This window comes from Adiantum capillus-veneris, chromosome 18, assembly GCF_014529385.1.
Source record: "Adiantum capillus-veneris isolate H3 chromosome 18, ASM1452938v2, whole genome shotgun sequence".
NCBI classification, from domain to species: Eukaryota; Viridiplantae; Streptophyta; class Polypodiopsida; order Polypodiales; family Pteridaceae; genus Adiantum; species Adiantum capillus-veneris.
This window is the reverse complement of record NC_140948.1, coordinates 117,383,689-117,455,777: the sequence shown is the minus strand read 5'-3', so window position 1 is coordinate 117,455,777 and position 72,089 is coordinate 117,383,689. Positions and strand designations below refer to the sequence as shown.

At 41.1% G+C, this 72,089-nt stretch overlaps 2 protein-coding genes across 2 annotated transcripts; both read right to left on the bottom strand.

The window, feature by feature from the left end:
• Nucleotides 1–42,028: 42,028 nt before the first annotated feature.
• Nucleotides 42,029–43,206, bottom strand: LOC147436273 (BURP domain-containing protein 3-like). The gene has a single exon (XM_086487843.1). It carries the CDS (start codon nt 43,103–43,105, stop codon nt 42,029–42,031), a length of 1,077 nt encoding a protein of 358 aa, XP_086343969.1. The 5' UTR covers nt 43,106–43,206.
• A 15,129-nt stretch (nt 43,207–58,335) lies between these two features.
• On the bottom strand, nt 58,336–59,757 carry LOC147436272 (BURP domain-containing protein 3-like). Its single transcript, XM_086488126.1, has one exon. The coding sequence runs from the start codon at nt 59,654–59,656 to the stop codon at nt 58,580–58,582; it is 1,077 nt and encodes a 358-aa protein (XP_086344252.1). The 5' UTR covers nt 59,657–59,757; the 3' UTR covers nt 58,336–58,579.
• Between the last annotated feature and the right edge of the window lie 12,332 nt (nt 59,758–72,089).

Here is a 72,089-nt window from a genome sequence, read left to right as displayed (position 1 = left end):
AGCTTTACTTGGTTTTCGGGAGACGTGGTCTCCACAAACATGATCCTAAGCATGCATACTTATTAACATTTGTGCACAATAAAGAAAAAGAGAGTCTTATAAGACAAAAAATTTGCTCATTTATAAATATTTACATTTTCTTACTCTAGGGAATCATTGTTAGCATTGAAAAGGTTTTGATTGTATGCCTTGCATCCATCTAGCATCTTCAAAAGGATAATTTTTAAACCTGATAAGATATCGTCGTATAGTCTTACCGCCTCTCAATACCTTGTCTTCATGTCGGAGAATGAGCTCGTGTTGCAGCACCTCTTTGTGCTGCAGCTCGAGTCCATTCTCCAACACGAAGACAAGGTATTAAGAGGCGGTAAGACTGTCCGACGATATCTTATCAAGTTTAAACATTATCCTTTGGAAGATGCTAGATGGATGCAAGGCATACAATCAAAGGATAATCTAAACCTTGTCAATGCTTACAATGATTCCCTAGAGTAAGCAAATGTAAATATGTATAAATGAACAAAGTTTTTGTCTTATAGGACTCTCTTTTTCTTTATTGTGCACAAATGTTAATAAGTATGCATGCTTACGATCATGTTTGTGCAGACGACATCTCCCAAACACCAAGTAGAGCTTGTCACTCTACTATGGAAGGTTGATACAGACTTATGTGCAGACATGCTTGTGGAAGATAAGGCTCTCAAGCACCAAATGGACTAGTCATCCATTTTGGAACGGTGTCATAGGGTAAAATATGAAGGGGATCGGGGAGCACCACAGACGGAGAGTGTGAGAGAGAGAGAAGGAGACACACACACGATGTGGGTGGGGAGACTCAAAGAGTGAGCAGCCCCCTATACACTTATGCTATGTATAAGGTATACAAGTCAGTGGGTGCCCAGACTCTGGGCGGTCGGGCAAGGCACAGACGCCTATACCCCAACAACCTCCCACTTAAAGGCGACTGTGACTTTAAGCAAGGGAACCTAGTCTAAAGACTACAAAAGGTGAGAGAAAACCGCTCTCAACCGATGCCCACTGGCTGGCTGTGATCGTGTGCATCCGGCTGTCCTGCTCTCGTGTAAGTCCATACACCACCAGACGTACCGCACACGTACTGCAAGTATGTACGCAATATCTGCATATCTCCCTCGTGCACTATGCCATCATCAGTCAACAAATGACTGACAAACCCAACTGCAAATGCTCCCACTGCAGCTACGATATCCGGTCTCAAGATCAACATCTCATACATGAGACCACCGAATGCCGATGCAATGCTAGCGGGCCCTGCTAGCTCTACAGAGCATGCATCAACATATATATCCCTGGCAATAGGCATCTCTGACTGACAAGGCGTGTCAGCCACATGCATCTCCTGACTGTCCACAAAAGACGCATCAACCTGTCGTGCAACCTCAGAGCAAACCAGCTGCTCTAGGTGTCTGCTGGAAGACATATCCTGCACAACTATATCCCCATGCTCACTGTCGAGCATAGAAAGGAATGATTGCATAATCGCTGACGTCTCAGTCTCCTCTGCAATCATCCACTGCAAACATGAACACTCAATCTGTTGTGACTCACTAGAGCTCTCATGCTCTAACTCCATATGCATAGACTCTTGCACAACGTCCTCCTGTCGTGACTCACTAGAGCAAGACCGCTCTACTTGTCTATCCTGCATAGAAGTATCTCGCACAACCGACTCTCTGCTTTGCTCAGTCACTAGCAAAGCATGCATGTCTGACTCTGTCACCTCTCTGTGTGACTGCTCAAGTCGTGCCCCAACTGTGTGCACAACGAGCTCACTACTCTGCACTCCATGCAAAGCATCCTGCAACCCACAAGCAAAAGAGACTCGCCTGCTCTCTCGCTCTCTACCTGGCTGCATGATCACAGAGACAACACCGTCTCTCACGTGATCCACATGCAATGGGTAACCTGTACCACTCCTGGCACCTCTCGCAATCACTAGCGAACCCAAATGCATCACAAAATCTCGCTCTCGTAGCAAAATCTGACATCCACAATCTCTAAGCTGACCAATCGAGATCAAACTCACTGTCAAATCTGGTACATAGCGCACATGTCGTAACAAGTAAGATGCACCACTCGGTAATGACAGTCTCACATCTCCTGCACCTGCTATCGCATGCACCGATCCATCGGTCAAATGTACACTGCCAAGCATCCCGCTAGAATAGCTACAAAACCATGCACGATGCGGCGTGACATGAAACATAGCATCTGCGTCTAGCAACCATTGCGAAGGGAGTGCACTATCCACATGTATAGCATCTCGTGCATAGCTCGAGGTAAAAGTGACATCCCCGTCACTAGTATACTCCGACACTACATGTGCCTCAACTGTCAAAGCAACTGAGTCCATGGCATCACTACATATATCTCTGAGACTACCATGTCTCCTACGATGTCGCATACGACGAAAACAGAGCCGTCTAACGTGTCCAGAATGACCACAATACCAACATGTCACCTGTCAGCGTGCTCGTGAATGTACATGTCTCACACGAGTCCGTGATGACTCAGATCTATCATACATATCATGTAATCTGCGCCAAAGTGCTCTCGAAGTAGTCTCATACATAACAAGAGCATATACAGATTCCGCAAGGTGCAAAGAGAGCGTAGATAGCGCCATCTCCTCTAGCTCCTGCCACTGATCGTCAGACATGTTTGAAGGTCTACCTACATCACCACTCAATGGTCGATGCAACCCTTGCTGTGTCAATGCATCAAGCATACACTCTCTCCATGCCGCAAAGTCTGACCCATCAAACACGTGCATCTGTGAGAGGTCACAATCTGATCGATCACCTATCTCTGCCATGAGCACAATGTAGCAAACTAAAAAGCAAAACCACCTCACCAACAACACCTGGAAACTGTCTACAAATATGGCCAGAAACACAATGTAAAACCTGTGAGACACACTCCAAAATAGAGCTCCCGCAATGTCAATACAAGCCTCGCCTGCTCTAGTATCACACTGCAATCTGTGAGCTAATCACCAAGCCCACACTGTGCGGTATCGATGAATACACACGCACAAATCTCCCACCTGCAGAGAACACCGCACACAAATGCTGAGTGTAACCTGCAATCTCTACCTAGATCGCATAAATGATACGCATAAAACTCATGGAAAAATTTCGCCAGAGTTTCGTCAGTAAAACGACCACAAAACCAGTAACCAAACTGACTGCACGCTCAAAACCATGAGCAACCAAAGCGCATCAAACCGCACTCCAAATGCATGCACCAATCTCCACATTTTGCATACATCATTGCAAACACCTGCAAATCTAGTACACAAATATCTGCTCTACCTGTGACTGCCAAAAAACATGCTCGAGGCATACATTGCCGAGCTCAAAATGCAATCACATTAGTCTCCCTGAGCATCAAACCACATAAGGCATACATCGTATCCTCCCACCTCTGAGGAAACTTGCAGCAAATATCACTCTCACATCTGAGAGCAAACCATGTGTGGAATCTTCGACACACAATAAACAACTGCTGCTACAGAAAATTCAGCATTCAGAATTTTAAAATTCTGATATGACGAGCGCGTCCGGAGCGTGCCAAAACCCCAAGGTAGACTCCTGGATCATATGTATCCGAGTCCGGGTGTGAAAGCTATGCCAAAAACAGTGTTTTTGGGACCCGAAAGTGCACAAATAAACTTGCTGCTGTACCTGGTGTAATTCAAAGCATAATTTCAGCAAATAGACATCACCATCGCGTCCGGAGCGTGCCAAAACCCTGACCTAGACTCCTGGATCATGTAGATCTGACTCTGTATGACGGAGCTACGCAAAAAACTGCGTTTTAGAGCCCGAAAATGGCAAAAACGAGCTGCACACAGTCTTGAACCTGCTCCTGCTCCACTCTGTGTGATGCAATGTCCTCTCAATGCAAGCTCCAACACAAGAGCTCTGCCACAACAGCATCCAAGCACTCGAATGTCAAGCTCTCCTCCGCCGAGCACTTCTCTAACGAGCTCCACTGAGCTCAAAAGCTCCTCTCACCAAGGAAGCCGCAACCGCCTCCTCGACCAAGCTTGACCACACCAAGCTCCTAAGCTCCAAAGACAATGCTCCTCAATCTAAAATCGCTCTCCGTGAAACTCCGCGATCGAACTCCACCGTCGAGAGCGAGCGAGCTATCGCCTCGAAGCTCTCAAAGCCGTCGTGCTCTCCGCGGTCACCATAGCTCTGATACCAATTGAAGGGGATCGGGGAGCACCACAGACGGAGAGTGTGAGAGAGAGAGAAGGAGACACACACACGATGTGGGTGGGGAGACTCAAAGAGTGAGCAGCCCCCTATACACTTATGCTATGTATAAGGTATACAAGTCAGTGGGTGCCTAGACTCTGGGCGGCCGGGCAAGGCACAGACGCCTATACCCCAACAAAATAGGGATCCTCTACCCACTAGCAAACGGACTAATGACTAGGCTTTATCTTCTTTATCTCATAGTCTAGGACGACTATGATTTCAAGAGAGAGGTAATGTCATAAAAAATAATATCTAAGTCTCCTAAATGAGTTTCTCATGTTAAACTAATTATTTAATATGGGAAAGTACCAGCGGAGTAAAAGCTACAATATTGGTAAGGCTGCCAGATCGATCTCGACAGGGATCCAAAGGAGGGAAAATAGGGATCCAAAGGGGGGAAGTCTGCAAAAGAGAAATATGCATCAAGGATCTTAAAAGACCTAAGGTTCAGCTCCATTAAGACTTTCATAGGCTAAGGTTCAAAAAATTTAGTAAAAAATCCAATGGCCAAAAGTAGGAAAATTGGATGGTTATGGGAAGACTAAAAAATCTTCCCACATCCCTAGGAAGGAGGGGTGAGCCCCAAAGGTAGGGAAAGAGAGAGAAACACACACACACACAAGATCCCCCTTTACACAAAGGGGACAATTTCAAAATGCTTGATAAAAGAACCAATAGAATTTAAGCTCCCTAGAAGACTATTGGGCAGTCTACCAAGAGGTCTAATGAGCATCCAACAGCCCAATGACTTGCTTGATTCCTATCGGCCAAAAGACTAAAAGGTCCAATGAGAGTTTAAATAAATTATTTTTAATTACCTAAAGATCTCACAAAATGGAAAAGGGGGACACATGTCACAAGGCTATCACAATTATGCTTCTTTATTATTATTGGCTCAGCTTTGCAGGAGTTAATGCGAAGCCAGCAAGAGTAATTGGGAGGAGGGGTTGACGAAGAGAGAGAGAGAGAGAGAGAGAGAGGTTGGCATTTTAGTTTATCTAGATAATGTTTGCCACGCACACACACACACACACACAAATCATGTGTTGAGCAAGAACTCTATCTCCTTCTCCAAGCATTGAGAAGTAGAGGCCTACACCAACAACTCTTGGCTATGGAATGCAAATTCAACCAAGAGCCAAGCTTGAATGGCATGCTCATCTCCTCTACCATTCTAATTACTAAGATAAGCTATGCTATTAGAGTTATTATGTGAGGAGAATACTTCTTTCTCATAAGATACATCTTCTTGCTCCCAATCTTTCCTCATTCCCTGCTAGCTCTCACCAATTTTTAAGGTGCGTGAGCTCTTAGACTGAGGCTAGGCCCACTAGGTGTGTTTTTCTAGAGTAATTTGGTGCATGAAGCTTCCATCTTCATTGCACCAACAAGTTTTTTCAAGGAACACAAAGATTGTATTGTAAAAAAGTCTCCTTTGATGGGATAAGCTATAATAAAAAGCCTTTTTGGAGGGGGGACCGGCTCCATGTAAATTTGGTCCTCAATTGTTGTTAATATTGGGGATTCAAGCCCTTTTTCTGGTGTCTAGCATGTGGGAACACCTCTTCATACATGTAGAGGTTTAGTGGAGATTGCATGAGTCAAGGGGTGGTCGATATCACTCCACAAGGTTATATATATATATATATATGTAAAGATATTTTAATAGTAGCATATAGCGTTATCTTCCGTGCAATATCCACTCTCTCACTCTCTTTCTTGTTTTCTTTGCAAGCCTACTTGCCATGGATTCTACATACCACCATCCTCCCTAACACAGCCATCAACTGGTATTTCTTTATAAAGGATTTGATTAAAACACCCCTACTAAAGCAAGGGTTCCCACATAGTGTGTTGATTCACTACGGCCAGTCACACTCGCATCCACACCCTCGGTGATCGGCAACAAAAAGCAATTTCGAGATTGACAGCATTCTCGCAAGCTTTTGCTCAAAGTTTAAAATCTACCATCTGAACATCCGAACATCTTGAGACTTTCTTGTCAAGGCAAACAACAACTTTTCAGACACATGTGCAGAAGACAATACTAAGGATTTCTAAAGCAAATTTTGCATCATCTCAAAGCAGCCATTATTATTAAGACGAGTTTAATGGATCCGTCTTCCACACCTGGCAAATCAAAGTGAAGGGATATCTGATGCGCAAGAATTTGTGGAGCGTCATCAAGCCGCTATTAACTGATGAAGCACGCACATCCGTTGCAATTAGCGTTATCTTCCGAGCAACAACACAAGGACGAGAAAGCATTAGGTATTATTCTAGCGTCTCTCGAAGATGATTTTATTCATTATCTGGATGACATGCAATCCGCAAACACTGCTCGGATGGAACTAGAGAAAGTGTTTGGTCCTAAAGCGAAATACTCCAAAATGCAGGATGAAGAGAAACGAGTACCACGTATTAGTTCTTTCGTACCAACTGCATATATGCTCGTGGTTGCACTTCGACTGCAAATTCAACCAGGACTACAACTTCAACCAGGCCTACTACCAGCACTCAACCTTGTGCGATATGTGGACGCAACAATTATCAAACCAAGGATTGTTTGAGTAAAATTCCTTGCATCCACTGTGGAAAGACCAATCATCCTTTGGATAAATGCTTTAAGAAGAATAAGCGATAGATTAACATGGTTGAAGGTGATGAAGATGGTGAAGCACCAATGCTTCTCGTAGAAAGTGATGTCCTATAGTTTTTAGTTTTTTTCTTTATGTTGCCTTTTTTATGTCATTCATTTGTCAATAATTGTACGATTTTTGTCATTGCCACACATTAATGTAAAGACCACCCTTTTATATTTGGTTTTGAGTTCGGGTTTGTCTCACAATGATATTTGTTTGAGGAAAGTTGTGATTTGCAAGTGTGATCTTGGTGCTTGAAGCTTCCTTCTTTATTGCACCAGCAAGTTATTGAAGGAACACAAAGTATTGTATTGTATTCTACTCATAGTTTCAGGTGATTGAACTCTGTCATGGTCTGTCTCGAGTCCATTGTCAGTGGTTTGGGCTTGAGGGGGGTTTGTTGGGGATTCAAGCCCTTTGTCTTGTGTCTAGCCTGCTGGAACACCTCTTCATACGTGCAGAGGTTTAGTGGAGATTTCATGAGTCAAAGATTGTCGATAACACTCCACAAGGTTATATATATATGTAGAGATATTTTGATACAATAGCATACAACATTATTTTCCGTTCAATATCGACTTTCTCTGTCTCTTGCTCTCTTTCTTGTTTTCTCTGCAAGCCTAATCGCCATGGATTTTGCATGCCACCATCCTCCCTAGCACAACCATCAATTAATTGTTCTATTTCTCTCTCTTTTCAAGTATTGTCTATGCCAAACTAGCTAGGTGTAAATTTCTATGTTACTTTCTCCAATAAAGTGCTCTCTCTCTATGCTCATTTGGAACTTATTCTTATTCAAATGCTCACTATGTTATCATTTTATGCTACACATAAGTTACTAGTGCATTGATTGTTACACCCTTAGTCGAGGTGCCGTTTTTTCTTGCTAGTTTGAATTTGACATCTACGACTAGGTCCAACGTTTGCTTCCACTTAAAATAACCTATTCAAGAAAGCATGGAACAATGAATACATAACTAAAGTGACAAAAAAAAAATACTCACGTATTATTAAACAATGGATCTATGTTTGCCCAATACTCTAGTATAAGACAATAGACCCTTGCTTAGTGTGGAACATATCAAATATCAAGAACCAATACTAGCCCCTAAGCAAGACTCTTGGCTCCATCAAATCATTTATAAAGAAGCATGAGGAAGCAAGAAACATGTAAATTACATGTGTTGCTCAAATAATAACAATCTTAAGTGACTGCAACTTTGTTTCTAAATCTCCGCACGTATTAGCTATGCACCACACTCAACCCACTGTTGAGCTTATATGTGAAGCTACTCAATATATGGATTCTCTATATATGGCACCCAGGTCCCCTCTATATATACATCATCTCATGTGTGTATTCTACACACTTTGGGGTTCTACTTCTGTGTTCTCTCCTTCTCTCTCAACATGGTATCAGAGCAGTACGTTTTTGTTTTCAATTTTTCTCCTGATCAAAATCGATTTTGCAGAAACTACCCACTGGCGGGCGCTGGCGGGATCGGAATCGATGTGGTCTACAACTTTGCAAAAGGAAGTTTCTTCAAATTCTGCACCGATTTTGAGTTATCGTTCACGGACTGCGTACATAACTGAAAAACAGCTTCCGCGTTTTGTTTTTGATTTTTCTGCTAATTGAATACGATTTTGCAGAAACTACCTGCCAAGGAGACCGAAATCGATGTGGTCTACAACTTTGCAGAAGGAAGTTTTTTCAAATTCTGCACCGATTTTGAGTTATCGTTCACGGACTGCGTACATACTTGAAAAACAGCTTCCGCGTTTTGTTTTTGATTTTTCTGCTAATTGGAAACGATTTTGCAGAAACTACCCGCTTAAGAGACCGGAATCGATCTGGTCTACAACTTTGCAGAAGGAAGTTTTTTCAAACTCTGCACTGATTTTGAGTTATCGTTCGCGGACTGCGTACATACTTGAAAAACAACTTCCGCTTTTTGTTTTTGATTTTTCTGCTAATTAGAAACGATTTTGCAGAAACTACCCGCGAAAGAGACCGGAATCGATGTGGTCTACAACTTTGCAGAAGGAAGTGTTTTCAAATTCCGCACTGATTTTGAGTTATCGTTCGCGGACTGCATACATACCTGAAAAGTAATTTTCGTTTTTTGTTTCTGATTTTTGTGCTTATTGAAAATGATTTTGCAGAAACTACTCGTGTAAAAGACCGGAATCGATGTGGTCTACAACTTTGCAGAAGAAAGTGTTTTCAAATTCTGCACCGATTTTGAGTTATCGTTCGCGGACTGCGTACATACCTAAAAAGCAATTTCCGTTTTTTGTTTTTTATTTTTCTGCTCATTGAAAACGATTTTGCAGAAACTACCCGTGTGAGAGACCGAAATCGATGTGTTCTACAACTTTGCAGAAGAAACTACCCGCGATGGGGATTGGAATCGATGTGGTCTATAACTTTGCAGAAGAAAGTTTCTCTAAATTCTGCACCAATTTTGGGTTATCGTCTCGGACTGCGAATATGTTTGAAAATCAAAATTTTACTTTTTGCTTTTGATTTTTCTCATAATTGAAAACTTCTCAATTATATTTTTCTTCATCAATCATATCTTTGTTACTGACGTAACTTTGCTACAGAAACCAGTTACACATCGTTCCGATTCAGTCGAGCCGTTGATGATCGTCCAAATTCTATCGAGCTACTGTTGGTACATGATCTTTTGTTATATGATATACTCGTTCATTGATTCTCGTATAATTATTCTTTTAGAGATATAGTTTACATCGTTTTATTGATAATTTCTCATTGATACCATAGTGATTTTGATGATACCATGATGATGTTTTGTTGATACCATGGTTATTCTCGGTGATACCATGATGTTGTTTCGTTGATACCATGGTTATTTTCGGTGATGCCATGATGATATTTCGTTGATACCATGGTTATTCTCGGTGATGCCATGATGTTGTTTCGTTGATACAATGATTATTCTCGGTGATATCATGATGCTTTTCGTTGATACCATGATCATTTATTCATTTTTATTGACATAATGATGATATTTTGTTAATACTTTGATGGTATTCATTGATCACTACATTGATAAATTTTGTTTTATGTAGTATATACACATATCATTTGTATCACGTAATCACACATTTTATACTTTTACGTTTATACTTTATGTACCATATGTTGAGAGAAGGAGAGAACACAGAAGTAGAACCCCAAAGTGTGTAGAATACACACATGAGATGATGTATATATAGAGGGGACCTGGGTGCCATATATAGAGAATCCATATATTGAGTAGCTTCACATATAAGCTCAACACCCCCACTCAAATAAGGGTCCCTAACTGTGGATGAAAAAACCCTTGGGGGATCAAGGGAAAAACCCACAGCTATATTATAAAAATCATTGAATATACAAATGTTTACGAGGAGCTACATCACTCCTTTTACAATGAATGTTTTATGAGGAGTTACATTACTCCTATCCTATCAATACAATAATGAATACAAAGGTTCAATAAAGAGGTGTAAAAGCTATTGATTAGCTTGTAATCAAAAGTGTCTCCGTGAATGTGTTGTGTAGCTTGTCATCAATATCGCATCACCAAACATGTCTTCATGTTGTCATTAATATGGCATCACCAAACATATCTTCATAAATCTTTTATTGTCACCAAGTTTGTCTTCATAAAATCAATTCTTTGATCAATCCTACATAGATCATAGACTCCAAAAAAAAACATGTCATGAAAATTATTAGCATCGTTAATGAAATAATTCCGTTCACAATGCCATAAGAGATGGTTCGCGACGCCACTCTTTTGACGACATATATACGCACGACAACATATGGTACATAAAGCATAAACGTAAAAGTACAAAATGTGTGATTACGTGATACAAATGATATGTGTATATACTACATAAAACAACATTTATCAATGTAGTGATCAATGAATACCATCAAAGTATTAACAAAATATCATCATTATATCAATAAAAATGAATAAATGATCATAGTATCAACGAAAAGCATCATGATATCACCGAGAATAATCATTGTATCAACGAAACAACATCATGGCATCACCGAGAATAACCATGGTATCAACGAAACATCATCATGGCATCACTGAGAATAACCATGGTATCAACGAAACAATATCATGGTATCACCGAGAACAACCATGGTATCAACAGAACATCATCATGGTATCAACAAAAATCACCATGGAATCAACGAAATATCATCATGGAATCACCGAGAATAACCATGGTATCAACGAAATATCATCATGGCACCACCGAGAATAACCATGGTATCAATGACATATCATCATGGTATCAACGAAAATCACCATGACTAAAGTATTAACAAAACATCATCATGGTACCATCAAAATCACTATGGTATCAATGAGAAATTATCAATAAAACGACGTAAACTATATCTCTAAAAGAATAATTATACGAGAATCAATGAACGAGTATATCATATAACAAAAGATCATGTACCAACAGTAGCTCGATAGAATTTGGACGATCATCAACGGCTCGACTGAATCGGAACGATGTGTAACTGGCTTCTGCAGCAAAGTTACGTCAGTAACAAATATATGATTGATGAAGAAAAATATAATTGAGAAGTTTTCAATTATGAGAAAAATCAAAAGCAAAAAGTAAAATTTTGATTTTCAAACATATTCGCAGTCCGAAACGATAACCCAAAATCGGTGCAAAATTTAGAGAAACTTTCTTCTGCAAAGTTATAGACCACATCGATTCCAATCCCCATCGCGGGTAGTTTCTTCTGCAAAGTTGTAGAACACATCGATTCCGGTCTCTCACGCGGGTAGTTTCTGCAAAATCGTTTTCAATAAGCAGAAAAATAAAAAACAAAACACGGAAATTGCTTTTTAGGTATGTACGCAGTCGGCGAACGATAACTCAAAATTGGTGCAGAATTTGAAAACACTTTCTTCTACAAAGTTGTAGACCACATCGATTCCGGTCTGTAGCCTGGGTAGTTTCTGCAAAATCGTTTTCAATAAGCAGAAAAATCAAAAACAAAAAACGAAAATTGCTTTTCAGGTATGTACGCAGTCCGCGAACGATAACTCAAAATCGGTGCTGAATTTGAAAACACTTCCTTCTGCAAAGTTGTAGACCACAACGATTCCGGTCTCTTACGCGGGTAGTTTCTAGAAAATCGTTTTCAATTAGCGGAAAAATCAAAAAACAAAAAGCAAAAGTTGCTTTTCAGGTATATACGCAGTCCGCGAACGATAACTCAAAATCCGTGCAGAATTTGAAAACACTTCCTTTTGCAAAGTTGTAGACCACATCGATTCCGGTCTCTCTACAAGGTAGTTTTCTGCAAAATCGTTTTCAATTAGCACAAAAATCAAAAACAAAACGCGAAAGCTGTTTTTCAGGTATCTACGCAGTCCGTGAACGATAACTCAAAATCGGTGCAGAATTTGAAAAAACTTCCTTCTGCAAAGTTGTAGACCACATCGATTCCGATCCCTCACTCAGGTAGTTTCTGCAAAATCGATTTTTATCAGGAGAAAAATTGAAAACAAAAACGTACTGCTCTGATACCATGTTGAGAGAAGGAGAGAACACAGAAGTAGAACCCCAAAGTGTGTAGAATACACACATGAGATGATGTATATATAGAGGGGACCTGGGTGCCATATATAGAGAAGCCATATATTGAGTAGTTTCACATATAAGCTCAACACCATATGTTGTCGTGCGTATATATGTCGTCAAAAGAGTGGCGTCGCGAACCATCTCTTATGGCATTGTGAACGTAATTATTTCATTAACGATGCTAATAATTTTCATGACATGTTTTTTTTTGGAGTCTATGATCAATGTAGGATTGATCAAAGAATTGATTTTATGAAGACAAACTTGGTGACAATAAAAGATTTATGAAGATATGTTTAGTGATGCCATATTGATGACAACATGAAGACATGTTTGGTGATGCGATATTGATGACAAGCTACACAGCAGATTCACGGAGACACTTTTGATTACAAGCTGATCGATAGCTTTTACACCTCTTTATTGAACCTTTGTATTCATTATTGTATTTGATAGGAGTAATGTAACTCCTCATAAAACATTCATTGTAAAAGGAGTGATGTAGCTCCTCGTAAACATTTGTATATTCAATGATCTTTATAATATAACGGTGGGTGTATATAGAGCTGTGGGTTTTTCCCTTGATCCCCCAAGGGTTTTTTCATCCACAGTTAGGGACCCTTATTTGAGAGGGGGTGTTGAGCTTATATGTGAAGCTACTCAATATATGGCTTCTCTATATATGGCACCCAGGTCCCCTCTATATATACATCATCTCATGTGTGTATTCTACACACTTTGGGGTTCTACTTCTGTGTTCTCTCCTTCTCTCTCAACACCCACAATTCAAAGAGGTGAAGGCTAGTGACTCAGTAGCCTTAGGCGAGACTATGAGGAAAAATAAGGACCTTCTTCCCAAAAAGACCCTCCTAGACAACATGATAAATCATATTAATATCTATAGAGAATTGAGAAATGAAATGAAATGAAATGTTATATTGACGTCTTCAAAAGGCCAAAATGACCTATGAGACCAAAAAGTTACAATTGGTGAATTTGATACCATGTATGAGTACAAAAATTACAAAGCTACAAAGAACTAATACTAAGACGCTAAGGAGAAATGCGGGGGGGGGGGGGGGGGGGTGTTGTGGGTTCAGATGAAATTTCCCATCGATCGCTGTCGGATCTCATCGACCTCCTCCATGGTCAGTACTTTGGTTGGGCATCTTGCATGTCAAGCTAGAGTGATCTGTATCTTTTGTTGCAGCCTTCCTCGATAGTGGGATACCCCTCGAGGTCGTGGACATTTGGATCTGCCAAGTTTCGTGGCTCGATCAAGCGTGTACCTCTAGTATGAGTAGGCTTTGAGATTTGTTGTGATGACTGCTCCGTTGGCTCTCCTCTGGGTGGTGTAAAGAAATTTGTGATTCGTCTCTAAGACTGTCTTTCCTCTGATGTTCTCAGCAAGCTCTCCCTAAGGTTGTGCAGCTCTAGCAGGAACAATCCGAGACACCTCTGATCCTTGTATCTCATGACTCTAGAAAAAGGTCCGAACCCTTCTCTGAACAGGAAGTGGAAGCGGCCGTGTATCTTATAGTATGCCGGGAAGTGACATGTGTAGTGCAGCTCTGTCTCTGGCTCTAAGTTGCATAGGTGACATGGCCTAGCTCCTTCCAGCACACCTCGAAATCAGCCAGTCTTGATTTGGAGCTGATGTGAGGAGTCCAATAGCACATCTTATCCCATGAGATTGTTGGAGCTATATATGGCTCACTCTACTCAACTTGGTCTCACCTATATATTTGTATCTTGTCCTCAATATGAATCAGTCATTGGGAGCGTATATGGTGTGTCTCTTGTCTCGTCTCTCTCTCTTTCTCTCTACATCTCAACATGGTATCAGAGCAGTAACGATCATGCGCCGATTCAATTCATGGTGACAAAACAGTATGTGTATGCGATTTGCATGTAAGATTCAAAAATTGCTACAAATTTTATTTTTGAGCATTGATTCTTGTTAACTGTGGTTGTTTTGTGTTAAGAAGAATATGATTAGTGTTTTGTGTGACGTTTATTGCTAATCAATCTAATCGTTGATTACGTTTTCTTGTTGATGACACCCTGAACTTCATCTCAATTTTTTTTGCTGTTCTCCTCAAAATTTGGACAAACGGGAAAAGCGCAATGGAGCGTAGTGCAATGGCACTTTTCATCCAAAACTTGTTCGTCTCCTCGAGCTCTTCGATTTGAGTTCTAGGTTTGCGTCAATCGGAGTTCGCAGCAGAAAGTTATGTTGTTTTTACTGCAATTGAGCTTGACACAGCTTTCTTCGTCCTACTTCTTCGTGAAGCGTCCGCGATCGTTTTTCTTATTTTAGCGTTAACTTTTTCGAGAAGATTTAGCTTTTTTCTATTCATATTGTGGCCGTCAATCTTGCGTCTCACGCCACTCTATTTTGAGGACAAGATGCAAATATATATGTGAGACCAAGTTGAGTAGAGTGAGCCATATATAGCTCCAACATGGATCACTTTTTATTGTCGATTCTGTAGCAAATGTTGTCACTGCTCCAGGTGATCATGAATATTGCAAAGTATGGCATCACCGTTTTGTTCATGCTGATTTCTCAAAACTCCTTGATCTTCAACATCGTGATCTTGTTCATGGCATGGATCTTAAAGCCCATCCTCATATGGGAATTTGTGAATTTTGTGCTCTTGGGAAACACAATCGCAAACCCTTTCCTCTTTCAAATACAACTCATTCTCGTGACATATTGGATCTTGTTCATACTGATATATGTGGACCTCTACCTTCTTCGAGATCACAATATCGCTACTTCATTACTTTCATTGATGATTTCTCAAGGTATACGACTGTATTTCTACTTAGACAAAAATCTGAAGCCTTATCTGTTTTCAAACAATTCCACAAGGCTGCGGAACTTCAAACTAGTCGTCGCCTTAAGAAGCTTCGTAGTGACAATGGAGGCGAATATGTTTCTCGAGAGTTTGTGAGTTACTGTGCTGACAGTGGAATTCATCATGAACACACTATTCCATATTCGCCTCAATAGAACGGTGTTGTTGAACTGAAGAATCGCACTATTCTCAATGCTGTAAGATGTATGCTGATTCATTTTGGCTTATCTCATGTTTTTTGGGCTGAAGCTACTTTGATAGCAGTATTTATTCAGAATCATCTTCCTACTACTGCACCCTCTGGTAAGATACCCATCTCAGCATGGACAGGTGACATTCCTTCTGTATCTCATTTTCGAACCTTTGGATGTATTGCTTATATTCATGTTCCCAAAGAAACACAAACAAAGCTTAATGCTCCTGGTCTTAAAGTTATTTTTATTGGATATTCTGACACTTCCAAAGGCTACAAATTCTATGACTTTTCCTCCAAGATAGTAATTGTGAATCGTGATGCTACTTTTAACGAACAACTTATGGGAGGCTCATGGTCCATGGATGATTCTGATGATACTAAATCATTGCTTCAAGCTTTTCCATTTCTTTCAGAAGATGAAACTCTTCCTATAGAGCAACTTTCCTCTTCACAACCATCCATTCCGAATGTCGCCAATGATGATATTGATATTTTTGTTGATCTGCCTATTGATTTTGAACATGGCTCATGTCATGTTTATGATGACGATATTGTTGATAATGCTTTTTCTACTTCCGAAGATCCCATTACTTATGATGAAGCTATCTCTTCACCACAAAAGGATCAATGGCAAGAGGCTATGGAAGCAGAGTACGATTCTCTTATCTCTAAAGGTACATGGATACTAACTGAATTACCTCCTGGTCGTACAGCTATTAAATGTAAGTGGGTGTATAAGACAAAAGTAAAAGCAGATGGATCTTTTGACAAGTTCAAGGCATGTTTAGTTGCAAAAGGTTATTCCCAAGTAGCTGGTGTTGATTATCAAGAGAATTTTTCACCAGTTGTTCGCATTACAAGTGTTCGAGTTTTATTGGCATTTGCTGTTCAATTTGATTTAGAAGCTCATCAAATGGATGTGCGAACTGCTTTTCTTAATGGTGACTTGGAAGAGGAAATTTATATGGAACAACCAGAAGGGTTTGTTATTCCAGGTAAAGAAGACCTTGTTGCTCAACTCCATAAGGCACTATATGGTCTCAAACAAGCTTCGCGAGCCTGGTATACAAAATTTGATCTTTTTCTCACCTCTAAAGGATTCATCTCTTGCTCGTCAGACCCCAACTTATACATAAAACACCAAGGTAGCAGTTTTGTGATTCTTGCTCTTTATGTGGATGATACTATCCTTGTTTCCAATGATTTGGGATTTCTTCAGCAAGTGAAAAAGTTATTGTCTTCTGCATTTGATATGGTGGATCTTGGAGAGATTCACTCGTGTCTTGGCATTCAAATCCAACGGAACCGTACAAAAGGTATTTTATTCCTTTGACAGTCAAAGTTTATTGCAGATACTACTCAAAAATTTGGTATGGAATCTGCACATTCAGCCAACACACCTTGTCTTGCAAGCTCTACGAAGAACACTTCTGACAATGGCGGTCAACTTGTCACAAATCAACCTTATGCTAACTTGATTGGATGTCTTCAGTTTGTTGGCATGAACACTCGTCCTGATATTCTGTTTGCTGCTAATTATCTTGGACAACATCTTGCATGTCCTTCTCTTAAGCATTGGTCTGCTGAAAAGCGTGTGTTGAAATACTTGAAAGGCACTACAGATTTTGGTTTAGTCTATCGACGACAACTCACATCGGATTCTATGCAATCTCTTTCTCTTTTGGGTTACACAGATGCAGACTGGGCAAGCTCACATTTATCTATGCGATCTACTAGTGGAAATTGCTTCTTTATAAATGGTTGTCTTGTTTCTTGGACTAGCAAGAAACAACGTTGTGTTGCAGTTTCTACGACTGAGTCAGAATATGTTGCGGCATCACTTGCAGCTCGTGAGTTGATTTGTCTTCGACAAATGCTGGTTATTATTGGTCACTCTCCTCTTTCTAGAACACCCTTGCGGTGTGAAAACCAAAGTGCTATTAGTCTTGCAAAAGACTATGTTCAACATAATAAGTCAGAGCACATTGCTGTCCATTATCATTATGTGAGGTATGAAGTACGCAAAGGAACCATTATGGTTGAACACTGTCCAAGTGACCAGATGATTGCAGACATTTTGACCAAAGGCCTCAACGAGTCACGTTTCATCCTCTTGCGCTCGGAGCTTGGAGTTGCTTCGACCTCACTCTTTCTAGATTAGCTTCTTTGCTATTGTAATAGCTTTGTACATATGACATTGTAATCTTTTAGGTACCATGCACTATGCACACTCCACATTTTCACATTGTGATCTCTAAGTCACTTGAATATTTGTACATAGATGCGCAATTCACTTTCACATCATCATCGCTGGTTCATATTTTCACATTGTATAGGGGCTTGGGTTTTTCCCTTGAACTCCCCAAGGGTTTTTTTTCATCTAAAGCTAGAGACCTTTGTTTGAGTGGGGGTGTTGGAGCTATATATGGCTCACTCTACTCAACTTGGTCTCACCTATATATTTGTATCTTGTCCTCAATATGAATCAGTCTTTGGGAGCGTATATGGTGTGTCTCTTGTCTCGTCTCTCTCTCTTTCTCTCTACATCTCAACAGAGATAAGTGTGTGTCCATGTATGCCGTCCTAGTCACAAAGCCGTCCTCCGTGAGTTGGAGAAGATGCTCTCTGTAGAAGGCCATCTTCATGCCCAACTCTTGTTTCGGCTGTATCCATGTGCTCTTGGTATTTAGCTAAATTAGATCTTGACATATGAGTCTAGTGATCTCTATCTGTGTCAGAGACAGGGAGGGTGCATCCAGGGAGTATTGAAGAGGAGGTAATCTATCCATCTTGAGACCATGCGACTGAAAATAAAGACAAACAATGAGCACAAGTAAAAATTCATCGACTTTACCAGTCAAACTTTAAGCATTTGCTGGTATTTTTACTAAAATTTTTAAAATTTAATGCTTTTGTTCAAGACAAGCTTGGAATGTAGTCAAGATTTTGTAATTTTAGCAAGGTAAATATATAGTAAACCACAATTTTTTGTAAAAACTTCAATGCACTGGCCATTTGTGGCCCTCATGTAATGGAAGCTAAGAGACAGCTCACAAGGTTACCAATTGTTGTGACGCTACACGGGAGAGCAAAATAGATTGATGAACAAGAAAAATACAGCGTACGTAGAGTGAGTGGATGAAATAAAGAGTCTGTATGGATAATAATTACAAGAAGAGCATAACTCAGTTCATAACCTCCTGACCACCCCCGAGCTATCTCAATATCAATCTCAATCACACTCTTACTCTCAATCACAATTGCAATCTCAATCTCAACCTTGTGCACAATCTCAAACTCAATCACAATCACACTCTCAATCTCAATCACAATCTCAATCTCTAGATGGCAACAACAATCATAATCAGAATTGCAACACACGATCACTATCTCAATATCTTGACACCTTGCACAGATCCCATTTCACTTTGGAGAGTAGATATCACATTGGTTTCTGGAACATCTATAAAATAGCCAAAAGAACATACTCCTGCAACCAATTCAACATGATAATCAAATTAGAAAATATAATTTTATACCATCATAAAAGAGTACAATCACTTCCTGGTTCGATCAAACAAAAGAGACATTACCTGTGTATATCTGTTTGTAATCTAACATGTTGCTGCTTGTAGGCTACCTTGCTGCTGCTCGCAATTTGTTGCTATCATAACTTTGTCATACAAACTCACAACATAGACTTCCAAGTACTCAAAACAACGGGAATAGGTCTGACCTACAAGGCCGCGAGGAGAGAATTACAAAAAAAAAAACTCTTCTTTTGGCTAAAAACGAACTTTTAGGTCGCGACTCATAAAACCCCTTTCTTTGTCTCTCAATGATTTTTACAACTTATTTTAAGCTTGTCCATGTATTTTAAGCTAAAAGACATGAAAATAAAACATTGATATCAATAAAAACATCAATTTTTAGTACCTTTTTATTATACTATTCATAAGCAGACTATTTGTTATTCATCAATCTTTATCAAATATGTGTTTAGTGTATTATTTAAAAAGAAGAAAATATATTTTTTTGCTCAATATCTTAAACTCATTTACGTAAGAATAATACTATCTATCTGATAAACTATTCAACAATCTCTTAAATCGTATTCAACGAAAGATATAGTCTATTACATTCTTTTCGACTTTAAGAATTTTCATAAATAAGTCCTATTACATTCTCCCCTTATCAAAATTAACTCTGCTTCAGAGTTGGAAGGAGGGGTTTTCAACATACAAAATATCGAAGTCAGCCCAAGAGGCATCTTTTATAGGATACATCTTACTTCACCAAAACTTAAAAAATAATTCTACTTCTAAGTTGCTCAGCTCTACAATCAAAATGATTTCTAGTTTTGCCTTTTGAATGACTATTGCGCTATCTCATATCTTTTGTTTAAAATAATATTATCTAAAAAAACATTTTGACATAAATTTGATATTTCAAAGAGGAATTTACAAACGCACATAAGCAATCATGATAATACAAGTTACTCTTAGGCAAACAAAATTTTCTCTCAAACATCTCTCCCACATGAGGATTTAGATAAGAGATACTGCTAGAGTAGAAACGATCATTATTCACTTTATAGTAAACTTAATCAATCAAATTACTATGAACCACATAAATAATATTATATATCGATTTTTGACCCAAGGCATTGGTGACCTTGTCTCTTTTCTAGCCAAATATTTCAAATCAAAATCGTACTCACATAATAGTTGAAGCCGTCGCTTCTACCTATTTTTGAGTAATGGACGAGTGAAGATATATTCTTATTTAATTCTCAATCATACATAGAATAGTTTAAACCATGCCTTCTCGACTTTCTATAATCATTATCACAACTCTTTCCTTCTCATATAAAACACATCCCATTTGTTCTCCACTTGGATTGCATATAACCAAATAAGGTTTTCCTAATTCTAGAATGTTCAAAATATAATATGTAATCCCTCTTCTTTATGTTGGAGCTATATATGGCTCACTCTACTGAACTTGGTCTCACCTATATATTTGTATCTTGTCCTCAATATGAATCAGTCTTTGGGAGCGTATATGGTGTGTCTCTTGTCTCGTCTCTCTCTCTTTCTCTCTACATCTCAACATGGTATCAGAGCGGTAACAATCACGCGCCGATTCAATTCATGGTGACAACAGTATGTGTATGCGATTCGCATGTAAGATTCAAAATTGTTACAAATTTTATTTTTGAGCGTTGATTCTTGTTAACTGTGGTTGTTTTGTGTTAAGAAGAATATGATTAGTGTTTTATGTGGAGTTTATTTATAATCAATCTAATCGTTGATTACGTTTTCTTGTTAATGACACCCTGAACTTCATCTCAATTTTTCTTGTTGTTCTGCTAAAAATTCGGAGAAACGGGAAAAGCGCTATGCAGCATGGCGCAATGGCACTTTTCATCCAAAACTTGTTCGTCTCCTCGAGCTCTTCGATTTGAGTTCTAGGTTTGCGTCAATCGGAGTTCGCAGCAAAAAGTTATGCTGTTTTTACTGCAATAGAGCTTGACGCAGCTTTCTTCGTCCTACTTCTTCGTGAAGCGTCTGCGATCGTTTTTCTTATTTTGGCGTTAACTTTTTCGAGAAGATTTAGCTTTTTGCTATTCGTATTGTGGCCGTCAATACTCTATTTTGAGGACTCGTTTATTATTAACGTCTCCTTTACCCTGTCTTTTTTGGGTGACGTCTCTCACATCTTTGGACGTTCCTTGAGCATCCTTCTTACGTTTATCGTTGACAGAACGCAGTACTCATATCTCTCTCATTCTCAATTGTGGCCTTCACCATATATGGTGTGCAGATTCTGCGATCTTATCTTATACGTCTTCTCGCAACAAGATATGGCTATGAATATTCTCGTCAACGCCTTTCCTTATGGCCAACGTTCTGTTCCTCCTTTCCAAGGTCAAGGATTTCCAGGCTGGAAAGAAAAGATGTTGTTAATTCTTGAAGGCGATGAACTCTCCGATGTTGTTCTTGGAAATCGTGTTTGTCCGCCTCAGCCTGTTGATACGGATAATGATAACGTGCTTATCAATGAAGGACCTATATTTGAAGATTGGAATGTTGCCTATACGGATTGGCAATGACGTGATAAAGCAGCTCATCGGTATATTCTTTCTGCTCTTACTGATTCCCTTTTGCTTGATATGTATGAACTGCCTACTTCCCATGACGTATGGAAGTACCTTATTGCAAACTTTCAGAAGAAATCTGTTACAGAAATACTTTATTTGAGAGGGTTTCTTAACAAGTTACAATATGAAGTTGGTACTGCCATGACGGGACATATTGAGTCTTTCAAATCTATTATTAATCAACTTGCTGCTGCCGGTGATCCTGTTCCACAAAAGCAACTGATTACACTTCTCCTTGATACGGTGAAGGACTCTTCTTATGATAACATTGTTACTATTCTCTCTAATAAAGATGGTCTTGATTTCGACCAAGCTTGCATGTCTTTAATTGAATACTCTCAACGTCAAGAACGTCGGAATGCTGGTCACGATACAGCTATGATTTCACAAGAGGAGACTGAGTCACAACAGATGGAACGTGATTTTTATGCTCGAAGGCGTCCATTTCAACGAGGAAACCGCAGAGGTGGCCGTCGCGGTAATATTTTCTCTCGTCTCAAATTTCCTAATAAGCAATGTTCTTACTGCAACAGAAATGGCCATACTGAAGATGATTGTTGGGCACGTCAATATGATGAAGAACACAATATTACCACAAAACAACCACGTTTATCTAAAGACTCTTCTTCTTCTTCTTGTGAATATTGTGGACGATCTGATCATCCCACTCATATGTGCTATAAGCGTCGATTCGACACAGATCGGAATAGAGCATATGCTACTGAACATCGAAACAACATTGTACCAGAAACAAGCTGCGTCCTATGTTCAGTTGCTCCAGACAGAATACTTCATGTACGTGATGGATCACTTTTTATTGTCGATTCTGGTGCTACAGGAAATATGACATATCAGTCTAAGTGGCTCCATAACTATCATCCATTGCCAGTTCAACGTGTTGTTTATCTTGCTGATGATACTACTTGTCAAGTAAAGGGTATTGGAGACTTATATCTTGGTACCTTATCTTCTTCCACTCGAATTTTGCGAGGAGTATTACATGTAACAGATCTTCAACGTAATCTTCTTTCAGTTGCTAGACTTGTTGATCTTGGTCTGTTTGTTGGATTTGATTATACCAAATGCCGAATTGAGAAAGATGGACAGACTATAGCCACTGCTCCTCGAAACGGTAATTTATTTGAACTCTCTCTCAACGATGCTGTAGCAAATATTGTCACTGCTCCAGGTGATCATGATTTCAAAGTATGGCATCACCATTTTGTTCATGCTGATTTCTCAAAACTCCTTGATCTTCAGCGTTGTGATCTTGTTCATGGCATGGATCTTAAAGCCCATCCCCATATGGGAATTTGTGAATTTTGTGCTCTTGCAAAACACAATCGTAAACCCTTTCCTCTTTCAAATACAACTCATTCTCATGACATCTTGGATCTTGTTCATACTGATATATGTGGACCTCTACCTTCTTCGAGATCACAATATCGCTACTTCATTATTTTCATTGATGATTTCTCAAGGTATACGAATGTATTTCTACTTAGACAAAAATCTGAAGCCTTATCTGTTTTCAAACAATTCCACAAGGCTGCGGAACTTCAAACTGGTCGTCGCCTTAAGAAGCTTCGTAGTGACAATGGAGGCGAATATGTTTCTCGAGAGTTTGTGAGTTACTGTGCTGACAGTGGAATTCATCATGAACACACTATTCCATATTCGCCTCAACAGAATGGTGTTGTTGAACGAAAGAATCGCACTATTCTCAATGCTGTAAGATGTATGCTGATTCATTCTGGCTTATCTCGTGTTTTCTGGGCTGAAGCTACTTTGACAGCAACATTTATTCAGAATCATCTTCCTACTACTGCACCCTCTGGTAAGATACCCATCACAGGATGGACAGGTGACATTCCTTTTGTATCTCATTTTCGAACCTTTGGATGTATTGCTTATATTCATGTTCCCAAGGAAACACGAACAAAGCTTGATGCTCCTGGTCTTAAAGTTATTTTTATTGGATATTCTGACACTTCCAAAGGCTACAAATTCTATGACCCTTCCTCCAAGAAAGTAATTGTGAATCATGATGCTACTTTTAACTAACAGCTTATGGGAGGCTCATGGTCCATGGATGATTCTGATGATACTAAATCATTGCTTCAGGCTTTTCCATTTCTTTCAGAAGATGAAACTCTTCCTATCGAGCAACTTTCCTCCTCACAACCATCCATTCCAAATGTTTCCAATGATGATATTGATATTTTTGTTGATCTGCCTATTGATTTTGAACATGGCTCATGTCATGTTTATGATGACGATATTGCTGATAATGATTTTTCTACTTCTGAAGATCCCGTTACTTATGATGAAGCTATCTCTTCACCACAAAAGGATCAATGGCAAGAGGCTATGGAAGCAGAGTACGATTCTCTTATCTCTAAAGGTACATGGATACTAACTGAAACAAAAGTGGGTGTATAAAACAAAAGTAAAAGCAGATGCATCTTTTGACAAGTTCAAGGCGCGTTTAGTTGCAAAAGGCTACTCCCAAGTAGCTGGTGCTGATTATCAAGAGACTTTTTCACCAGTTGTTCGCATTACAAGTGTTCGAGTTTTATTGGCATTTGCTGTTCAATTTGATTTAGAAGCTCATCAAATGGATGTGCGAACTGCTTTTCTTAATGGTGACTTGGAAGAGGAAATTTATATGGAACAACCAGAAGGGTTTGTTATTCCAGGTAAAGAAGACCTTGTTGCTCAACTCCATAAGGCACTATATGGTCTCAAACAAGCTTCGCGAGCCTGGTATACAAAATTTGATCTTTTTCTCACCTCTAAAGGATTCATCTCTTGCTCGTCAGACCCCAACTTATACATAAAACGCCAAGGTAGCAGTTTTGTGATTCTTGCTCTTTATGTGGATGATACCATCCTTGTTTCCAATGATTTGGGATTTCTTCAGCAAGTGAAAAAGTTATTGTCTTCTGCATTCGATATGGTGGATCTTGGAGAGATTCACTCTTGTCTTGGCATTCAAATCCAACGGAACCGTACAAAAGGTATTTTATTCCTTCGACAGTCAAAGTTTATTGCAGATACTATTCAAAAATTTGGTATGGAATCTGCACATTCAGCCAAAACACCTTGTCTTGCGAGCTCTACGAAGAATACTTCTGACAATGGCGGTCAACTTGTCACAAATCAACCTTATGCTAACTTGATTGGAGGTCTTCAGTTTGTTGGCATGAACACTCGTCCTTATATTCTGTTTGCTGCTAACTATCTTGGACAACATCTTGCATGTCCTTCTCTTAAGCATTGGTCTGCTGCAAAGCGTGTATTGAAATAGTTGAAAGGCACTATAGATTTTGGTTTAGTCTATCGACGACAACTCACATCGGATTCTATGCAATCTCTTTCTCTTTTGGGTTACACAGATGCAGACTGGGCAAGCTCACATTTATCTATGCGATCTACTAGTGGAAATTGCTTCTTTATAAATGGTTGTCTTCTTTCTTGGACCAGCAAGAAACAACGTTGTGTTGCAGTTTCTACGACTGAGTCAGAATATGTTGCGGCATCACTTGCAGCTCGTGAGTTGATTTGGCTTCGACAAATGTTGGTTGATATTGGTCACTCTCCTCTTTCTAGCACACCCTTGCGGTGTGACAACCAAAGTGCTATTAGTCTTGCAAAAGACTATGTTCAACATAATAAGTCAAAGCACATTGCTGTCCATTATCATTATGTCAGGTATGAAGTACGCAAAGGAACCATTATGGTTGAACACTGTCCAAGTGACCAGATGATTGCAGACATTTTGACCAAAGGCCTCAATGAGTCACGTTTCATCCTCTTGCGCTCGGAGCTTGGAGTTGCTTCGGCCTCACTCTTTCTAGATTAGCTTCTTTTCTATTGTAATAGCTTTGTACATATGACATTGTAATCTTTTAGGTACCATGCACTATGCACACTCCACATTTGCACCTTGTGATATCTAAGTCACTTGAATATTTGTACATAGATGCACAATTCACTTTCACATCATCACCGCTGGTTCATATTTCACATTGTATAGGGGCTTGGGTTTTTCCCTTGAACTCCCCAAGGGTTTTTTCATCCAAAGCTAGAGACCTTTGTTTGAGTGGGGGTGTTGGAGCTATATATGGCTCACTCTACTGAACTTGGTCTCACCTATATATTTGTATCTTGTCTTCAATATGAATCAGTATTTGGGAGCGTATATAGTGTGTCTCTTGTCTCGTCTCTCTCTCTTTCTCTCTACATCTCAACACTTTCAGTGTTTTAAATGTAGCTTTACATGCTTCAAATTACACAAATTCCTTATTTTTCTTTGTTAATTTACCTAGACGTATCGCAATATTACAAAAATTCTTAATATGTGTTTGGTCATATAGAGCTAACCCCAAAATACTCATATCTCTCATAGTCTTTGGTATCGGCAATTCCTCAATTGCCTTGACCGTGTCAGAATCAATGTGGATACCCTCTCTCAAGATTACCCTTCCGAGATATACAACTTTTTTTTCTAGCGCGATCTCTTTCCCTTTTTTAGGTTTATCTTTTAACTCTTTTGAAAAAGTTATAAAGGTCGCACACCCTTGTTGAAGTCCCCTTATCAATTTCATGACAAAAATTAGCTTATACTTAGAATCCCTTTCTTCCCTATGAATAGTGTGACTATCCTCATTACAAACTTTTTTCTTTCTTCACAATCATTCAAAACATGATCTGTTAGTTACCCAATCCATATAAATATTTACATCATGCACCCATGTGTATGATATAAAAATTTTCCCTTATAATTATAACTCTTTAAAGAAAAAGACAAATTTTCAATTAATTCTTTCGTGAAACTTTTATTGTCACTAAATATGTCCACAAGTCTTTTAAGCTCTCTGTTTAATTTCAGGTTCAATTTCTCAGCCAATTCAAAGGACAAGAAGTAATGTGTACTAACCAAATCAATTAAGAAATTTAATTTCATATTTTTGTTTTTACCCATGAATTTGATCACAAAAGCTTTCAAATGATGTATCAAAGGCATAAAGCATCACAAAGAAGGGCTAGATGACTTACCTTTATCATCTGCATAGCCAGTAGTCTCCAATTGAGCCATCTTGGTATATATTTCCTTATTGGTCATTTCGCTCGGACATTGGAAAGTCTGGTGGTCTTGTCTCCATATTGAAAGCATAATAGAAACCTCTGAGTTCTTCAATCCATGCTTCTAAATCTTTGCATGTCTTTCTTATTCCATCAAACTCATTGAACTTGGCCTTCTAGAATAATTATTTGATCGCCGCTTCTTCCACATCAGAGTCATCATCAACGTCATCGGTTCTTTTTCACTTCTTCTCCTTTGATAATTTACCTCCATTTTTATCTTCTTATTTCTTTCATCCTTTCATCAATGTCACAGAATCAAAACTCTCTGATATCAGGGTAAAAGCATGTATTAGTGGTACCACTTTTTGCACCTTTTGGTGGTACCCTTTAAAAAAAGTATCAGAGAAGTTTTGATTATGTGACATAGATGAACAATTTCATATACTTTTAAAAGGCTAATCTACTGCTTTTGGCAATTTGTTTCTATCATAACTTTGCCATACAAACTCATAACACAGACTTTCAGTACTCAAAACAACAAAAACAAATCTGGTCTACAAGACAATGCGGAGAGAATTACAAAATATCTCTTCTTTTGGCTAAAAACATAACTTTTAGGTCACGACTCATAAAACCCCTATTTTTTGGTCTCGGTGACTATTTCCACTTATATTAAGCTTGTCCATATACTTTAAGCTAAAACACGTGAAAAAAAAACATTGATAATAATAAAAACATCAATTTTAACTACGTTTTTAGTACACAGTTGTCTCTCAATGCCTTAAACTCATTTACATAAGAATAATACTATCTATCTAATAAACTATTCAACAATATCTTATATTGTATTCAATGAAAGATATAGCTTATTACATTCTTTTCGACTTTAAGAATTTTCTTAAATAAGTCCTTTTACAATGGCATATGGCAACAACTCAAGTTTAGATCATTTGATGTGAAAAACAAAGAGAGCATGAACATATGCTTTTTTTTTCTATCGTACTATTTTTAATTAAAAAGAGAGTACGAAGACTAGGCCATGTTTATTATTCCATTGATTGTCCTCCCAGTTCATGCGTAAGAGGTGGAGCAAAAAGAGAAATAGTTCTCAAGTAGCAACCCAAAATAGAACACACACCCAACCATGAATCATACATGCCACAAATCACTTGAGCATGTAAATATTTTTTTTAAAATATGGAAACAAGGAGCTATCTATGTCCCTCCCCCCCCTCCCCTTTTTAGTCAATTTTTTTCTCTCAATCTATCCATTATTTTAAAGTTTCACGCACCACTACATTACCATAGTGTTACACATAAAACACACAACATAAGAAAGCCCAAGTTTTAACTGTGGATCACAAATGAGCCCAAGTTCCTAATTTTAGGTTCTTTTGACAACACAAACCTAGAGGCCTCAAATATGCTTACTTATCATACAGTGCTAGACTTCATGAAAAATATAGTGCCTAGCTTATAACTACTTGACTGCATGTATAAAAGAAAGGGATCGCTAGCTATCTCTAACCATCATCATGTGGGTTAACTCATAGTAGAATGAGAACCATCAATGTGGCAATAGATCCATGCTTTAGAAATAAAGTAAAATAGTAGTAGGACAATGCCCATTCTTGGTGTCATTCATGGTTTCCAAGTGTTTGTTGCAATCTAATTCCTTCCTTGCAAGACAACATTGGACACACACAACCATAGTGTATACATATATGTATTGTGCATAGCCAACCTTGGATATTTTCTCGAGTTATAGTTCGTTCAAGAAATTTTGCTCAGGCTATGGTAAGACTCGCATTTTAGGGTCTTCGAGTCGCCACCAAGGTGTCACTCTATTTTAAAGTCGCCAATGCCAAGGACGTTGAGGAGTTCCTCATTGCATTGTTGATCTATTGCCTCTTGCATACCTACATGGTTGTAATACCACCTCAATTTTTCATGGTCCTCGTGTGGAAGTGTCCATGCCACCATATGTTCTAATTCTCTGATTGCATGCACCTCAATAAAATCTTGCCTTTGCCTCTTCCTACCAAGAAACTTGGCCTCCTCTTCACATTCAAACCCCTTTCCCACAAGTGCCCTTGTCATGACTGTGAGTCTTGTGTGCTCGACTCTAGCTATGGCCTTTCACAAACTGGCATTCATCTAGTTTTAACACAAATATAGATTTTCCATGTGTCTCCTCTATTGTGATATCGTAATATTGGATCATAGCTCATTGTAGTGCTTCTACTTCAACATAAACTTTGTTGAACCTATTGTAAAAAAAATCTTTGAGGACATTGGCATGTTGCCATCTACCCACCTTTACCCACCTAGCAGGGTTGAAACGTCTTTACTTGCGGTTTTTACTGCCATAGTCATATTGTATGGATTGCTCAAGGACTTTCAAAATATTATTTTCGCTTGCGACATGCTTATACTGTGCGACTTGGGCGGTATCAATGATAAGGGATACAAAGCATTATATGCATGCATCATACGGTGTCTACGTAACAAGGGAATCGCTTGATCAATGTTGCCAACCATTCTCGAAGGGATTGTCGCAATGTAGCACGTGTTGGATGACTAGAGATCATATTTAGAATGTGTTTCTCATCAACCACGCGTGGAAGTATGGACACCTTCATTGACTCCTCGGTCCGATTGCAACCTAGAATGGCTTCCACACATTGTCTGCAAAAAGAAAATAGAAAAGGAATCTGTTACTAAATTCTACTAACAAATTACACTCTTACATCCTACAACTACCTTGTTTGGTGCACACGTCTCTTATGAGCGTCTCCAAGTTCAGCAAGGAGCCCCGTAGCCCTGTGCTTTTGTTGTCTCTTTTTGAATCCCATAGGAAGGTGAGTAAAGTGGTCGATGCATTGTCTAAGATTTTGAGATGAAGCATTGAAAAAATTCCATATCCATAATCACTAATTGATAAACTACTCATTATGATTAACTAAATATTAAAAACTAGTTGCTTACTTGATTTAACATTAATTACTCATTATAATTACCTAAATATTCAAAACTAATTACTTACTTAATTAAAATCATAAAAATACATAATGCATAAAATCACTATGAGCATCATTCTTATGTCCTTAATTTAATTTAATAATGCTTCAACTTTTAATTATAATTAGGCTAGTCACTCTTGATTAAGGATATTAGGCTAGAGTAAGTAGGGACTAGTGTAGAGAGAGACAATTTGAGTGTAAAATAACTTGATGACAACTAATCAACCCAGCAAGTAATCATGAAATTAAATTTATTACCTTGATTATCCACTTGTGTTTTTGATTGCCCTTCTCTTGGGAATTTTTTTTCAAAGTTTGCACATTATGTGTGCTTCTGTAAGTATGAGACACCTATTTGTAGGGATCTATAACACCTAAGCATTCCCCAACTTCCTAGGATGCCCTATATAACTTTCTAACTTTGTCAAATATTGCTTATAGACACCCAAAAACTATATAGTAGTTAATAGTTGCATTATGGTACGTATAAGGTTTTCCATCTTCGCTAATTTTATTGCAATAATAGCAAGAGCCTCGGACATAATTGTCAATCCAAAGGACATAGCTCACTCAACTAGTGCATGGAGAATATGATAGGATACGAAGCGCTTAGAAAACCCAATCACAAGATGCTACAATCAAATGTTGATCCCAAGTGATACCCAAATTATTGAAAAATACTCTACAACCGCTAGTCTAACTTATGCATTTCACCTAGCAAATGGCCAAACTCTAAACTACTCTTGAAACTGCAAATAAGTACATTAGGAAGATAACGGGGTCTAGGAGGGCCTCTTTATTTGGCACTTTAAGGAATGACTAATTTTTTCTTAATAGTAACCTGAAATCCCTCTTTAAAACCAAGAGGTGAGAATAGAAAGAAAAATAAGGGCCTTTCCATGGTTTTCTACAAGTCAATGCTGTAGTTTGAGTGGTTTTAAACTTGAGTTATTAAAAAAGGATGGTTTTCCTCTTTAAAAGTTCAAATGGAAAGTATTTTTAAATGAGGGCTCTTACAAGAATTTCTTGGAGAGTTGCACGAGATGTGGAAAGTTGAGGGGGACATCAATCATTACATGGAAAGGTAAAGGGGAATAATGACAAGCCATGATGGACTTTTAAATAAAATATAGATATTGGGGGGATCTAGAAGCAAGTGGGGGCATGTGGGAGGGCTCCTGTGATTGAGAGCTCTTGATCTACGCAAATATCCAAGGGTTGGGAGTCAACCCTTCAAGAGAAAAGAGCCTTTTCACAAGGTTCCTTGATCTAAGCAAAGATCCAAGGGTGCATATTGTCCCCTCTCTTGGACTGAGGATCTTGGACCTCAACCCTTGATCCCATCACCATCCAATGGCCAAATTTGAATTACATTCACACTCACTTTAATAAAGCTATGATGGCCCTTCAAAACACTAGTGGTTTCTCCATTCCATAAATAAAATGGACGTTCATATCTTTCCAGAGAAAACTCCTCTTGGAATCTTTTAAACCCTCTACCATACCCACCATTTTGGGACACATGTCAACCTTCCATTTGTACATTCCCTAATCCATTTTATAACCTTGTGGCAATTTAAAAGTCCCTCCTAGACCCCATTCCCTTCCTAATGACTTAAATCACAAGCTATGACTAAAAATAGTATGTGAAGGGCCACACCAAAGCACAGAAATATGGTGGGTGACTTACATTTATATGTAGAGCTTTTACTTGGAAACGCAATGCACTCTCGTTGGTCTCAAAACTAACTTTGCACGAGGGAGATACAAGCAGAGAAATCACGTAGGTAGATAGAAGTATAATGAAGCATGATGATTCCGCAATTCATTACTAGAATTTGCATGAGGGAAATACAAGCAGAGAAATCGCATAGATATATAGAAGTACAGAGTTCTCAATTCATTATCCAAAAATTAGGTATTCAATTTACAAGAAAATGACCTTATTTCTTTATGCCAATGGGCAAAATCAGGGCCCCTAGACAATATGGCTTCATAAAGTTTGGCAAGGAAGTGCCATGGGTAAATGAATTACAAACTCAAAGACATTGACTCCGATCTAATCAATACGAGCATCCATAAAAATAAACAATGAGATCTCGCTTTTAGTGGCATATGTTAGCTTAATAGCACTACAAGAGGTTGTGTGCTCTTGTGACGCTGTTAGCGACGGAAATACACTGGGTTTTTATAACCCCCGATGTCGCTAAAACCGTCGCTAATAGCATCGCTATATGCGTCGCTATAGGCGTTGCTATATGCGTCGCTATAGGCGTCGCTAAATGCGTCGCTATAGGCATCGCTAAATGCGTCGCTATATAGCGACGTTTACACAAAAGTCTATAGCGACGCTCATAGCGACGCTACAGAGCCATAAATAACGACGCTTATAGCGACGCCCGAGAGAAATTTTTTTTGGTGACAGGGCATTCACTGCCACCCATCATCAACCATATTGTACTTGATTCACTTTTTTAAAAAAGTGCAAGGGTAGATAATAGACCCAAAATAGTCACCCACAAGACGCATTGTTTGCAAAATTGACAAGCGTAAAATTGACAATTGTACACATCATAGGCAAAATGAATTGATTGGCAAATGTAATAATGACAATTGTACAACATCATAGGCATAAAGAATTGATTGGCAAAATGAACTGCGGTGACAAATGTAATAATATACATGGTTCAAAAAGACGTATAAAATCCGTCTCATGATACATAAGCTATGAGAAACCCTAAACTAATGCTATCTAGCTACGGCTAAACTGACGTCGTCTAGTCAGACGTCTCATCCCGTCCAAGCGGCGTATCTGTCGGATTCTGCAAAAAAAGACAATAAGACAGCTTTCAGTAAGTATAAACATATAACGACATTTATAAAACAATACAAAAAATAGAAAAGAGTAAACCCTAATACTAAGCATGCCTCCGCGAGAACTGAGAATGTCCATCAGGGCGTTCAAGCCCTTCCTCCCTGTGTACTCCCGCTCGTACGGTGTGGGATCACGTCCTGTCATCGACCACTGTCAAAACATACAAAGAATTCATTATGTTAGAATTAAAAAACTCATAAACCCTAAACTATCGAACATAAAGAGCAATGCGAAAACACTTACAAAATCGGCCTCAAATGATGCCCATCCACCGCTCCCCAAGTGGTGCGAGCTCCCTGCCTCTACTCGCGCTCTGGCTGCATCCTTTTGTTGCTTCCACTTGTCGGGATTCTCGCGCGCTGCTTTCTTCGCATTCTTCCAATCTTCTTTGGCCAGCCAATCTGGCCTGTTCCACCCATGCTTGATTGGTTTTTGCACTTCGGAACGCTTGTGTTTGCAGTATTCGCGCATTCGAATCTTCATCAGGTCTTCATTGAAGCGTTGATCCCGTGTTGGAACGGGAAACTCATCATGAAGTATGCTGATGACTCTGTTTTTTAAATCACTTGGTACTTCACTCCATTTGTTTAGTATGTAGTGTCTAAACAGCTGAGAGCAAAGACCACGCATGCGCGAGATCACCTTCTTGCCGTCATCATCCATGATGATGCCGCCGCTGAAGTCGACGGAGTAAGGCAAGCCCTCTGGCCGGTGACGCGTGAACCTGGGTGTCCCGGCAGGGGTCTCTAGCGGCGTGTCGATGGGGGTACGGACGTCAGGTGTCTCCACCAGCGTCTGGGCCCCGAAGCGAGGAGTGTCGAGTGGGGTGGCTCCTGGCGAAGTAGATAGAGGTGTGTAGCTGCTAGGAACAGTCAACCGTGCAAAACCTGGCGTAGATGGCGATGTTGTGGCTGGTGTGGGGGCGGGCAAAGAAGGGGAGGGTAAAGAGCCTCGTCGAACACGAGGCGGTGTGGAGGCATCGGTGGCCGAATCCCCACAACAACCGCCACCGCCACCACTAGAGCGCCGGTGTCTATACGAGTGTGAAGCTCGTCTCGTCGACGCCGAAGCTTCGGAGCGCACCGAATGCTCGGAAATAGAGGGAGATGCGGATGGAGTAGGAACGCGCGATGATGCGCCAGAGCGATGACGCTCCACGTACCTCTGTCTCTGCTGCGGTGACAAAGAAGAAAGAAACTCCTCATCATCCATACCTGCATTAAACACACGAATATTTAAACTTAATATTGAATGAATAGAGTAGACAATGACGCAAAGACCATTCAATACAATGACGTAATGACGCATATAAATACAATGACGCAATGAATTGAGTGATAGAAGAGGCAAGTCGAAAACTCAGAATTTTCAATCAAAAGATGTGAGCGCAAGTAGAAAAGAGCGTTATACACCATGGAAGGTACTTAGAGAGCCAGAGCTTATACAACACGGAGCAAAATTGTTCAAATACAATATTTGTGGCTTTAAGAGATCTCTCTCTCATCCTCGCATAACTCAGCATAACTTCCTATATCTATATAGAGCTCTCTGTTTAAACACATATCCTCTTTTTCATTTTGTAGCTCCTCTGCATGCACCCCATATAGAGTAGTAGCATCTTGATGCTCGTCTGGCACCACCGCAGCGGCTTCTGATTGAGCATCTTCTCTGATCTCCTCCATTGATGCCGTTGTGATTGGCACATGGTAGCCTTCATACGTCCTTGCACTACGAGGGGCTACCTATATGACGTACCACCAGTTTGATGTAGACTTTGTAGGATGAAATATTACCTGCCAGATCCACATAACTTACATGAGAGCTTTCAAGCACATAACTTGTAAAAGGGGGATGCTAACTATTTACATACTTACTTGTTCACAATGCTCGGGTAGTACGAAAGTGTCTCTTAGGTCAGTCCATTTCTTAGTAGAATCCACCTCAAGAAAACCAGACTCTCCTCTACGCACAGTAGCGTTGCGACCCTCCATGATTATCTTGAACCATTGCATGTCGATCAAGTCGACAAAAAATCCTCTGTAATCGATCCTCAAAATCTCTTGCAGCGTGCCGAAGTAAGTGAGTTCCGCCACCACAGGATCTGCATCAGAGGAACGTCGTCGACTAGACTGTTCAAATTTTGCCATGATTCCACAATCTTGAGTAAAACGCTTTTTGTCGATTCGTTCCACCCTAAAATGTCGACCTTTACACCATGCTATTGTGTATGACTTATACTACAACGAACAAAGATTATGAGTGGCCGTTCAAACGTTTAGAAATAAAGTCACTAGCTAGTCGTACATTGCAAACTTACCTTGGTCGCGCAACCCCAAGAGTACTCCCACTCTTCCTCAGTCACTTCGTCACCGCATTGTTGTGCGCTTTTCAATTGGTTGTGCAACCATCTTAAGCTCATGAAGGTTGGTAGGCTCTCCAGAACCGTCGGATAGTGCATCCGTGGTCGTCTTCCCTGTCTCCACTCGATTCGTGTCCTTTGTCACTCTTGCTTTGCATCCTCATATTGTGAAATCCACTTTTGCATCACTGGATTGTGAAGCATGCAAAATCGATTGATTTTAGCCTCTAGATCTTCCGTCATCTTCTTCTCAACACCGAGATTGCACATGACAATCCCAGATATGCGCTCATCATCTATGGTTCGCCATAGCGTGTCCCGGGCTTTATCAAATCCGTCTAGCCACTCTCCAATGTACACTAGGGACTCTGATACCAACCAACCTTTTGCCATGCTACCCTCCGGACGTGCCTTTTGATGCACATATCCCTTAAGCGTTTTCATGAAACGTTCTAAGAAGAACATCCATCTGGAATGAACTGTGCCAGCTATTTCCACCTCATCAACTATGTGAACAAGAAGATGCACCTGAATGGTTAGCATGGTAGTAGGAAAATGTTTCTCAAACATGCACACAAGCTCTGCAGCATTTAGTTTGGCGAATGGTATGGAGTCTACGTTGATCTCCTTTTGTGAGATCCATTGCACCAGCTTTGAAAGTTTGTAGATTGTGTTACGCATGTCGAGCGACAAAATCCCTCAATGGCAACCGGTAAAATAAACTATAAAGTATGTGCAGCAATGATATTAAAGTCCACATTTTATGCAATGATATTAAAGTCCACTATGAACGTACCTGACACATTTTATGCCAATCGTGTGACTTCAAACCGGTAAGCTTTTCTTCTTTAGTAAAACACGTTCGGAGCGAGTGCATTACGCCAGTGGGGGTCTGCAAAGATCGAATGGTCTCTTTTACTTTGCGTTCTTGGGCTCCTGTGAAAATCCATGGTGCTTTAGGGAGTTTTATCGATCCATCAGACGCTGTTTGCGGCCAATATTGCTCCATACGATCCACATTTCTAAGGTCAACTCTGGCTCCCAAAGTATCTTTCTTACCGGTCAGATGGTCCCATAGTAGATTACCCACATTCTTGAATATGTACATTGGATCGAGCAAGTGATTGATCATGAGTCGGGGCTGGTATGGTAACTCGTACCATAGAGATAGTCTCTTCATCCCTGGAGGCAATCCGTCATCGCACGTCTCCTTCTGCTCTAACCATGCTTGTGCAGACATCCTTGGTGGCTCTCTTACCAAAAAGCCGTCGCGTAACACATGATTCTCTGGAAGATACGCTTGATGACCTTCGTAGATTTGCTTCTTCAGTGAGGGCGCCCTACGTGCATTCAGTCTAGGTCCACATGTGACACATGCTCTGTATCCGCTTGTTTAAATCCCTGCATGTATACACATGATAATAGATCAACTATGGGAAAAAACAAGATTTACAGTGTCTAGGTGAGGAGTATCAATAGATCACCCGAGCATTCTGTTAGCCCGGGATAGTCATGCATGGTCCACATTAGAATGGCTATGATCAAAGCATTCCGTCGTCCTGTGTGTTGGCTCATATCCACCACGTCTATGCCAATCCACAATTGTTGTAGCTCTTCCAATAGTGGACGAAGATACACATCCATATTCCCCACTTTATATCGCCCTGGCACAATCAAGCTTAGCCATAGGTGCCCCTTCTTCGTAGTCAACCACGGGGGAATGTTGTAGTTGACGATGACAACGGGCCATACACTGTAAGATGTTGATCTTTGACCAAATGGATTTACGCCATCCATAGCCAGGCCTAAGCGCAAATTTCGAGCTTCCCTGGCAAAATCCGACCATGTTCCATCTATATGTTTCCAGGCTGCGCAATCTGCAGGAATTCGTAGCACACCATCCGAAGATTTATTCTCCTCATGCCATGATGCTAGGGCGGCCATGGACTTACATTCGAAGAAATGCTTGATGCGAGGAAGCAGAGGAAAATGTCGCAAAACCTTTTGTGGAATTTTTGTCCCGTGGAGATCTACTCGATATCTTTTGGAATCACATTTCGGACACTTCTCCATGTCTATGTATTCCCCTCCCCTCTGAAAAGAATGCAGTCATTAGGACAAGCGTGGATAGCATTGTAATCCATCCCCAAGTTTCGCAAAATCTTTCTTGCTTCATCTCGGGAATCTGGCATCACATTGTCAGCTGGTAGTATGTGCTCTTTAAGCAATCTACACAACATAAAAATAAGATACAGTCGTGTAAAAATCTATCAGATCATTATACATTTAGAGTTTTATTAAAGTAATTAACTAATTGTAATAGATCACCTAAAAAGCGTTGTAACGCTAGTGTCACTCCATCCAAACTTTGCCTGCATGTTGAGAAGAACCAGGAGTGCTTTCAATCTAGACATACGTGCTCCATTATACAATGGCGTATCGGCTTCACTTTTCATATCATCATAGATAAGCCTTTCTGAATCCATGATCGTCTCGATCATTTCATTAATCTCGGGCTCAAACATTGCCTCGTTAGGAATGTGCTCTGCATGATCATCCCCCGAGCTGTCAGAGGCTACATCTTGTGGCCTCACATATGCTGCTTGACCAAAGCGCCTGCGAACACGTCTATTGGGTTGCAAGATTGCTTCTCGTTGGCCAGTGTCAGAGTCCGACGAGTTATAATTGGCAACAACTCGATCTATAATAGATGGATCGAACTCACCAAATTCACGAACGTGCTGCAAAGAAACACGTCTTGTCCGTCGCACAGCATGCTTGCATTGATTACAAGGACATAAGACCCTCGTTGAGAGATAGGTGTTTCGGTTGGATGGTCCCACATCCTCGTCACTACTCATAATGAGGATAAAAATCTTATAACCTGGACAAAAAATTTAATATTCTATTGGCATTCTTCGCCTTATCTCTCTCTCTCTCTCTCTCTCTCTCTCTCTCTCTCTCTCTCTCTCTCTCTCTTTACCTCACATTCTCTAGTCATGTCCAATCCCCGTACACCTCGGTCTAGAGGTGCACGGAGATCAGAACCACTGGGTTATAATCTCGTCTTTATTGGTCAATACCTATATTTGTGGGTACAAGAAATCTACAGACCCACGTCTACATGATACTGCATGTAGTGGACAAAACCCCTTTGCCTCTTCTCTAGCTGTAGCACTTCACAGCATCTTAACATCTTTTCTTAGTAGATCTTTTCACTGTTCGTCTAACTCTAAACCCTAAACCGTAAGTAATTCTTGCGTGGACTCGATCTAACGTTAATAAGCGTAAATCTAACTAAAAATAAACCTAAATCTAATTTAACGTAAGTCTACATCTAACCTAATCTTTAACGTCTTTTGGGATAGTTTCCTACGACGTTAAAACTCTCTTCTTCTTGTGTGTGTGTGTGTGTGTGTGTAGGTAAACCTAAATAAACCTAAATAAACCTAAGTCTAATCTAATATAACATAAATCTAAATCTACCGTAAATTATGCTATATTAAAAACAAAGAACTAAACTAACAGGGATTATAAGAACCTTAAAACTGATTTACCACATAATTTTTCACATAACTTGGCAAGAGTTGGCATTCTCATCACTAAAGATGTGGGAGTTAACTTCCGACGGTGATGCTGCCTCATCTCCATCCACATCTGACGACAACAATTGGCCCTTTAGACCGTTCTTGCTCTTGTTACTAACTTTGAAGTTGCTGTTGAATGACTAGAGGTTGTCTAGATGGTCATTGTGTCGGGGATGTAGTGACTCTTGCCGCCCTGAAGATCCACCTTCTTCCCTATCTTCTGAAGACATTTCACCAGTACTTTTGGATCGACGGAGCCCACCATGAGTGAAGGCAGCAATACCCTATATTCCATTGAGGGCTTTCTTCACCCGCTTCATGCAGGCATCGTAGTCTATGGAGACCTAAATCTAATCTAATATAACGTAAATGTAAATCTAGCATAAATAAACGTAAATCTAATTAAAAATAAACCTAAATCTAATCTAATTTAACTTAAATAAACCTAAATCTAATTTAACGTAAGTCTACATCTAACCTAATCTTTAACGTCTTTTAGGATAGTTTCCTACGAAGTTATAACTCTTTTCTTCTTGTGTGCGTGCGCGTGTGTGGATGTGTGTGCCAATAAAAAGAGATAAATGGTATAACCTTTCTATCACCCATGCCAAGTATGATAGATTGGTTATGCCATTTCGCTCTTGAATAATAGGTCTTGAGTTCAACTCCTCGTCAGCTAGATCTTTAGGTCTTTTAATTTTAATTAGTTTCCTACGACGCTAAATTAGTTTCTCTCTATTTCTCTCTCAATGTGTGTGCGTTTTTTTGTTTATACATGTTTTCTCTCTCTTTTCCTCTCTCAATGTGTGCGTTTTTTGTTTATGCATGTTCTCTCTCTCTTTTCCTCTCTCAATGTGTGCGCTTTTTGTTTATGCATGCTCTCTCTCTCTTTTCCTCTCTCAATGTGTGTGTGCATTCTTTGTTTATGTATGTGTGTGTGTGTTTTTGTTTATATTTGTACTCTCTCTCTCTCTCTCTCTCTCTCTCTCTCTCTCTCTCTCTCTCAAAAACACTATGTGTGTGTGAGAGAGAGAGAGAGATGGAGAGAGAAAGAGGGGAAGGGAACATGAGAGTGAGGAGAGAGAAGGAGCATACCTGGCTCTCCTTCCTCTCCTCGTGTGTGTGTGTGTGTGTGTGTAGAAGAAAGAGAGAGAGAGAGAGAGAGAGAGAGAGAGAGGGAGAGCGTTACCTGCTCCTTGCTTGAGGGCGTCGAAAAACTCAGATCTGAGATCTGAGTTTTTGGGCGCTCTCTCTTGTTCTTTTAGCCCAGTCGGCGTCGCTATGAGCGTCGCAAATTTACAAAGAAATTTGCGACGCTCATAGCGACGCCGGGAATTTTTTTTTTGAGCGTCGCTGTGTGAGCGTCGCTAATATGAATAGCCTCTTGTAGTGTAGCTAGCATTCTCCCCTTTCTACCCCATATTGCCTCGTGGCATGGCTATGTTCTCTTTGGGTTAGCAACTTCACAACTCTTTTCGATCTGATACTAGTTTGTATGTGTTATCCTTCTTTTTTGAGTGATGTATTCTTTGGTGTGTTTGTGATGGTCCTAGACATTGTTCTTTATAATGATTAAATACCATTAAATTTTCAAAATTCAAACGTTAATTTTTGCAATGCACTATTTTCTCCATGGTTGGGAAGTAGACACCATTTCAAACTTCAAGTTTTCAATGCAAAACATTTTAATGCACAAATGCACATATGAAAAACGGTTTGAAGCACATGGGGGAATTCACATACTAGTTAAAGTGAAAATTCTTCATGATAAGTTAATTGTTACACATAGCAGGTAGATTTTCTCACATAGCTTGAATGTATTCATGCCCCTACTGTTGTGTGCCATCTTACATCATTTGGAACAATAAAAGTTGTTGAGAATCTCAAAAACAATTCTCCACGCTTTGAAACTATCATCGGCTATTTTTAGCACAAGTATGGACATGAGCAAGACACTTAACCAATTAGTTAAAGTATACTTTTGGGCCTAAGAGCTACCTTTCATGTGTAGAGGTTAGCTCACGTTTGACCAAAGTCTCAAACATTAAAACAGTGTTAAACCTCCTTATAATCTAGGTTAGGGACTATTAAATCGTATGTGATTGTGGGTTGGTAAGTCATCGACCTCCCAAAAGGAAGGTTGTGAGATCAAGACCCCAAGCCACCCACCTTCTCCTCTCCTTCTCAATTCCACGGCGTAGGATTGTCAAGCATCATGTACCATTGATCCCTTCTAAGGGGGATGTGTCATTTAATGAGAGGGTAGCTCGTGGATCTCTGTTCGAATTGTTCACATGTTTCTTGGAGCTCATCTTAGGAGAACTTTGGCATATGATTAAATTGAAAATATGTTTGAGGGTACAAAGGAGAGAGCTCGTTCATTGTTATCACACACATACTATTACGTCATTATGCACGTAGTGAATCACAAGAATTCTTTGAAGCATTTCCACTAACGACAACGATCATTAGCTATGGCATGGTTCCATGCCCTCAACTGCACCTAGCTTAGCAAGAACTAGAGTAGTAGATCAAAATGATTGAGAGACACTTGGGAAAAGACCTTTTCTCCCCAAACTTTTTGTACATATAGAACAACAGGTGGAAAGTAATTTGGTGCTAGATGACAAGAAGAGTAAAGTAAAAATGTTTATAGCCTTGACTTTATTGGAGCCATTAAACTAGCTCATTCATTGTTATCACACACATACGATTACCTGATTATGCACAAAACCAGTCACAAGAAGTCTATGAAGCATTTCCACTAACGACAACCACCATGAGCTACTAGCATGCCCTTAACATGCTCAAAATGAGTGAGAGACATCTAAAACAACATGGAGGTAATAAAGAGTAAAGTCAAACTGCTTATCAGCTGACTTTATTAGAGCCATATATACTTTCACAGTTTCACTTGTTCACTATATTTGTGTGATAGTAATTATGAGCTAGGCGCGGCGTAGACGACAGTGTTGACAAGGAGGTGGCAAACCTCGCCCTGTTCGGGCTTGATGTTGAGCTTTCCACTAACGACAACCACCATGAGCTACTAGCATGCCCTTAACAGCACCAACCAGAGCACTAGCTCAAAATGAGTGAGAGACACTTGGGAAAAGACCTTCTAGTGTAGACATCTAAAACAACATGGAGGCAATAAAGAGTAAATTAAAACTGTTTATCCGCTTGACTTTATTGGAGCCATATATACTTTCACAGTTTCACTTGTTCACTATATTTGTGTGATAGTTAGCTATTATATAATTGTATAATTATGAGCTAGGCGCGGCGTAGACGACAGCGTTGACAAGGAGGTGGCAGACCTCGCCCTGGCCGGGCTTGATGTTGAGCTTGCGCATGGCCGGGTGGTTGGGACTGAAGCCGCTGGTGTCCAGGTGGCAGGAAACGCCGAGGTTGTCGTAGGTGGTGATCTTGCCTGACGCCTTGTCGGTGACACTGGCCGACATCTTGTAGATATTGGTGCTAGGCAGGTTGTGGCAGTACTGCGCCGTGAAGGCGAAGGACATGGTGTGGCAGGAGTACTGCTTGGTGCCAGCGGGGCTGACCAGGTCCAGGCTCAGTATGGTGAGCGGCTGGTCCACGATGGTGGCGTCGTAGAAGAACTCCATGGACTTGGGAGTGCTGGTGCCCAGCCTGCTGGTAACGAAGGAGGTGAGGTCCTCCAGGGAAAACGAGCAGGTGCGATCATTGAATCCCTTGGGATCCTTGTCCGTGCACATTTGCAAGTTGGTGGCCATGGCGGTGGCCATGTCGGAGGTGGACGCGATGTCCAGTGTGCTGAGCATGCTGGGAAGCTTGTTGACGGACATGGGGAGCAGGTCGGAGATGGGCTTGGGCAGGAAGGACCTGGAGGTGGAGAGGCGCGACCCTAACAACTCGGGCTCGGAGACTGTGATCGTATTGCCCGGCTGCATATCGCTGAAGCGGGTGAAGAAGAGCTCCAGGGTGGTCACGGCTTCCGCCGCATGCTTGCTACGGCATTGGAGGATGGTGTCGTCCAGTAGCCTGCGGCGCCTGGACATGCGCGTGCAGCTGTTGAAGGCGAGGGAGGAGGCTGTGGCGCCGCACAGGATGTGGGCCTGGCTGCAGAACTCGTCAGTATTGGTGAAGCGGCCGGAGGAGGCGAGCTGCTGCGTGTAGGTAGCCACCTGGTCTGTGGAGAGAGGGGACTTCAGCGCCGCTAGGCCCGAGGACAGCAGTATGCCGGGCGGATCACGTCCTTGTGCTAGTGCCGCTGCGGGTGAGGCGAATAATAATATTGCTCCCTGCAACATCAATGCGGCGGCACATGACAGGAGCATGAGCAGGGCACGCTTGGAGGCCGCCATTTTAATTCTGTATGCACTAATGATTTGCTAAGATACTGACAACTGTGCGCTGCTGCTCCGAATTATGAAGGACGTATATATACTATGGAGTGCCACAGACGACAAAGATTCTTCCTCCTCCGGCCGATTCTCTCGAGGCCAGCTTGTATCTGCAGTACCTGTAATATTAGTTAGTATGTGTATAGATTAGTTGGATTAAAGATTCTCTCGAGGCCAGCGCTAGCTTGTGAAGAGTCTGTAGCTTCCTACTCGAATACGGCAGCAGGCGTCGCTAATTGCGAGACACACACACACACACACACAGAGAGAGAGAGAGAGAGAGAGAGAGAGAGAGAGAGAGAGAGAGAGAGAGAGAGCCCGAACCCTCTCGCCTCGTTGGAGATGTTTTTGGCTTGCTCGGTGCAAAAATACAGTGATGTCATTGGAGATGTCGTCAAAGTTCAAACTTTTATCTCTCCCTTTTCTAAATCCCTTGGGCTCTTGTACTTTTCTTTCCTTTTAATAGATTCTTTACTTTTCCAAACAAACAAGTTTAAATTACGATGCAAAAAATTAATAATCCAAAGCTTTCAGATATGGATCACGAGAGAAACTCGAAGCTCCTGTACCACTCGATGGCTCTTGCACAATGCAAAAGTTTTCCGGGAAACCCATAGTTTCTTCCATGTGTCGCCGCTCAAAGAGTGCATGAGCTAGAGACAACCTTGGATGAGCATGATGTTGCCACCATACAAAGCAAAATCCTCACAACAAGAAGATGTCAAAACACTAGTTGTTCTAGGTACACTTTGATGCAAATAAGGCTATAAAAAGAGCTATAATATAATAATTAGATACCATTAAATTTTCAGAATTCAAAAGTTAATGACTTTTTGCAATGTACTAATTTCTCCATGGTTGGGTAGTGGACACCATTTCAAACTTCAAGTTTTCAATGCAAACCATGTGCAAGCACATGGGGGAATGTGTATACTAGTAAAAGAGAAATTGTTTATGATCGATTTTATTGTTATACATAACAGGCTCATTTTCCCCATGACTTAAATGTATTCATGCCCTTGATGTTGTGTGCAATCTTATGTCATTTTGAACAATAAAAGTTGATGAAAATCTCAGAAAAACAAAGCCTGCAGCCTTTGAAACTATCATGAAACTTTAAGTGAATTTTTGTCTACTTGGATGATTTTCACTCTTTAGAATTGGCCATTATAAACAAATAAAATAAGAAGACAGCAAGGGCCAATGTTAGAAGGTGGCCTTAGAAAGGAGAAATGGGGCTTCAACATGCCTGAGGAAGGAGTAACGAACTAAAGGAAAGGTCTAAAATGGGATGAATTGAAGAGTTCTAATGAGACCATATAAAAAGGAAAAGGAGCAAAAGGGGCTAAAAAATGTAGATTTTTTCTATAGAAAAGATATGTGTGCAAGCAATAAAGCAAGGCTAATTACTCTCAAAAGGCTTACTCTTCTCTTCTCTCTCCTGTGTGTGTATGTGTGTCTCTCTCTCTCTCTCTCTCTCAAATCTCCATAGCTATCCATATGATTTATCATGTTGGCTAGGAGGGCCCTTTTGGGAAGAAGGTCCTTAGTTTAGGGACGATCTTCTTTCCTTATAAGCTCGCCTAAGGCTCCTGAGTCACTAGTGTTCACCTCTTTGAATTGTGGGTTGAGTGTGGTTAGTAGCTAATACCTGCGGACATTTAGAAACAAAGTTGCAGTCACTTGAGATTGTTATTATTAGAGCAACACATGCAATTTACATGTTTCTTGCTCCCTCATGCTTCTTTATAAATGATTTGATGGAGCCAAGAATCTCGCTTAGGGGCTAGTATTGGTTCTTGATATTTGATATGTTCCACGCTAAGCAAGGGTCTATTGTCTTATACTAGAGTATTGGGCAAACATAGAATCCTTTGTTTGATAATACGTGAGTATTGTTTTTGTCACTTTAGATATGTATTCATTGTTCCATGCTTTCTTGAATAGGTTATTTTAAATGGAAGCAAACGTTGGACCTAGTGGTAGATGTCAAATTCAAACTAGGAAGAAAAAACGGCACCTCCACTAAGGGTGTGACATTTAATGCACTAATAACTGGTGTGTAGCGGAAAATAATAACATATGAGCATTCCAATAAGAATAAGTTCCAAATGAGCATAGAGAGAGAGTACTTCATCGGAGAAAGTAACATAGAAATTTACACCTAGCTAGTTTGGCATAGATAATACTTGAAAACAGAGAGAATAGAACAATTAATTGATGTGCCTGTGTTAGGAAGGATGGTGGCGTGCAGAATCCATGGAAAGCAAGCTTGCAGAGAAAACGAGAAAGAGAGAGAGAGAGAGAGTCGATATTGCACGAAAAATAACGTTGTATGCTATTGTATTAAAATGTCTTTACATATATATATATAACCTTCTGGAGTGATATCGAACACTCCTTGACTCATGCAATCTCCACTAAACCTCTGCATGTATGAAGAGGTGTTCCCACAGGCTAGACACAAAACAAAGCGCTTGAATCCGCAACAACCCCCCCCCCCCCCTCTCAAACCTGAACCACTGACAATGGACTCGACACAGACTATTGCAGAGTTCAATCACCTGAAACTATGAGTAGAATACAATACAATGCTTTGTGTTCCTTCAATAACTTGTTGGTGCAATGAAGATGGAAGATTCAAGCACCAAGCTCACACTTGTAAAACACAACATCAATTCCCTCACGGTCTCAGACCCAAGACCTCACACACCTTTGAAGATGGTGAGAGCTAGCGGGGTAGGAGAGTAGATCAAGAGAAGGAAGGAGTATTCTTACGAGAAAGAAGTATGTCTCCTCACATAATTACTCATAATAGCTTAGCATAGATTAGTAATTAGCATGGTAAAGGAGATGAGCATGCATTGGAGCTTGGCTCTTGGTTGGATTTGCATCACAAAGCCAAGAGTTGGTGGTGGAGGCCTCCCTTCTCACAAGCTTGGAGTAGATGATGAGCTTTCCATTAAAGCTTGAGAAGGAGATAGTCTGCTTTACTCCACACATGAGACAGTGTGAGTGTGTATGTGTTAATGTCTTGCCAAAATCATCCCGCTCTCTCTCTTGGTCGACCCCTCTTGCTTTTTACTCATGTTGTCATCCTATTGGACCCTGCAAAGCTTAGCCAATGATAATTAGGAATCATAAGTGATAGCCTTGTGACATGTGTCCCCCTTTCCCCTTTTGTGAGAGCTTTAATTATTTAAATAATGCAATTAAACTCTCATTGAACCCCTTCGTCTTCTGGCCAATAGGAATCGTGCAGGCCATTAGGCTGCTGAATGCTCATTCGACCCCTTCGAAGACTGTCCAATAGTCTTCTCGAAAGCTTAATTTCTATTGGTTCATTTATAAAATGTTTTTAAATGAATTAAACTAAATGTACTCTAGCCTAATTCTTATTGGTCCACCTCTATGGCCATCCAATAGGATTTGAATGCGCCTTGGGGGCAACTGGGCTAGGGACTTGACATGTGTCCCCTATTCCCTTTGTGTAAAGGGAGCTTGCTAGAGTGTGTGTGTGTGTGTGTGTGTGTGTGTTTCTCTCTCATCCCCTACTAAAAGTGCATGCCCCCTCCAAGATAGGGATGTGGGAAGACTTTTGAGTCTTCCCACAAGCATCCAATTACCTAGAGTTTGACCATTGAACATAACCTTTGAATTTTGGAACCTTAGCAATCTGGAAGTCTTAATGGGCTGAACCTTAGGGTCTTTGAAGCCCATTGGTGCACATTGCTCTTTTGCAAATGGCCCCCCCCTTTGGATCCCTATTTTCACTCCTGTGGATCCCTATTGTGACCGGTCTGCCAGCTTAACCAATATTCTAGCTTTTTCTCCCTTGGTACTTCCCCATATTAAATGATCAGTTTAACATGAGAAATCATTTAGGAGGAATAGATATTAGTTATTATGACAACTTTCCTCAAGCAACTATCACTGTGAGACAAACAAGAACTCAGAACCAAATATAAAAGGGTGGTCTTTACACTAATGTGTGGCAGTGTCTATAACCCGTACAATTATTGACAAATGACTAACATAAAAAAGCAACATGAAAAAACAAAATCAAAACTACAGGATGTCACTTTCTACGAGAAGCACACTACAAGAGGTACTTAATAGTAACGACGCTAGGAGTGCGACGCTCAAATGTGAAAAACCACGGCGTCGCTATAGGCCTCGCTATGGGCGTCGCTAAATTACAAGTAACTTAGTGACGCTCATAGCGACGCTTATAGCGACGCCATCACGGCTACAAAAAAGAACCGAGAGCGTCCGAAAACTCAGATCTCAGAGCTAAGTTTTCGGCACGCGCTCAAGCAAGCAAGGTAACGCGCGCTCTCCCTCTCTCTCTCTTTCCTCTCCACACACACACACACACACATGAGGAGAGGAAGGAGAGCCAGGTATGCTCCTTCTCTCTCCTCACTCTCATGTTCCCTTCCCCTCTTTCTCTCTCCTTCTCTCTCTCTCTCTCTCTCTCACTCTCTCTCTCTCACACACACACACACACACACACACACATTGTGTTTTTGAGAGAGAGAGAGAGAGAGAGAGCACATGCATAAACAAAGAATGCACACACATCAATCATTACATGGAAAGGTAAAGGGGAATAATGACAAGCCATGATGGACTTTTAAATAAAATATAGATATTGGGGGGATCTAGAAGCAAGTGGGGGCATGTGGGAGGGCTCCTGTGATTGAGAGCTCTTGATCTAAGCAAATATCCAAGGGTTGGGAGTCAACCCTTCAAGAGAAAAGAGCCTTTTCACAAGGTTCCTTGATCTAAGCAAAGATCCAAGGGTGCAGATTGTCCCCTCTCTTGGACTGAGGATCTTGGACCTCAACCCTTGATCCCATCACCATCCAATGGCCAAATTTGAATTACATTCACACTCACTTTAATAAAGCTATGATGGCCCTTCAAAACAGCTAGTGGTTTCTCCATTCCATAAATAAAATGGACGTTCATATCTTTCCAGAGAAAACTCCTCTTGGAATCTTTTAAACCCTCTGCCATACCCACCATTTTGGGACACATGTCAACCTTCCATTTGTGACTAAAAATAGTATGTGAAGGGCCACACCAAAGCACAGAAATATGGTGGGTGACTTACATTTATATGTAGAGCTTTTACTTGGAAACGCAATGCACTCTCGTTGGTCTCAAAACTAACTTTTCACGAGGGAGATACAAGCAGAGAAATCACGTAGGTAGATAGAAGTATAATTAAGCATGATGAGTCCTCAATTCATTACTAGAATTTGCATGAGGGAAATACAAGCAGAGAAATCGCATAGATATATAGAAGTACAGAGTTCTCAATTCATTATCCAAAAATTAGGTATTCAATTTACAAAAAAATGACCTTATTTCTTTATGCCAATCGGCAAAATCAGGGCCCCTAGACAATATGGCTTCCTAAAGTTTGGGAAGCAAGTGCCATGGGTAAATGAATTACAAGCTCAAAGACATTGACTCCGATCTAATCAATACGAGCATCCATAAAACTAAACAATGAGATCTCGCTTTTAGTGGCATATGTTAGCTTAATAGCACTACAAGAGGTTGTGTGCTCTTGTGACGCTGTTAGCGATGGAAATACACTGGGTTTTTATAACCCCCGGTGTCGCTAAAACCGTCGCTAATAGCATCGCTACGAGAGCGTCGCTATATGCGTCGCTATATAGCGACGGTTATAGCGACGCATATAGCGACGTTTACACAGAAGTCTATAGCGATGCTCATAGCGACGCTACAGAGCCATAAATAGCGACGGTTATAGTGACGCCCGAGAGAATTTTTTTTTGGTGACAGGGCATTGAATGCCCTGCCACCCATCAACCATATTGTACTTGATTCACTTTTTAAAAAAAGTGCAAGGGTAGATAATAGACCCAAAATAGTCACCCACAAGACGCATTGTTTGCAAAATTGACAAGCGTAAAATTGACAATTGTACACATCATAGGCAAAATGAATTGATTGGCAAATGTAATAATGACAATTGTACAACATCATAGGCATAAAGAATTGATTGGCAAAATGAACTGCGGTGACAAATGTAATAATATACATGGTTCAAAAAGACGTATAAAATCCGTCTCATGATACATAAGCTATGAGAAACCCTAAACTAATGCTATCTAGCTATGGCTAAACTGACGTCGTCTAGTCAGACGTCTCATCCCGTTCAAGCGGCGTATCTGTCGGATTCTGCAAAAAAAGACAATAAGACAGCTTTCAGTAAGTATAAACATATAACGACATTTATAAAACAATACAAAAAATAGAAAAGAGTAAACCCTAATACTAACCATGCCGCTGCGAGAACTGAGAATGTCCATCAGGGCGTTTAAGCCCTTCCTGCCTGCGTACTCGCACTCGTACGGTGTGGGATCATGTCCTGTCATCGACCACTGTCAAAACATACAAAGATTTCATTATGTTAGAAATAAAAAACTCATAAACCCTAAACTATCGAACATAAAGAGCAATGCGAAAACACTTACAAAATCGGCCTCAAATGATGCCGGCCATCCACCGCTCCCCAAGTGGTGCGAGCTCCCTGCCTCTACTCGCGCTCTGGCTACATCCTTTTGTTGCTTCCACTTGTCGGGATTCTCGCGCGCTGCTTTCTTCGCATTCTTCCAATCTTCTTTGGCCAGCCAATCTGGCCTGTTCCACCCATGCTTGATTGGTTTTTGCACTTCGGAACGCTTGTGTTTGTAGTATTCGCGCATTCAAATCTTCATCAGGTCTTCATTGAAGCGTTGATCCCGTGTTGGAACGGGAAACTCATCATGAAGTATGCTGATGACTCTGTTTTTTAAATCACTTGGTACTTCACTCCATTTGTTTAGTATGTAGTGTCTAAACAACTGAGAGCAAAGACCACGCATGCGCGAGATCACCTTCTTGCCGTCATCATCCATGATAATGCAGCCGCTGAAGTCGACGGAGTAAGGCAAGCCCTCTGGCTGGTGACGCGTGAACCTGGGTGTCCCGGCAGGGGTCTCTAGCGGCGTGTCGATGGGGGTACGGCCGTCAGGTGTCTCCACCGGCGTCTTGGCCCCGAAGCGAGGAGTATCGAGTGGGGTGGCTCCTGGCGGAGTAGGTAGAGGTGTGTAGCTGCTAGGAACAGTCAGCCGTGCAAAACCTGGCGTAGATGGCGATGCTATGGCTGGTGTGGGGGCGGGCAAAGAAGGGGAGGGTAAAGAGCCTCGTCGAACACGAGGCGGTGTGGAGGCATCGGTGGCGGAATCCCCACAACAACCGCCACCGCCACCACTAGAGCGTCGGAGCGCGCTGAATGCTCCGAAATAGAGGGAGATGCGGATGGAGTAGGAATGCGTGATGATGCGCCAGAGCGATGACGCTCCACGTACCACTGTCTCTGCTACGGTGACAAAGAAGAAAGAAACTCCTCATCATCCATACCTGCATTAAACACACGAATATTTAAACTTAATATTGAATGAATAGAGTAGACAATGACGCAAAGACCATTAAATACAATGACGTAATGACGCATATAAATACAATGACGCAATGAATTGAGTGATAGAAGAGGCAAGTCGAAAACTTAGAATTTTCAATCAAAAGATGTGAGCGCGAGTAGAAAAGAGCGTTATACACCATGGAAGGTACTTAGAGAGCCAAAGCTTTTACAACACGGAACAAAATTGTTCAAATACAATATTTGTGGCTTTAAGAGATTTCTCTCTCATCCTCGCATAACTCAGCATAACTTCCTATATCTATATAGAGCTCTCCGTCTAAACACATATCCTCTTTTTCATTTTGTAGCTCCTCTGCATGCACCCCATATAGAGTAGTAGCATCTTGATGCTCGTCTGGAACCACGCAGCGGCTTCTGATTGAGCATCTTCTCTGATCTCCTCCATTGATGCCGTTGTGATTGGCACATGGTAGCCTTCATACGTCCTTGCACTACGAGGGGCTACCTCTATGATGTACCACCAGTTTGATGTAGACTTTGTAGGATGAAATATTACCTGCCGGATCCACATAACTTACATGAGAGCTTTCAAGCACATAACTTGTAAAAGGGGGATGCTAACTATTTACATACTTACTTGTTCACAATGCTCGGGTAGTACGAAAGTGTCTCTTAGGTCAGTCCATTTCTTAGTAGAATCCACCTCAAGAAAACCAGACTCTCCTCTACGCACAGTAGCGTTGCGACCCTCCATGATTATCTTGAACCATTGCACGTCGAACAAGTCGACAAAAAATCCTCTGTAATCGATCCTCAAAATCTCTTGCAGCGTGCCGAAATAAGTGAGTTCCGCCACCACAGGATCTGCATCAGAGGAACGTTGTCGACTAGACTGTTCAAATTTTGCCATGATTCCACAATCTTGAGTAAAACGCTTTTTGTCGATTCGTTCCACCCTAAAATCGCGACCTTTACACCATGCTGCTGTGTATGACTTATACTACAACGAACAAAGATTATGAGTGGCCGTTCAAACGTTTAGAAATAAAGTCACTAGCTAGTCGTACATTGCAAACTTACCTTGGTCGCGCAACCCCGAGAGTACTCCCACTCTTCCTCAGTCACTTCGTCACCGCATTGTTGTGCGCTTTTCAATTGGTTGTGCAACCATCTTAAGTTCATGAAGGTTGGTAGGCTCTCCAGAACCGTCAGATAGTGCATCCGTGGTCGTCTTCCCCGTCTCCACTCGATTCGTGTCCTTTGTCGCTCTTGCTTTGCATCCTCATATTGTGAAATCCACTTTTGCATCACTGGATTGTGAAGCATGCAATATCGGTTGATTTTAGCCTCTAGATCTTCCGTCATCTTCTTCTCAACACCGAGATTGCACATGACAATCCCAGATATGCGCTCATCATCTATGGTTCGCCATAGCGTGTCCCGGGCTTTATCAAATCCGTCTAGCCACTCTCCAATGTACACTAGGGACTCTGATACCAACCAACCTTCTGCCATGCTACCCTCCGGACGTGCCTTTTGACGCACATATCCCTTAAGCGTTTTCATGAAACGTTCTAAGAAGAACATCCATCTGGAATGAACTGTGCCAGCTATTTCCACCTCATCAACTATGTGAATAAGAAGATGCACCTGAATGGTTAGCATGGTAGTAGGAAAATGTTTCTCAAACATGCACACAAGCTCCGCAGCATTTAGTTTGGCAAATGGTATGGAGTCTACGTTGATCTCCTTTTGTGAGATCCATTGCACCAGCTTTGCAAGTTTGTAGATTGTGTTACGGATGTCGAGAGACAAACATCCCTCAATGGCAACCGGTAAAATAAACTATAAAGTATGTGCAGCAATGATATTAAAGTCCACATTTTATGCAATGATATTAAAGTCCACTATGAACGTACCTGACACATTTTATGCCAATCGTGTGACTTCAAACCGGTAAGATTTCCTTCTTTAGTAAAACACGTTCAGAGCGAGTGCATTACGCCAGTGGGGGTCTGCAAAGATCGAATGGTCTCTTTTACTTTGCGTTCTTGGGCTCCTGTGAAAATCCATGGTGCTTTAGGGAGTTTTATCGATCCATCAGACGCTGTTTGCGGCCAATATTGCTCCATACGATCCACATTTCTGAGGTCAACTCTGGCTCCCAAAGTATCTTTCTTACCGGTCAGATGGTCCCATAGTAGATTACCCACATTCTTGAATATGTGCATTGGATCGAGCAAGTGATTGATCATGAGTCGGGGCCAGTATGGTAACTCGTACCATAGAGATAGTCTCTTCATCCCTGGAGGCAATCCGTCATCGCACGTCTCCTTCTGCTCTAACCATGCTTGTGCAGACATCCTTGGTGGCTCTCTTCCCAAAAAGCCGTCGCGTAACACATGATTCTCTGGAAGATACGCTTGATGACCTTCGTAGATTTGCTTCTTCAGTGAGGGCGCCCTACGTGCATTCAGTCTAGGTCCACATGTGACACATGCTCTGTATCTGCTTGTTTGAAGCCCTGCATGTATACACATGATAATAGATCAACTATGGGAAAAAACAAGATTTACAGTGTCTGAGTGAGGAGTGTCAATAGATCACCCGAGCATTCTGTTAGCCCAGGATAGTCATGCATGGTCCACATTAGAATGCCTATGATCAAAGCATTCCGTCGTCCTGTGTGTCGGCTCATATCCACCACCTCTATGCCAATCCACAATTGTTGTAGCTCTTCCAATAGTGGACGAAGATACACATCCATATTCCCCACTTTATATCGCCCTGGCACAATCAAGCTTAGCCATAGGTGCCCCTTCTTCGTAGTCAACCACGGGGGAATGTTGTAGTTGACGATGACAACGAGCCATACACTGTAAGATGTTGATCTTTGACCCGATGGATTTACGCCATCCATAGCCAGGCCTAAGCGCAAATTTCGAGCTTCCCTGGCAAAATCCGACCATGTTCCATCTATATGTTTCCAGGCTGCGCAATCTGCAGGAATTCGTAGCACACCATCCGAAGATTTATTCTCCTCATGCCATGATGCTAGGACGGCCATGGACTTACATTCGAAGAAATGCTTGATGCGAGGAAGCAGAGGAAAATGTCGCAAAACCTTTTGTGGAATTTTTGTCCCGTGCAAATCTACTCGATATCTTTTGGAATCACATTTCGGACACTTCTCCATGTCTATGTATTCCCCTCCCCTCTGAAAAGAATGCAGTCATTAGGACAAGCGTGGATAGAATTGTAATCCATCCCCAAGTTTTGCAAAATCTTTCTTGCTTCATCTCGGGAATCTGGCATCACATTGTCAGCTGGCAGTATGTGCTCTTCAAGCAATCTACACAACATAAAAATACGATACAGTCGTGTAAAAATCTATCAGATCATTATACATTTAGAGTTTTATTAAAGTAAACTAATTGTAATAGATCACCTGAAAAGCGCTGTGACGCTAGTGTCTCTCCATCCAAACTTTGCCTGCATGTTGAGAAGAACCAGGAGTGCTTTCAATCTAGACATACGTGCTCCATTATACAATGGCGTATCGGCTTCACTTTTCATATCATCATAGATAAGCCTTTCTGAATCCATGATCGTCTCGATCATTTCATCAATCTCGGGCTCAAACATTGCCTCGTTGGGAATATGCTCTGCATGATCATCCCCCGAGCTGTCAGAGGCTACATCTTGTGGCCTCACATATGCTGCTTGACCAAAGCGCCCTGCGAACACGTCTATTGGGTTGCAAGATTGCTGCTTGTTGGCCAGCGTCAGAGTCCGACGAGTTATAATTGGCAACAACTCGATCTATAATAGATGGATCGAACTCGCCAAATTCGCGAACGTGCTGCAAAGAAACACGTCTTGTCCGTCGCACAGCATGCTTGCATTGATTACAAGGACATAAGACCCTCGTTGAGAGATAGGTGTTTCGGTTGGACGGTCCCACATCCTCGTCACTACTCATAATGAGGATAAAAATCTTATAACTTGGACAACAAATTTAATATTCTATTGGCATTCTTCGCCTTATCTCTTTCTCTCTCTCTCTCTCTCTCTCTCTCTCTCTCTCTCTCTCTCTTTACCTCACATTCTCTAGTCATGTCCAATCCCCGCACACCTCGGTCTAGAGGTGCACGGAGATCAGAACCACCGGGTTATAATCTAATCTTTATTGGTCAATACCTATATTTGTGGGTACAAGAAATCTACAGACCCACATCTACATGATATTGCATGTAGTGGACAAAACCCCTTTGCCTCTTCTCTAGCTGTAGCACTTCACAGCATCTTAACATCTTTTCACAGTAGATCTTTTCACTATTCGTCTAACTCTAAACCCTAAACCGTAAGTAATTCTTGCGTGGACTCGATCTAACGTAAATAAGCGTAAATCTAAATAAACGTAAATCTAACTAAAAATAAACCTAAATCTAATTTAACGTAAGTCTACATCTAACCTAATCTTTAACGTCTTTTGGGATAGTTTCCTACGACGTTAAAACTCTCTTCTTCTTGTGTGTGTGTGTGTGTGTGTGTGTGTGTGTGTGTGTGTGTGTGTGGGTAAACCTAAATAAACCTAAATAAACCTAAGTCTAATCTAATATAACATAAATCTAAATCTAACGTAAATTATGCTATATTAAAAACAAAGAACTAAACTAACAGGGATTATAAGAACCTTAAAACTGATTTAACACATAATTTTTCACATAACTTGGCAAGAGTTGGCATTCTCATCACTAAAGATGTGGGAGTTAACTTCCGGCGGTGATGCTGCCTCATCTCCATCCACATCTGACGACAACAATTGGCCCTTTAGACCGTTCTTACTCTTGTTACTAACTTTGAAGTTGCTGTTGAATGACTAGAGGTTGTCTAGATGGTCATTGTGTCGGGGATGTAGTGACTCTTGCCGCCCTGAAGATCCACCTTCTTCCCTATCTTCTGAAGACATTTCACCAGTACTTTTGGATCGACGGAGCCCACCATGAGTGAAGGCAGCAATACCCTATATTCCATTGAGGGCTTTCTTCACCCGTTTCATGCAGGCATCGCAGTCTATGGAGACCTAAATCTAATCTAATATAACGTAAATCTAAATCTAGCATAAATAAACGTAAATCTAATTAAAAATAAACCTAAATCTAATCTAATTTAACGTAAGTCTACATCTAACCTAATCTTTAACGTCTTTTAGGATAGTTTCCTACGACGTTATAACTCTCTTCTTCTTGTGTGTGTGCGCGTGTGTGGATGTGTGTGCCAATAAAAAGAGATAAATGGTATAACCTTTCTATCACCCATGCCAAGTATGATAGATTGGTTATGCCATTTCCCTCTTGAATAATAGGTCTTGAGTTCAACTCCTCGTCAGCTAGATCTTTAGGTCTTTTAATTTTAATTAGTTTCCTACGACGTTAAATTAGTTTCTCTCTATTTCTCTCTCAATGTGTGTGCGTTTTTTTGTTTATACATGTTTTCTCTCTCTTTTCCTCTCTCAATGTGTGCGTTTTTTGTTTATGCATGTTCTCTCTCTCTCTTTTCCTCTTTCAATGTGTGCGCTTTTTGTTTATGCATGCTCTCTCTCTCTTTTCCTCTCTCAATGTGTGTGTGCATTCTTTGTTTATGTATGTGTGTGTGTGTTTTTGTTTATATTTGTACTCTCTCTCTCTCTCTCTCTCTCTCAAAAACACTATGTGTGTGTGTATGTGTGTGTGTGAAAGAGAGAGAGAGGGAGAGAGAAAGAGGGGAAAGGAACATGAGAGTGAGGAGAGGGAAGGAGCATACCTGGCTCTCCTTCCTCTCCTCGTGTGTGTGTGTGTGTGTGTAGAAGAAAGAGAGAGAGAGAGAGAGAGAGAGAGGGAGAGCGTTACCTGCTCCTTGCTTGAGGGCGCCGAAAAACTCAGATCTGAGATCTGAGTTTTTGGGCGCTCTCTCTTGTTCTTTTAGCCCAGTCGGCGTCGCTATGAGCGTCGCAAATTTACAAAGAAATTTGCGACGCTCAAAGCGACGCCGAGAATTTTTTTTTTGAGCGTCGCTGTGTGAGCGTCGCTAATATGAATAGCCTCTTGTAGTGTAGCTAGCATTCTCCCCTTCCTACCCCATGTTGCCTCGTGGCATGGCTATGTTCTCTTTGGGTTAGCAACTTCACAACTCTTTTCGATCTGATACTAGTTTGTATGTGTTATCCTTCTTTTTTGAGTGATGTATTCTTTGGTGTGTTTGTGATGGTCCTAGACATTGTTCTTTATAATGATTATATACCGTTAAATTTTCAAAATTCAAACGTTAATTTTTGCAATGCACTATTTTCTCCATGGTTGGGAAGTAGACACCATTTCAAACTTCAAGTTTTCAATGCAAAACATTTTAATGCACAAATGCACATATGAAAAACGGTTTGAAGCACATGGGGGAATTCACATACTAGTTAAAGTGAAAATTCTTCATGATAAGTTAATTGTTACACATAGCAGGTAGATTTTCTCACATAGCTTGAATGTATTCATGCCCCTACTGTTGTGTGCCATCTTACATCATTTGGAACAATAAAAGTTGTTGAGAATCTCAAAAACAATTCTCCACGCTTTGAAACTATCATCGGCTATTTTTAGCACAAGTATGGACATGAGCAAGACACTTAACCAATTAATTAAAGTATACTTTTGGGCCTAAGAGCTACCTTTCATGTGTAGAGGTTAGCTCACGTTTGACCAAAGTCTCAAACATTAAAACAGTGTTAAACCTCCTTATAATCTAGGTTAGGGACTATTAAATCGTATGTGATTGTGGGTTGGTAAGTCATCGACCTCCCAAAAGGAAGGTTGTGAGATCAAGACCCCAAGCCACCCACCTTCTCCTCTCCTTCTCAATTCCACGGCGTAGGATTGTCAAGCATCATGTACCATTGATCCCTTCTAAGGGGGATGTGTCATTTAATGAGAGGGTAGCTCGTGGATCTCTGTTCGAATTGTTCACATGTTTCTTGGAGCTCATCTTAGGAGAACTTTGGCATATGATTAAATTGAAAATATGTTTGAGGGTACAAAGGAGAGAGCTCGTTCATTGTTATCACACACATACTATTACGTCATTATGCACGTAGTGAATCACAAGAATTCTTTGAAGCATTTCCACTAACGACAACGATCATTAGCTATGGCATGGTTCCATGCCCTCAACTGCACCTAGCTTAGCAAGAACTAGAGTAGTAGATCAAAATGATTGAGAGACACTTGGGAAAAGACCTTTTCTCCCCAAACTTTTTGTACATATAGAACAACACGTGGAAGTAATTTGGTGCTAGATGACAAGAAGAGTAAAGTAAAAATGTTTATAGCCTTGACTTTATTGGAGCCATTAAACTAGCTTATTCATTGTTATCACACACATACGATTACCTGATTATGCACAAAACCAGTCACAAGAAGTCTATGAAGCATTTCCACTAACGACAACCACCATGAACTACTAGCATGCCCTTAACATGCTCAAAATGAGTGAGAGACATCTAAAACAACATGGAGGTAATAAAGAGTAAAGTAAAACTGCTTATCGGCTGACTTTATTAGAGCCATATATACTTTCACAGTTTCACTTGTTCACTATATTTGTGTGATAGTAATTATGAGCTAGGCGCGGCGTAGACGACAGTGTTGACAAGGAGGTGGCAGACCTCGCCGTGGCCGGGCTTGATGTTGAGCTTTCCACTAACGACAACCACCATGAGCTACTAGCATGCCCTTAACAGCACCAACCAGAGCAGTAGCTCAAAATGAGTGAGAGACACTTGGGAAAAGACCTTCTAGTGTAGACATCTAAAACAACATGGAGGTAATAAAGAGTAAAGTAAAACTGTTTATCCGCTTGACTTTATTGGAGCCATATATACTTTCACAGTTTCACTTGTTCACTATATTTGTGTGATAGTTAGCTATTATATAATTGTATAATTATGAGCTAGGCGCGGCGTAGACGACAGCGTTGACAAGGAGGTGGCAGACCTCGCCCTGGCCGGGCTTGATGTTGAGCTTGCGCATGGCCGGGTGGTTGGGACTGAAGCCGCTGGTGTCCAGGTGGCAGGAAACGCCGAGGTTGTCGTAGGTGGTGATCTTGCCTGACGCCTTGTCGGTGACACTGGCCGACATCTTGTAGATATTGGTGCTAGGCAGGTTGTGGCAGTACTGCGCCGTGAAGGCGAAGGACATGGTGTGGCAGGAGTACTGCTTGGTGCCAGCGGGGCTGACCAGGTCCAGGCTCAGTATGGTGAGCGGCTGGTCCACGATGGTGGCGTCGTAGAAGAACTCCATGGACTTGGGAGTGCTGGTGCCCAGCCTGCTGGTAACGAAGGAGGTGAGGTCCTCCAGGGAAAACGAGCAGGTGCGATCATTGAATCCCTTGGGATCCTTGTCCGTGCACATTTGCAAGTTGGTGGCCATGGCGGTGGCCATGTCGGAGGTGGACGCGATGTCCAGTGTGCTGAGCATGCTGGGAAGCTTGTTGACGGACATGGGGAGCAGGTCGGAGATGGGCTTGGGCAGGAAGGACCTGGAGGTGGAGAGGCGCGACCCTAACAACTCGGGCTCGGAGACTGTGATCGTATTGCCCGGCTGCATATCGCTGAAGCGGGTGAAGAAGAGCTCCAGGGTGGTCACGGCTTCCGCCGCATGCTTGCTACGGCATTGGAGGATGGTGTCGTCCAGTAGCCTGCGGCGCCTGGACATGCGCGTGCAGCTGTTGAAGGCGAGGGAGGAGGCTGTGGCGCCGCACAGGATGTGGGCCTGGCTGCAGAACTCGTCAGTATTGGTGAAGCGGCCGGAGGAGGCGAGCTGCTGCGTGTAGGTAGCCACCTGGTCTGTGGAGAGAGGGGACTTCAGCGCCGCTAGGCCCGAGGACAGCAGTATGCCGGGCGGATCACGTCCTTGTGCTAGTGCCGCTGCGGGTGAGGCGAATAATAATATTGCTCCCTGCAACATCAATGCGGCGGCACATGACAGGAGCATGAGCAGGGCACGCTTGGAGGCCGCCATTTTAATTCTGTATGCACTAATGATTTGCTAAGATACTGACAACTGTGCGCTGCTGCTCCGAATTATGAAGGACGTATATATACTATGGAGTGCCACAGACGACAAAGATTCTTCCTCCTCCGGCCGATTCTCTCGAGGCCAGCTTGTATCTGCAGTACCTGTAATATTAGTTAGTATGTGTATAGATTAGTTGGATTAAAGATTCTCTCGAGGCCAGCGCTAGCTTGTGAAGAGTCTGTAGCTTCCTACTCGAATACGGCAGCAGGCGTCGCTAATTGCGAGACACACACACACACACACAGAGAGAGAGAGAGAGAGAGAGAGAGAGAGAGAGAGAGAGGCCCGAACCCTCTCGCCTCGTTGGAGATGTTTTTGGCTTGCTCGGTGCAAAAATACAGTGATGTCATTGGAGATGTCGTCAAAGTTCAAACTTTTATCTCTCACTTTCCTCAATCCCTTGGGCTCTTGTACTTTTCTTTCCTTTTAATAGATTCTTTACTTTTCCAAACAAACAAGTTTATATTACGATGCAAAAAATTAATAATCCAAAGCTTTCAGATATGGATCACGAGAGAAACTCGAAGCTCCTGTACCACTCGATGGCTCTTGCACAATGCAAAAACTTTCCGGGAAACCCATAGTTTCTTCCATGTGTCGCCGCTCAAAGAGTGCATGAGCTAGAGACAACCTTGGATGAGCATGATGTTGCCACCATACAAAGCAAAATCCTCACAACAAGAAGATGTCAAAACACTAGTTGTTCTAGGTGCACTTTGATGCAAATAAGGCTATAAAAAGAGCTATAATATAATAATTAGATACCATTAAATTTTCAGAATTCGAAAGTTAATGACTTTTTGCAATGTACTAATTTCTCCATGGTTGGGTAGTGGACACCATTTCAAACTTCAAGTTTTCAATGCAAACCATGTGCAAGCACATGGGGGAATGTGTATACTAGTAAAAGAGAAATTGTTTATGATCGATTTTATTGTTATACATAACAGGCTCATTTTCCCCATGACTTAAATGTATTCATGCCCTTGATGTTGTGTGCAATCTTATGTCATTTTGAACAATAAAAGTTGATGAAAATCTCAGAAAAACAAAGCCTGTAGCCTTTGAAACTATCATGAAACTTTAAGTGAATTTTTGTCTACTTGGATGATTTTCACTCTTTAGAATTGGCCATTATAAACAAATAAAATAAGAAGACAGCAAGGGCCAATGTTAGAAGGTGGCCTTAGAAAGGAGAAATGGGGCTTCAACATGCCCGATGAAGGAGTAACGAACTAAAGGAAAGGTCTAAAATGGGATGAATTGAAGAGTTCTAATGAGACCATATAAAAAGGAAAAGGAGCAAAAGGGGCTACAAAATATAGATTTTTTCTATAGAAAAGATATGTGTGCAAGCAATAAAGCAAGGCTAATTACTCTCAAAAGGCTTACTCTTCTCTTCTCTCTCCTGTGTGTGTATGTGTGTGTATCTGTGTCTCTCTCTCTCTCTCTCTCTCTCTCTCTCAAATCTCCATAGCTATCAATATGATTTATCATGTTGGCTAGGAGGGCCCTTTTGGGAAGAAGGTCCTTAGTTTAGGGACGATCTTCTTTCCTTATAAGCTCGCCTAAGGCTCCTGAGTCACTAGTGTTCACCTCTTTGAATTGTGGGTTGAGTGTGGCTAGTAGCTAATACCTGCGGACATTTAGAAACAAAGTTGCAGTCACTTGAGATTGTTATTATTTGAGCAACACATGTAATTTACATGTTTCTTGCTCCCTCATGCTTCTTTATAAATGATTTGATGGAGCCAAGAATCTCACTTAGGGGCTAGTATTGGTTCTTGATATTTGATATGTTCCACGCTAAGCAAGGGTCTATTGTCTTATACTAGAGTATTGGGCAAACATAGAATCCTTTGTTTGATAATACGTGAGTATTGTTTTTGTCACTTTAGATATGTATTCATTGTTCCATGCTTTCTTGAATAGGTTATTTTAAATGGAAGCAAACGTTGGACCTAGTGGTAGATGTCAAATTCAAACTAGGAAGAAAAAACGGCACCTCCACTAAGGGTGTGACATTTAATGCACTAGTAACTGGTGTGTAGCGGAAAATAATAACATATGAGCATTCCAATAAGAATAAGTTCCAAATGAGCATAGAGAGAGAGTACTTCATCGGAGAAAGTAACATAGAAATTTACACCTAGCTAGTTTGGCATAGATAATACTTGAAAATAGAGAGAATAGAACAATTAATTGATGTGCCTGTGTTAGGAAGGATGGGGGCGTGCAGAATCCATGGCAAGCAAGCTTGCAGAGAAAACGAGAAAGAGAGAGAGAGAGAGAGAGAGAGAGTCGATATTGCACGGAAAATAACGTTGTATGCTATTGTATTAAAATGTCTTTACATATATATATATAACCTTCTGGAGTGATATCGAACACTCCTTGACTCATGCAATCTCCACTAAACCTCTGCATGTATGAAGAGGTGTTCCCACAGGCTAGACACCAAACAAAGCGCTTGAATCCACAACAACCCCCCCCCCCCCCCCCCCCCCCCCCCCCCTCTCAAACCTGAACCACTGACAATGGACTCGACACAGACTATTGCAGAGTTCAATCACCTGAAACTATGAGTAGAATACAATACAATGCTTTGTGTTCCTTCAATAACTTGTTGGTGCAATGAAGATGGAAGATTCAAGCACCAAGCTCACACTTGTAAAACACAACATCAATTCCCTCACGGTCTCAGACCCAAGACCTCACACACCTTTGAAGATGGTGAGAGCTAGCGGGGTAGGAGAGTAGATCAAGAGAAGGAAGGAGTATTCTTACGAGAAAGAAGTATGTCTCCTCACATAATTACTCATAATAGCTTAGCATAGATTAGTAATTAGCATGGTAAAGGAGATGAGCATGCATTGGAGCTTGGCTCTTGGTTGGATTTGCATCACAAAGCCAAGAGTTGGTGGTGGAGGCCTCCCTTCTCACAAGCTTGGAGTAGATGATGAGCTTTCCATGAAAGCTTGAGAAGGAGATAGTCTGCTTTACTCCACACATGAGACAATGTGAGTGTGTATGTGTTAATGTCTTGCCAAAATCATCCCCCTCTCTCTCTTGGTCGACCCCTCTTGCTTTTTACTCATGTTGTCATCCTATTGGACCCTGCAAAGCTTAGCCAATGATAATTAGGAATCATAAGTGATAGCCTTGTGACATGTGTCCCCCTTTCCCCTTTTGTGAGAGATTTAATTATTTAAATAATGCAATTAAACTCTCATTGAACCCCTTAGTCTTCTGGCCAATAGGAATCGTGTAGGCCATTAGGCTGCTGAATGCTCATTCGACCCCTTCGAAGACTGTCCAATAGTCTTCTCGAAAGCTTAATTTCTATTGGTTCATTTATAAAATGTTATTAAATGAATTAAACTAAATGTACTCTAGCCTAATTCTTATTGGTCCACCTCTATGGCCATCCAATAGGATTTGAATGCACCTTGGGGGCAATTGGGCTAGGGACTAAACATGTGTCCCCTATTCCCTTTGTGTAAAGGGAGCTTGCTAGAGTGTGTGTGTGTGTGTTTTTCTCTCATCCCCTACTAAAAGGGCACTTGGTACTTCTAGCTTTTTCTAGCTTTTTCTCCCTTGGTACTTCCCCATATTAAATGATCAGTTTAACATGAGAAATCATTTAGGAGGAATAGATATTAGTTATTACGACAACTTTCCTCAAGCAACTATCACTGTGAGACAAACAAGAACTCAGAACCAAATATAAAAGGGTGGTCTTTACACTAATGTGTGGCAGTGTCTATAACCCGTACAATTATTGACAAATGACTAACATAAAAAAGCAACATGAAAAAACAAAATCAAAACTACACGATGTCACTTTCTACGAGAAGCACACTACAAGAGGTACTTAATAGTAGCGATGCTCGGAGTGCGACGCTCAAATGTGAAAAACCACGACGTCGCTATAGGCCTCGCTATGGGCGTTGCTAAATTACAAGTAACTTAGCGACGCTCATAGCGACGCCATCAGGGCTACAAAAGACAACCGAGAGCGTCCGAAAACTCAGATCTCAGATCTATGTTTTCGGCACGTGCTCAAGCAAGCAAGGTAACTCGCGCTCTCCCTCTCTCTCTCTTTCCTCTCCACACACACACACACACACACACACACATGAGGAGAGGAAGGAGAGCCAAGTATGCTCCTTCTCTCTCCTCACTCTCATGTTCCCTTCCCCTCTCTCTCTCTCCTTCTCTCTCTCTCTCTCTCTCTCTCTCTCACACACACACACACACACACACACACACACACACATTGTGTTTTTGAGAGAGAGAGAGAGAGAGAGCACATGCATAAACAAAGAATGCACACACATTGAGAGAGGAAAAGATAGAGAGCATGCATAAACAAAAAATGCACACACACACATGCATAAACAAAGAATGCACACACACATTGAGAGAGGAAAAGAGAGAGAGAGAGAGAGAGAGAGAGAGAGAGAGAGAGAGAGAAGAAGAAGAAGAAGAAGAAGAAGAAGAAGAAGAAGAGTCTTAACATCGTAGGAAACTATCCCAAGAGACCTTAAAGATCTAGTCGACAAGAGTTGAACTCAAGACCTGTTATTCATGAGGGAAATGGCATAACCAATCTATCAGTACACTTCGGTGATAGAAAAGTTATACCTTTTTTTATTGGCGTGCACACACACCCACACACACACCCAAGAAGAAGATAGTTTAATTTAACGTCGTAGGAAACTAATTAAAAAGACCTAAAGATCTAGCCAACGAGGAGTTGAACTCAAGACCTGTTATTCAAGAGGGAAATGGCATGAACAATCTACCACACTTGGGTGATAGAAAGGTTATACCATTTTTCTCTTTTTATTGGCACACACACACACACACACACACACACACAGCCACACAGACACACAAGAAGAAGAGAGTTTTAACGTCGTAGGAAACTATCCCAAAAGACGTTAAAGATTAGGTTAGATGTAGACTTACGTTAAATTAGATTTAGGTTTATTTTTAGTTAGATTTACGTTTGATTAGATTTAGGTTTATTTACGTTAGATTTAGATTTACGTTATATTATATTAGATTTAGGTTTATTTACGTTATTTACCTGTTATTGAAGAGGGAAATGGCATAACCAATCTACCATACTTGGGTGATAGAAAGGTTATACCATTTTCTTCTTTTTATCATTTAAGATAAGGTTAGATTTAGATTTTCATGTAGGCACTCATGGAGAGCTGCTCCCAAGATCTTGACTGATTGTCAGAGGAGGAGCACTCTAGATCTCGCATTGCAGCTCTAAAAGCTGAGAAGAAGAGTTTGGTATGTCTTTTACCCTTCAATGGAGCGAATCACCACATGTTCAATTAGGTTAGATTTAAGATAATATTTTGGATTGAGTTTTTATATTAGAGTCCAACTTCGAGTTACAGTACAAAAATTAGAGTTAGACGAACGATGAAAAAATCTACTGTGAAAAGATGTTAAGATGCTGTGCAATGCTACAGCTAGAGAAGAGGCAAAGGGGTTTTGTCCACTACATGCAGTATCATGTAGACATGGGTGTGTAGATTTCTTGTACCCACAAATATAGGCATTGACCAATAAAGACGAGATTATAACCCGGTGGTTCTGATCTCCGTGCACCTCTAGACCGAGGTGTGCGGGGAATGGACATGACTAGAGAATGTGAGGTAGTTTACACTGTGAACAAAGAGAGAGAGAGAGAGAGAGAGAGAGAGAGAGAGAGAGAGAGAGAGAGAGAGAGAGTATAAACTGGAGTTTTTCGATATTGGTTTCTTCCCCCTTCATCCATTAGTATAAATGCATGACTTTGTCAACGTTAACAAAAGCTTCACCTTACCAGCTAGATGTTCACTCTAATGTCATTTTGAGTGATTACGTGAATTTTGGATCCCTGTACGCGAGGATGAGAGAGAGATCTCTTAAAGCCATAAATATTGTATTTGAATAATTTTGCTCTATTCTGTAAAAACTCTGGTTCTCTAAGTACCTTCCATGTTGTATAACGCTCTTTTGATTTTGCGCTCACATCCTAGGCAATACATGGCCACATGCAGCTCCACCACCTGGTTTTCCGACTGCAAGATTTGATTGTGTGCGCTCTCTCTCTCTCTCTCTCTCTCTCTCTCTCTCTCTCTCTCTCTCTCTCTCTCTCTCTCTCTCTCTCTCTCTCTCTCTCTCTCTCTTTTGAATGAAAATTCTCAGTTATCGACTTGCCTCTTCCATCACTCAATTTGAATAGAAGAAGAACGTTTTTTGTTGCTGCTAGCCTTTGAACATTCCAAAGCTACAAGCACCTTCAAGTTCTACGTCAAAAAAGAAAGAGATAGTTCGGATTCTTGTACGATTCTCCGTTTTGAACAATTTTGCTCCTTGTTGTAAAAACTCTGGCTCTCTAAGTACCTTCCATGTTGTATAACGATCTTTTGATTTTGAACTCACATCCTGGGCAATCCATGGCCAATGCAGCTCCACCACCTGGTTTTTCGACTGCAAGATTTGATTGTGTGCGCTCTCTCTCTCTCTCTCTCTCTCTCTCTCTCTCTCTCTCTCTCTCTCTCTCTCTCTCTCTCTCTCTCTCTCTCTCTCTCTCTCTCTCGATTGAAAATTCTGAGCTATCGACTTGCCTCTTCCAACACGGGATGACCGCTTCAATGAAGATGTGATGAAGGCTTGAATGCGCGAATACTACAAGACAAGCGTTCCGAAGTGCAAAAAGAAATCAAGCATGGGTGGAACAGACCAGATTGGCTGGCCAAATAAGATTAGAAGATTGCAAAGAAAGTAGCGTGGGAGAATCCTGACAAGTGGAATCAACAAAAGGAGGCAGCCAGAGCGCGAGGGAGCTCGCACCACTTGGGGAGCGGCGGGTGGCCATCATTTGAGGCCAATTTTGTAAGTGTTTTTGCATTGCTCTCTATGTTTGATAGTTTACGGTTTATGGGTTTTTAAATTATAACATAATGGATTCTTTGTATGTTTTGACAGTGGTCGACGATAGGACGTGATCCCATACCGTACGAGCGTGAGTACGCAGGCAGGAAGGGCTTAAACACCCTTATGGACATTCTGAGTTCTCGTGGCGGCATGGTTAGTATTAAGGTTTATTCTTTTCTATTTGTTGTATTGTTTTACAAACGTCGCTATATGTTTATACTTACAAAAAGATGTATATATATATATTTTTTGCAGAATCCGACAGATACGCCACTTGGATGCGATGAGACGTCTGATGAGACGACGTTGGTTTAGCCATAGCTAGATAGCATTAGTTTCTTTTTGTCATAGCTTATGTATCATGAGACGACTTTTATACGCCTTTTTGAAAACCATGTATATTTTTTAAATAATGACAATCATTTGTAACTATTACATTTGCAAAGTTTAACAATCATGTGATTTTTCCTATGTGTACAATTGTCATTGATTTACTTTCATCAATTCACGCTTGTCAGTTTTGTATCTTTATTTTGCAAATAATACGTACTATGGATGATAGAGTTAATGGTTATATTGTCTTGTGGGTGACTATTTTGGGTCTATATATACCTTTGCACTTTTTTTCAAAGGTGAATCAATTAATGAAACATTCAATATGGTTGATGGGTGGTAGGGCATTCAATGCTCTACCACCAAAAAGAAAATCTCTCAGGCGTCGCTATGAACGTTGCTATATAAGGCTCTGCAATGTCACTATAATCGTCGCTATAGGCGTTGCTATATAGCGACGCATATAGCAACTGTCATAGCGATGCTTATAGCGGCATCTCCGTATCGACGCTCGTAGCGACGCTGGGGGTTATAAAAAAACAGTGTATTTTCGTTGCTAAAAGCGTCACAAGAGCACACAACCTCTTGTAGTGGCATTGGTGCTTCACCATCTTCATCACCTTCAACCATGTTGATATGTCGCTTATTCTTCTTGAAGCATTTATCCGAAGGATGATTGTTCTTTCCACAGTAGATGCAAGGATTTTGCTGAAACAATCCTTGGTCTGATGATTGTTGCGTCCACATATCACACAAGATCGAGTGCTGGTAGTAGGCCTGGTTGAAGTTGCAGTTGTGGTTGAATTTGCAGTCAAAGTGCAACCACGAGCTACATATGTAGTTGATACAAAAGAACTAATACGTGGTACTCATTTCTCTTCATCCTACAATGAGTTAACAATACCATCCAAAGAAGACAGCGGATCCTTCTCCTTTAAAATAGTTACAATTTGACAAAATTCTGCAGGTAGGCTATTCACAAAAACGGCTATAAGATCCTCATATGGGACAGGAGCTTCAACATAAATTAGCTAAGTGTGGATGCTTTTCAGTCTATTAGCTAAAGCTACAATATTTTCATCATCACACATAGAAAAAGGATACAACTCCATTTTAAGGCTCATTTTTGAGTATTTGGCTTTAGCCCAAACACTTTCTCTAGTTCCATCCAAGCAGAGTTTTCAGATTTCATGTCATCCAGTTAATGAATAAAATCATCTTCGAGAGACGTTAGAATAATACCTAATGCTTGCACGTCGTTGTGTTGTTTCTTGACAGATAACGCTTTGGTAACTGCAGTGGATGTGCCTACATCATGGGTTGATAGCGGCTTGATGACGCTCCACAAATTCTTGCGCATCAGATATTCCTTCACTTTGATTTACCAAGTGTGGAAGCCGGATCCATTAAACTTGTTGATTTTCGACGCCATGTTGAAGTGACCCCTCGCTTAATAATATTGGCTGCTTTGACATGATGCAAAATTCGCTTTAGAATTCCTTAGTATTGTCTTCTCTAAATGCGTCTGAAAAGCTGTTGTTTGCCTTGACAAGAAAGTCTCAAGATGTTCAGATGGTAGCTTTTAAACTCTGAGCAACAACTTGCCAAGATGCTGCCAATTTGGAAGTTGCTCTTCAAGGTTCATAGCCAGTTTTTTGTTGCCGATCACCAAGGGTTTGGATGCGGGTGTGATTGTTCGTAGTGAATCAGCACACTATGTCGTAACCCTAGTTTCAATAGGGGGTATTTTAATTAAATCCTTTATAGTAAAAAAGTAACGAGTCTGTAGAACAATTCTGTGCTGACACAGTTCTGCGTGGGAGGCTTGTTGACACCGTGCAATTTTGCCCAGGCACTGTGCCTAGCGCCACCTTCTTGGCCTCTCGGATCACCACCACGCCGTTAGAAGTGCCTTGTGGGCTCATGGAGTTTCCAGCCTGGTATTGACGTCATCGTCCATCTCCTTGGCTATCATAAAATCTAATATCTAAGCAACCCAAATGATTTTATCATATTAAATTATCCTTTATAATAAAAGAGTAACGAGTCTGTAGAACAAGTCTGTGCTGACACATTTCTGCTTGGGAGGCTTGTTGACACCGTGCAATTTTTCACAGGCAGTGTGCCTAGTGCCACCTTCTTGGCCTCTCGGATCACCACCACGCCGTTAGAAGTGCCTTGTGGGCTCATGGAGTTGCCAGCCTGGTATTGGCGTCATCGTCCATCTCCTTGGCTATCATAAAATCTAATATCTAAGCAACCCAAATTATTTTCTCATATTAAATTGATCACTTAATTTGAGAGAAGTTATAAACAGGAACAACGGCTAAGATATAGGCATGTGCTTATAGATCTATCTCAAGATGGGCCAATGGTAAAGGGGCCCAAATGAGAGATGGTCTATCAAAGAGCAAGGATAACCAATGGAGCATAAGACCTTAGGGTTAGCTTCATTGAAGACCTCCAATAGTTAGTGTAAAAGTCCTTTGACCTTAGGTAAGCTAGGGTTGATCTTGAGGTGGGAACCCGGCCCAAGCTTGAGGTGCTTGAGGTGGGAACCTGGCCCAAGCTTAAGGTGCTTGAGGTGCTTGATGATTGTGGTGCTTGAGATGCTTGATGATTGAGATGCTTGAGCTGCTTGACATGCTTGAGATGCTAGGGTTGTACTTGAGGTGAGAAACCCATCCCAAGCTTGAAGTGCTTAAGGGTCAAGCTTGTGGTGGGAACTAGGGTAACTAGGGTTAGTCTTGAGGGGCTTGAGGTGTCAAAATTCAAATATCTAATCCCTACAAGGATGGGGCCAGCCCTACATGAGGGGGGATGAGAGAGAACACACACACACTCACACAAGGCATGCCTAATACAAAGAAAGAAAAGGGGACACTTGTAAGTTCCTCCTCATGTTGCCCTCATGGTGTGCCTGAAGCCTATTGGTTGGCCACCCAAGGGGTCCAATGATCATTTAGGAGATTTAGTTAATTGTCTTTGCATTTATCAAGTCATCTCTCTCAAAGGGGAAAGGAGGACACTTGTCCCAAGGCTACCCTTGTTGCTTGTAATGCCTTTTGCTTGTGATTGGCTAGGCCTAGAGGGGTCCAATGAGCTTCAAGCATGATCTTTGATGATATCATCTACTCCAAGTCTTTGGAGGAACATAAGCAACATCTCCAAGTGATTTTTCAAGCATTGAGGGAGAAAAGCTTTTTCTCAACCAAAAGAAAAGTGAGTTTTTCCTTCAATAGATTCAGTACTTAGGTCATATTATCTCTCAAGATGGCATCCGTATGGATCCATCAAAGTTAGAGGTAATAAAAGCATGGCCTAATCCAAGGAATCTACATGAGCTAAGAAGTTGTATTGGTATGTGCACATACTATAGACGCTTCATTGCAAAATTCTCTCAAATAGCAGGACCACTACATGACTTAACTAAGAAAATTGTTAACTATGTATGGACTGCTAAGGAGGAAAATGATTTTGAAAAGCTCAAGGAGAAGCTTACCTCCCAACCAGTCCTCATGCTTTCGGATCTCTCAAAGCCATTTGAGGTCCAATGTGATGCTTGTGGTGATTGCCTTGGAGCAGTTTTGCTTCAAGAAGGGCATGCCATAGCATATGAGAGCCGAAGGCTCAATACGGATGAACGAGTCTTGGGTATTTATGAGAAAGAGATTTTTCTGGAATTAGGGTTGCAAAGAAACACACACAGCTTGGAGAAGACAAAGGAAGCTCAAGGCACACAATAGAGAGTGTGTTACTTAGTGTGCAATGGAAAGATAGATAGCCCTAGAGTGATGGGCGTATATACAATGCTCGGGGGAAAAAACCTCCTAAAGAGGTAAAAAATTCCCCGGCGGTCCTAGTGTGTTCACACACATCACTACCACATGTATATGGTAACACATCCCCCCTGGAGTGATGCAGTGAATGAGAGCTGGCACATGAGTAAAGGGAAGTGCCATGCCCTGAGGGCAGGATCAGTCCACAAAGGGGAGTAAGCCCAAAGCTTTGCAGAAAGCTTCAAGCTTCTCACGAGACAATGCCTTTGTGAAAAGATCTACAAGGTTGTCCTGTGTTGGCACATAAGTCAAGCTGATCTCACCTGCTGAGAGCCTCTCCCTGACATAGTGGTAATGCACCTCAATGTGCTTTGTGCGAGCATGAAAAATTGGGTTCCTCGCAACTGCCAATGCGCTCTCACTGTCAGTGTAGATAGTGTTGGCAGTGTCCTGTCCATTACCCAAATCAGCCATAAGGCGTCTGAGCCACACACACTCAACCGTAGCTATGAAGACTGCCCTGTACTCAGCCTCACAACTCGAAGTGGCCACAGTAGGTTGCTTCTTGCTCAACCATGATATACATGAACTGCCAAGCATGAAACAAAAACCACTTGTGGACACCCGCGTGTCAAAACAACCAGCCAAATTTGAGTCCGAAAAAGCATGTAAGTCTGGCGGCAATGATCCCCCCTTGGGATAAAACAATCCAAGATGTAAAGTGCCACTAAGGTAGCGGAAAATCCTCTTGATAGCCTGCCAATGCTTAGACCCTGGGCTATGCATAAATCTGCTGACCTGTGAGACTGCAAACTGAATATCTGGCCTCGTGTTGCATTCATAAATGAGGCAGCCAACAGCAGTTTGGTAAAGAGTGAAATCAGCAGGATCACCAACATCATGTAGACTCAACTTCAAACCTGTTTCCATGGGAGTGGCAATAGGTTTGCAATCCTCAAGTCCAAACTTACATAGCAATGTCTCTATGTAACTTTTCTGACACAAGGCAATACCACCATCACACTGCTTAAACTGTATACCCAAGTAATGATGCAACAGCCCCAAATCTTTCATCTTGAAAGTAGCATTCAAATCAGCCTTAAATTCAGAAATATGTCTCTCATTTGGTCCAATGATCAGCAGATCATCAACATAAAGAACCACGATGAGAAATACATCACCCTCACGCTTTACATACAATGTGCTTTCTGTTGGACTGTTACGAAAGCCTTGTTTGACCAAATGAGTGTCAGCTTTCTCATACCAAGCACGAGGAGATTGCTTCAACCCATACAAAGCCTTGTTACATTTGCACA

Coding starts and splice junctions, on each gene's coding strand:
- LOC147436273 (XM_086487843.1), bottom strand. CDS start 43,105: ATGGCGGCCTCCAAGCGTGCCCTGCTCATGCTCCTGTCATGTGCCGCC.
- LOC147436272 (XM_086488126.1), bottom strand. CDS start 59,656: ATGGCGGCCTCCAAGCGTGCCCTGCTCATGCTCCTGTCATGTGCCGCC.